We start from the raw sequence: 72,089 nt of genomic DNA on the forward strand, positions 1-72,089 counted from the left end.
TACGCTAACACTAACCGCAACCTTAACACTTGACCTAGCCATAACACTTACCCCAAAATTAAGCCTAATCATAACCTTGCTTCATACATTAGTTGTAGGCCTAACACTAGCCCCAACCTAACCAAAACCTGGCACTAATCTGATCGCAAACCTTAGTTTTAACCTTAACCCTAAAACTAGCCCTAACCCTAACCCTAACCCTAGCTCTAAACCTAGCTCTTACACTATCCATTACCTTAAGCTAAACCCTAAACCTAATGCTAACCCTAGTTCTAACCCTAATCCATAGCCTCACCCAAACCCTAACCCCATTAGTAGTCTTAACCCAAAACTTCCTTCTAGCTCTAACCCTAACCCAAACCCAAACCCAATAACTGACACTTATTCTGACCCTAACAATAACCTTCGGTCTAAACCTGACCCTAACCTGAAACTGAACCCTAACATTAGCCCTACTTGTAATCCTATACTTAAACCTAAACCTAACACTAGACCTAGATTTAAACCTAATCCTAAATCTAGCCATTTCTCTAGCCCTAGACCTGAACAACAACCTAGCCCTAGCCCTAACAATAACTCTTAACCTAACCCAAACACTAACATACCCCTAAACCTAACCCTAGTCCTAATTCTGGCACTATTCCCAACAATAACTCTAACCTGAACCTTGGCCCAGACCCTAACATATTTCTAGCTCCAAAGCTCATTCTAATCCAAAATCTAATCCTAAAACTAGACCTAGACAAACCCTAAACCTAAAACTAGCCCTAATCATAACCCTAGCTCTTACATTACCCATGACCCTAACCCTAGGCCTAAACTAACACAAAAGCTAGCCCTAATCCTAGGCCTGAACATAGCCCTAAGTTTCACCCTAAACCTAAACCTAGCCCTAACCCTAACCGTAAACCTCACTTTAGACTTAACCCTAGCTCAAAACCTAATCTTTACCCTTAACATAACCCTAGCCCTATCCCAAACCCTAACCTAACACTAGCCCTAATCGTAACCTTAACCATAGCCCTAACCATATATCTAATTATATCCACCACCCTAACCATAGCCCTAATCCTAACCAAAACACTATCCCTATCCCTAGCTCTAATTCTATCCATTACCCTAAACAAAACCCTAACACTACTGCTAACCCTAGGCTTAACCCTAACCCTATCACAATCCCCAAACCTATCCATTACCCTAAAACTAACCTGAACCCTAATCCTAAGCCTATTCATTACCCTAACCCTAACTCTAACCCTAATGCTAATTCAAGCCCTAAACATAAACCTTAACCTAAAACAAACCTTAAGTCATACACTGAACTAATAGTATACATAGCTGTAAACTTGACCTTACCTAAATCTAACCATTACACTAGACTTAACCATAAACATAACCCGAAACATATCCCTAACTGTAATGCTAGACCAGACATTAGCCCTAGCCCTAATCCTAGCCCTAAACCTAACACGAACTCTAGCTCTCATCCTAGACCAAAACCTATCCTTAGTCGTAACCCTAACCTGAATTCTCACCCTTTCCCTAGCCCTAAACCTAGTTATAACACCATCACTTAACCTAAACCTAATCCAAACCCTAGCTCTAACACTAACCCTATCCCTAACCTTAACCCTAGGACTAATATAACACCAATCCTAGACATATTCCTTGCCCTAATTTAGCCCTTAACTAAACCGTAACCCTAGCCTTAAGACTAACTCTAACTATTGCCCTAACTCTATTCCTAGTTCTAACCCTATCCCTTACCATAACCCAAACACTAGACCTAACCTTAGCCCTAACCCTAGCCATAGCCCTAACCCTAGAATTAACCATAACTCTAAATGTAACCCTAAACCTAAACTCACCCTCTCACTAGCAATAACACTAACATTAATTTTAAAAATTCCCTTAACTTTAGCCTTAGCCCTAAAACATAACGAGCCATAGCACTAATCCTAACCCTTAACCTAAATCAAATCCTAACCCTAAATTTAGCCCTAAGCCTACCCCTAATTCGAGTCCTATCCCCAACCCTAAAACTAACCCTGACCCTGACTCTGAACCTAACACTAAACCTAGCTCAGAACATCACTCTGAAGTTAACCCAAAACATAAAACTAGACTTAGCCCTAACTGTATCCCTAAAATTAGCACTAATCCTAATCCTAGACCTTACATTAGCTCTATCCCTAACACTAGCCCTAATGTAAGACAAAACCTAGCCCTAATGTGAGCCCCAACCATAGATTTACCCCTAACTCTAAACCTAAACCAAGTCCTAACCCTTACCCTAAACCTAACCCTAAGTTTAATCCTTGCACTAACTCTAAACCTAACAACAACCCTAACCCTAACTCTAACCATAACCCTAGCCCTAACCCTAGCTCTAACCCTATCCATTACCCTAACCCTAACCCTAATGTTAACCCTCGGCCTACACCTAACGTATTCGCTAACCCTAATTTATCATAATCCTAAATATAACCCCAACCCTAAACCTAAATCAAACACTAAACTTAGACGTAACACTAACCCTAAAACTAGCCCTAATTGTAACTGTAGTTCTTACATTAGCCGTAGCCCTAAAGGTAACATAAAACCTACCCTAGACCCAATACAAGCTCTAACCTTAGCTTTAACCCTAACCCTAAACCTAACCCTAGCCCTAGCCCTAACACTAACACTAGCCCTAACACTACCACCAACCCTATCCCTTATCCTAAGCCAAACCCTAACCCTAAAGCTACCATAGTCCTAAACCTAATTCTTAGCCTAACCCAAAACCTAACTCTATTACTAGTCCTAACTGTAACCCTCAATCTAGCTCTATCACTATTCCAAACCCTAACCCTAACCCTGACCCTTATTCTGACTCTAAAACTAACCCATAGGTCTAAACCTGACCCTAAACCTAAACCGACCCCTAACATTGGCACTACCTGTAACCCTATACCTAAACGTAACCCTAACACTAGACCTAGACCTAAACTTAATCTTTCATCTAGTGAGAACTCTAGGACTAGCCCTAAACAAAAACTTAGCTCTAGCCCTAATAATAACCCTTTACCTAACCCAAACACTAACCCTACCCCTAGACCAAACCCTAGTCCTAATGCTGGCCCTAACAATAAACCTAACCCTAAAACGAACACTGACCCTTACCCTAACACAAAATCTAGCTCTAAACCTTATCCTAACAAAAATCATAACCCTAACACTAGACTTAGCCATATTACTAACCCTGAAACTAGCCATCACCATAGGCCAAAAGCTACCTCTAACTCTGTCCATTACCCTAACCTTAACCCTGAACCTAATGCTAACCCTATCCCTAACCTTCACACTGACTATAACCCTAATCCTCATCCTAGTCCAAACACTAGCTCAATCTCTAACCTTTAAACTTAATCTAAACCTAACACTAACCTATGGCCTAAACCTAAACTTAACCTTAACCCTAGCCCTAATCATCACCCTATCCCTAAACCTAGCTATAAACCTACATATTACCCTAACTCTAAACCTAAACTTAATGATAACCCTAGCCCTAAACCTAGCTCTAACCCTACCCATTATCCTAACCCTAACCCTAACCTGATGATAACCCTAGCCCTTACCTTAAATCTACCCTAACCCTAACCCTAGACATAACCATATATCTAACCATTGCCATAGAGCTAACCCTTGCTGAAACCCTAACCATTACTCTAAACCTAATCCTAAAAATATCCCTAACCCTAACCTTAAGCCAAAACCTAACCCTAACCCTAACACCATATCAAACCCTATCCAATACCCTAAACCTAATGATAACCCTAGCCCTAACCTTAACACTAACCTTGACCCTAACCGTAATTATAACTAGACCTAACCCTACACCTAACCCTTGCCCTAACGTTAACCCTAACTCAAACTCTAAACCATACCCTAAACCTAAACCTAATGTAACCCTAGGCCTAACCCTAACTGTAGTCCTAATACTAACAATAACCCTATCCCTAACACTATTTATTACCCTAAGCACAACCATAACCCTAAGGCTAACTCTAGGCCTAACCCTAACCCTTTTGCTGTAACCCTATCAATTACCCTACACCTAACATGAACTCTAAACGTAAACCTATCATTACCCTAACCAAACCCTAATGCTAATTCAAGCTCTAACCATAAATCCTAACCTAAACCAAACCCGAAACATAATTCTAACCCTAATTACATGCCTAGCTCTAAACCTGACCCTTACCCTATACTTAAACCTTACACTAGACCTAGCCATAAATCTTACCCTCAATCTATCCATAACATAAGCCTGGAGCTGACACAAGTCCTAGACCTAATTCTTACCATAACCCTAAAACAAACCCTAGACCTCATCCTAGCCAAAACCTATCCTTATTACTAAACCAAACAATAATTCTAGCCCTAACTGAAATTCTAACCTTCGACCTAGCCCTAAAACACTAACCCCATCCCTTCCTCTAAACCTAACCCTATCCCTAAACCTAAACCTAAGCCTAAATCTAGGCCTAACACTATTTTTTACCCTAAGCACAACAATAACCCTAAGGCTAACACAAATGCTAGACCTAATCCTAGCCCCAATTTAGCCCTAAACCTAACCTAACCCTAGCCCTAAGTCTAACTCTAACTGTCACCCTAGTCCTATTCCTAGTCTAACACTATCCCTTACCATAATCCTATCACCTGCTTTATATTAGCCCTAACCCTAGCCCAAGACCTAATCCTATATCTAACCCTAGCTCTAAATCTAACCCTAACCCTAAGCTAAACCACTCACTAACACAAGTCGTAACACTAATGCTAATCCTAAAACTAGCCCTAACCTAGCCAGAGCCCTACAAAACAACTTAGCCATAGCCCTAACCCTAACATTTAACATAAACCAAATCCTAAGCCTACACCTAGCCCTAAACCTAGCTCTAATTTGAGTCCTGTCACTAACCCTAAAACAAACCCTGATCCTGACTCTGACACTAACACTAACCCTAGCTCTAAACATTACTCAAAACCTAAACATAACTGAAACCCTAGACCTAGCCCTAGCCCTAATCCTAAAACTAGTTCTAATCATAACTCTAGGTCTTACATTACCTGTAGCCCTAAACCTATCCTTAACCTAACTCAAAACCTATCCCTACTAAGAGCTCTAACACTACCTTTAAACCTAACCATAACCCTAATTCTAGCCCTAACCCTTACCCTAAACCAACCCTAACTCTAAACCTTGCCAGAACCCAAAACCTAACCCTAACCCTGGCCTTAATCCTAACCATAAACCTAGCCCTAACCCCAGCTGTAACCCTATCCATTACCCTAATCCTCATCCTAACCCTAGTGGTAAACCTAGAATAACCCTAAACCTATTCCTAACCCTAAAACTATACATTACCCTAAACCTAACTGAACCCTAAACGTAACCATATTCATAAACCTAATCCTAACCCTAATAATCATAACCCTAAAACTAATTCTAAACATAACCCTAGACCTGACATTAGCTCTAGCACTAATGAAGCCCTAAACCTAAAACAAACTCTAGCCCTAATCTTAGCCTTAATCCTTAACCTAACCCTAACCATAGACCTAACCCTAATTTTAACCCTCACCCTAGTTCTAAAGCTAGCTATAACATCATACCAAACCATAACCATAACATAACCCTAGCCATAAACATAGGCTCAGCATTAATACTAAACCGATCTCTAATGCTAGCCCTAATTAAGCCCTAATTCTAACCCTAAATCTAACCCTAACACTAGGACTAACTCTAACTCTCCCCCTAGCCCTATCCCTAGTTCTAACCCTATCCCTTATGAAAACTCAAACCCTAGCCCGAACCCTATCCCTAACTTTCGCTGTAGCCCTAAATCTAGATCTAATCCTAACTCTAAATCTAACCCTAACCCTAAGCCTAAACCACAACCTAACAACACCTCTAACCCTAACGCTAATTTAGAAACTAGCCCTAACCCTAGCCCTAGCCCTCAAGCAAAACTGAGCCATAGCACTGACCCTAAACCTTAACCTAAATCAAAACCTAACACTACAACTAGCCCTAACCCTAGCCCTAATTCAAGTCCTAAACCTAACCATAGAACTAATACTAACCCTGACTCTGACCTTAACAATAACCCTAGGTCTACACATCACCCTATCCCTAAACCTAAACCTAATAATATACGTCGCCCTAAATCTAACTCTAAAACTAGCCCTCATGGTAATGCCAGTTCTTAAATTAGCCATAGCCCTACACCTAACACAAAACCTAGCCCTAATCCAGGCCTAACCATTGCCCTAACCCTAACCCTATCCCTAGTCCTAATCCTAGCTCTAACCCTATTTCTTACACTTAGTCAAACTCTCACCCTATTGCTACCCTAGACATAACCCTAATTCTATGCCTACCCCAAACCCTAACTCTATTACTAGTTCTAACCCTAGCCCTTATTCTAGCTCTAAATTTAATCCAAACCCTAACCCTTACCCTGACCCTTGTTCTCACACTAAAAGTAAACCTAGGTTTAAACCTGATATTAACCCTTATTCAAAATCTAACACTAGCCCTACCAGTAACCGTAACCCTAAACCTAACACTAACACTATCCCTAGACCTAAACCTAATTCTAAATATAGCTATAACCCTAGCCTTAGCCCTAACAATAACCCTTAACCTAAACCAAACACTACCTCTAAACCTACACCTAACCCTAGTCCTCATTCTGGACCTAAATCTAAACCTAATCCTAACCTGAACCCAGACACTTACCCTAACAAAAACCCTAGCTCTAAAACATATTCGATTGTATCTGGTACTGAGGATCGAACCCGGGCCGCAGGCATGCCAGGAGAGTGCGCTACCGCTTGAGCCACATCCCCATCACGGAACTGTGACCACCGACGGAAAAGGCCCAGTGGCCCCGGAGGGGCAGAGCTGCCAACCACGCCTGCAAGGTAGGAGGGCCTGCAACCCACCTGAAGAACAGGCCCAGCGGCCTGCTGAGGGGCAGAGCCGCCCCCTCCCCCTCGTGCCAGCAAGGTAGACGGAACTGTGACCACCCACAGAACAGACCCAGCGACCTGCTGAGGGGCAGAGCCGCCCCCCACCCCCCCCACACCTGCAAGGTAGGCGGAACTGTGACCACTGACGGAAAAGGCCCAGTAGCCTAATGAGGGGCAGAGCTGCCAACCACGCCTGCAAGGTAGGCGGGCCTGCAACCCACCGGCAGAACAGGCGCAGCGGCCTGCTGAGAGGCAGAGCCGCCCCCTCCCCCCACGCCTGCAAGGTAGACGGAACAGTGACCACCCACAGAACAGGCCCAGTGGCCTGCTGAGGGGCAGAGCCGCCCCCCAAAACCCCCCCACGCCTGCAAGGTAGGCGGAACTGTGACCATCCACAAAACAGGCCTAGTGGCCTGCTGAGGGGCAGAGCCGCCCCCCACCCCCCTGCGCCTGCAAGGTAGGCAGAACTGTGACCACCTACGGAAAAGGTCCAGTGGCCCGCAGAGGGGCAGAGCTGCCAACCACGCCTGCAAGGTAGGCAGGCCTGCGACCCATCAGCAGAACAGGCGCAGCGGCCTGCTGAGAGACAGAGCTGCCCCCTCAACCTGCGTCTGCAAGGTATGCGGAACTGTGACCACCGATGGAAAAGGCCCAGTAGCCCGCGGAGGGGCAGAGCTGCCAACCACACCTGCAAGGTAGGCGGGCCTGCGACCCACCTGCAGAACAGGCGCAGCGGCCTGCTGAGGCGCAGAGCTGCCCCCTCCCCCAGCACCTGCAAGGTAGACGGAACTGTGACCACCCACAGAACAGGCGCAACGGCCTGCTGGGAGGCAGAGCCGACCCATCTCCCCCGTGCCTGCAAGGTAGGCGGAACTGTCACCACCGACGGAAAAGGCCCAGTGGCCCGTGGAGGGGCAGAGCTGCCAACCACGCCTGCAAGGTAGGCGGGCCTGTGACCTACCAGCAAAACAGGCAATATCACAACAGACACTTCAGAAATACAGAAGATAACTAGAAATTATTTTGAATCCTTATACTCCAATAAATTAGAAGATAGTGAAGGCATCGATAAATTTCTTAAGTCATATGATCTGCCCAGATTGAGTCAGGAGGATATAGACAACCTAAACAGACCAATATCAATTGAGGAAATAGAAGAAACCATCAAAAGACTACCAACTAAGAAAAGCCCAGGACCGGATGGGTATACAGCAGAGTTTTACAAAACCTTTAAAGAGGAACTAATACCAATACTTTTCAAGCTACTTCAGGAAATACAAAAAGAGGGAGAACTTCCAAATTCATTCTAAGAGGCCAACATCACCCTGATTCCTAAACCAGACAAAGACACTTCAAAGAAAGAAAACTACAGACCAATATCTCTAATGAACCTAGATGCAAAAATCCTCAATAAAATTCTGGAGAATCGGATACAAAAACATATCAAAAAAATTGTGCACCATGATCAAGTAGGATTCATCCCTGGGATGCAAGGCTGGTTCAATGTACGGAAATCAATAAATGTTATTCACCACATCAATAGACTTAAAAATAAGAACCATATGATCATCTCGATAGATGCGGAAAAAGCATTCGACAAAGTACAGCATCCCTTTATGTTCAAAACTCTAGAAAATCTAGGGATAACAGGAACATACCTCAATATTGTAAAAGCAATCTATGCTAAGCCTCAGGCTAGCATCATTCTGAATGGAAAAAAATTGAAGGCATTCCCTCTAAAATCTGGAACAAAACAGGGAAGCCCTCTCTCACCATTTCTGTTCAACATAGTTCTCGAAACACTGGCCAGAGCAATTAGACAGACGAAAGAAATTAAAGGCATCAAAATAGGAAAAGAAGAACTTAAATTATCACTATTTGCAGGTGACATGATTCTATACCTAGAAGACCAAAAAGGGTCTACAAAGAAACTATTAGAGCTAATAAATGAATTCAGCAAAGTGGCAGGATATAAAATCAACATGCATAAATCAAAGGCATTCCTGTATATCAGTGACAAATCCTCTGAAATGGAAATGAGGACAACCACTCCATTCACAATATCTTCAAAAAAAAATAAAATACTTGGGAATCAACCTAACAAAAGAGGTGAAAGACTTATACAATGAAAGCTACAGAACCCTAAAGAGAGAAATAGAAGAAGATCTGAGAAGATGGAAAAATATACCCTGTTCATGGATAGGCAGAACTAACATCATCAAAATGGCGATATTACCAAAAGTTCTCTATAGGTTTAATGCAATCCCAATCAAAATCCCAACGGCATTTCTTGTAGAAATAGAGAAAGCAATCATGAAATTCATATGGAAAAATAAAAGACCCAGAATAGCAAAAACAATGCTAACCACAAAGTGTGAATCAGGCAGTGTAGCGATACCAGACTTCAAACTATACTACCGAGCAATAGTAACAAAAACAGCATAGTACTGGTACCAAAACAGGTGGGTGGACCAATGGTACAGAATAGAGGACACAGAAACCAATCCACAAAACTACAACTATCTTATATTTGATAAAGGGGCTAAAAGCATGCAATGGAGGAAGGATAGCATCTTCAACAAATGGTGCTGGGAAAACTGGAAATCCATATGCAACAAAATGAAACTGAATCCCTTTCTCTCGCCATGCACAAAAGTTAATTCAAAATGGATCAAGGAGTTTGATATCAAATCAGAGACACGGCGACTGATAGAAGAAAAAGTTGGCTACAATCTACATACTGTGGGGTCGGGCTCCAAATTCCTCAATAGGACACCCATAGCACAAAAGTTAATAACTAGAATCAACAAATGGGACTTACTCAAACTAAAATTTTTTTTTTCTCAGCAAAAGAAACAATAAGAGAGGTAAATAGGGAGCCTAAATCCTGGGAAAAAATATTTACTCTTCACACTTCAGATAGAGCCCTAATATCTAGAGTATACAAAGAACTCAAAAAATTAGACAATAAGATAACAAATAACCCAATCAACAAATGGGCCAAGGACCTGAACAGACACTTCTCAGAGGGGGACATACAATCAATCAACAAGTACATGAAAAAATGCTCACCATCTCTAGCAGTCAGAGAAATGCAAATCAAAACCACCCTAAGATACCATCTCACTCCAGTAAGATTGGCAGCCATTATGAAGTCAAACAACAAGTGCTGGTGAGGATGTGGGGAAAAGGGTACATTTGTACATTGATGGTGGGACTGCAAATTGGTGCAGCCAATTTGGAAAGCAGTATGGAGATTTCTTGGAAAGCTGGGAATGGAACCACCATTTGACCCAGCTATTCCCCTTCTCGGTCTATTCCCTACAGACCTAAAAAGATCATGCTACAGGGACACTGCTACATTGATGTTCATAGCAGCACAATTCACAATAGCAAGACTGTGGAACCAACCTACATGCCTTTCAATAGATGAATGGATAAAAAAAAATGTGGCAATTATACACAATGGAGTATTACTCTGCATTAAAAATGACAAAATCATAGAATTTGCAGGGAAATGGATGGCATTAGAGCAGATTATGCTAAGTGAAGCTAGCCAATCCCTAAAAAACAAATGCCAAATGTCTTCTTTGATATAAGGAGTGTAACTAAGAACACAGTAGGGATGAAGAGCATGAGAACAAGATTAACATTAAACTGGGATGAGAGGTGGGAAGGAAAGGGAGAGAGAAGGGAAATTGCACGGAAATGGAAGGAGACCCTCAGTGTTATACAAAATTTCATACAAGAGGAAGTGAGGGGAAAGGGGAAAATAATACAAGGGGGAGAAATGAATGACAGTAGAGGGGGTAGAGATAGAAGAGGGGAGGGGAGGGGAGGGGGGATAGTAGAGGATAGGAAAGGCAGCAGAATACAACAGACACTAGTATGACAATATGTAAATCAATGGATGTGTAACTGATGTGATTCTGCAATTTGTATACGGGGTAAAAATGGGAGTTCATAACCCACTTGAATCAAAGTGTGAAATATGATATATCAAGAACTATGTAATGTTTTGAACAACCAACAATAAAAAATTAAAAATAAATAAAAATTAAAAAAAAATAAAACATATTCGAACCCAAATCTAACCCTAACACTAGACGAACTCTAAATCTAGCCATAACCATAACTCTATCTCTTACATTACCCATATACCTAACACTAGCCCTAAACCTCACACAAACCCTAGCCCTAATTACAGCCCTAAACCTAGCCTTAAGCATAACCCTAACCCTAAGCCTAGCCCTAACCCTAAGCCTAGCCCTAACCCTTGTTCTAGCCCTAACCCTAGCTCAAACCCTAAACTTTACCCAAAACATAACCCTAGCCCAAAACCTAGACCTCACCCTAACTCTATCCCTAATCCTAACTGTAATCATAGCCCAAACCCTAGCTCTAACTCTATCCATAAAACTAACCATAACCCTAAAACTAATGCTAAACCTAGCTCTAAAGCTAACACTAAACCTACCCTAGCCCTGACTGTAACCATAACACTCGCCTTAGCCCTAAACCTAGCTCAATCCCTAACCCTTACACTTAACCTAACCCTAACAATAACCCAAGACCTAACCCTAACCCCAGACCTAATCCTAACCTTAACCCTAGCCCTAACTCTAGCTCGAACCCTAACCATTACCCTAACGATAACACTAGACCTAAAGCTAAACCTACCCTAAACCTAAACATAAACCTAACACTAGAACTAACAGTGAACCTAACCCTCACCCTAAATATAAGCTAGCTCAAACCCTAACCCTAATCCTAAACCTAAACCTAACACTAACCTAAACCTAAACCTATCTTTAACCTGACATCTAAACATATTACCCTAACCCTAATGATTAACCCTAGACCAAACCCTAAATTAACCTCAGCCATAGCAAAAATCCTAGCTCAAATCCTAAAAAGTAGACTAAACCTAATCCTAACAGAAACCCTCACACTAACCCTGACCCTAACCCTAACTCTAGCCCTAATCCTAACCATAACCCTAGCCCTAACCCTAGGTCTAACCCTATAAATTACCCTAATGATAACCATAACCCTAATGCTACCCCTAGACCTAACCCTAAACCTATCACAACTAACCATATCCATTACCTTAAACCTAACCTAACCCTAAACCTAACACTAACCATTACCCTAAACCTAATTTGAGCCTTAACCTAACCGTTATCCTAACCCACACCTGAAGCCTGACCCTGAACTTAATAATACCCAAGCTCTTAATCTGATCCTTTCCTTAATGTACCACTTTAATTTGACCTATCTATAGACCTAACCCTAAAAATATCACTAACTATAAACCTAGACCTGACATTAGTCCGAGCCCTAATTCTTTCCCTAAACCTAACACAAAAGCTAGCCCTAATCCTAGCCTTAAATCTAGCCTTAATCCTAAACCTAACCATAACCCTAACCCAAACCCTAAAGCTAATCATAAAACTAACCCTAACCCTAACCATAGCACTAAAAAAAAAAAAAAAAAAAAAAAAAAAAACGAGCAACAGGCCTAACACTAACCTTAACTTAAACCAAACCTTAGCACTTCACCTAGATCTAACCCTAGCCCTAATTCCAGTCCTAATCTTAACCTTAAATATAATCCTGAATCTGACTTATATCCTAACACTCATCCTAGCTCTAAATACCACCCTAAACTTAAACTGAACCCTAACAGTAACCCTAGCCCTAATTCAAGTCCTAACCCTAAACCTAAAACTAACCCTTACCTGACTGATATCCTAACACTAACCCTAGTTATAACTATCACCCTAGTCTTAAACCTAACCATAATCCTTGACCTACCCCTACCCCTAACCCTAATTGTGACCCTAGTTTTTATATTAGCCATACTCCTAACCCTAGCCTTAAACCTCACACAAAAACTAGCCCTAATATGAGCCCTAAACCTAGCTTTAACCCTAACCATAAACCTAACCCTAGCCCTAACCCTAGCCCTTATCCGGAGCAAAACCTTAATCCTAATGGTAACACTAGACCTATCCCTAATCCTTGGGCTAACCAAATCCTAACCCTATTAATAGTCCTAACGCTAGATCTCACTCTAGCTCTAATGCTATCCCAAACCCTAACCCTAACCCTGACCTTCATTCTGATGATAACAAAATCCCTAGGTCTAAACCTGACCCTAACCCTAAACCACACCCTAATATTATCCCTACTTGTAACCTTATACCTAAACTAACCCTACCACTAACTGTAGACCTAAACCTAATCCTAAATTTAGCCTGGACTCTAGCTCTAGAACTAAACAAAAGCCTAGCCCTAGCCCTAACAAAAACTTTTACCTAATCAAAACACTAACTATTCCCCTAGACCTAAACCTAGTCCTAATTCTGGCTTTAACCCTAACTTTAATTCTAACCCAAACACTGACCCTGCCCTTAACAATAAACCTACATCTAAACCTGAAACTAACCAAAACCTAAACCTAATTCTAGACCCAGCCATAACTCTAACCCTAAAACTAGCCCTAATCATAACCCGAGATCTTACATTACCCATAGCCCTAACCCAAGGCCTAAACCTAACACTAAACATAGAGCTAATTTTAGGCCTAAACCTAGCCCTAAGCATAACCCTAAGCCTAACACTAGCCTTATACCTTACCCTAGAACTCGCCTTAATCCTAAGATAGCTCAAAGCCTAACCCTTACCCTAAACATAAACCTAGACCTATCCCTAACTCTCACACTAACCCTAGCTCAAATCCTAAACTTAACCTAACCCTAAACCTAGCTCTAAACCTACACATTACCCTAACCCTAAACCTAACCTTATTGATAAGCCTAGCCCGAAAACTAATGTTAACCCTAGCCCTAACCGGAAAACTAACCATAGACATAACCCTAAAATTAACACTGAGCATAGCCCTAACTCTAGATCAAAACATAAACCTTACCATAAACCTAAACATAATCATAGGTCTAACCTAGCCCTCTCACTAATTCTAACTCTAAACCAAAATCTAAACCTAACCTAACCCTATCCGTTACCTTATCTCTAATCCTAACATTAATGATAACCCTAGCCCTAACTCTAGAACTACATCTAGATCTAACCCTAGCCCTAATTTGAGTCCTAATCATAACCTTAAAAATAACCCTAAACCTGACTTATATCCTAACACTCATTCTAGCTCTAAACACCACCCTAACCCTAAACCTACTGTAATCCTATCTCTAGACCTAACCCTAAACGTAGCCCTAAACCTAGCTCAAAACCTAACCTGTACCATAAATCTAAACATAACCATAGCCTTAAAATTAAACCTAAAACTAAATCTAACCCTAAACCTAAACCAAAACCTACATCTAACCATATCCATTATTCTAACCCTTAGCCTAACCCTAATTATAACCCTAGCCCGAAACTTAAACCTAACCCTAAACCTACCATAATCCTGTCCCTAGACCTAAACTTGAACCTAATCCTCCACCTAGCCCTAGCAATAACACTAGCTGAAAGCCTAGTCCTTACCCGAAACATAACCATAGCCCAAACCCTAACACCGATCCTAGCCCTAACCCTAACCATAACCATAGCCCAAACCCTAGCTCTAACTCTATCCATTACCCTAACCATAACCGTAAACCTAAAGCTAAACCTAGCCCTAACCCTAACCCTAAACCTAACTCTATCTCTAGCCCTGATTTTAACCTGAAGACTCAACCTAGCCCTAACACTTACTCAATGCCTGACCCTTACCCTTAACCTAACCGTAAGAAAATGATAAGCCTGACACTAACTCTAACCCTAGCCCTAATCCTAAACTTAAAACTAGACCTAACCTCAGCTCTAACCCCACCCATTACTCTCATCCTAACCATAAACTTCATGATAACCCTAGCCCTAACCCTAAGCCTACTGTAACCCTAACTGTAAACCTAAACCTAGACCTAACCATAAACATAACCCTAGCTCAAACTCTAACAATTATGCTAAACTGAGCACTAACCATAGTCCTAAACCTAAACCTAACCCTAACCTAACCTGATATCTAAACCTGTCCATTACCTTAACCCTAATGATAACACTAACACTAACTCTAGCCCTAATCCTAAACCTAACCCTATCCTTATCACTAATCCTAGCTCATACCCTAACCCATACTCTAAAGCTAACCCTAGCCTTAACCTTAACCCTAACCCTAAATCTAGCCCTAATCCTAAACATAACCCTAGCCCTAACCCGAGCTCTAATCCTATCCATTACCCTAACCATAATCTTAACCCTAATTCTAACCCTAGGCTTAACCCTAACACTATCACAATCTCTAAATCTATCCATTACCCTAAAATTAACCTGGACCCTAATCCTAAGCCTATTCATTACCCTAACCCTAACCCTAACCCTAATGCTAACTAAAGCATTAAACCAAAACTTAACCCAAACTCTGAAAAAGACACTGACTCTAATAACACACCTAGCTCTAAACCTGAACCTTACCCTAAACATAACTCTTAAACTAGATCTAGCCATAAATCTAACCCTAACAGTATCCCTAACCATAACCCTAGACCTGACATTAGCACTCTACCTAATTCTTGCCTTAAACCTAACACAAACCTGAGCCCTCATTCTAGCCCTGAAACTAGCCTTAATCTTAACGCGAATCCTAACCCTAGGCCAAACACTAATTTCAACACTCGCCCTAGTTCTGAAACAAGGTATAACCACATCCTTTCCCCTAACCCTAACCCTAACCATAACACTATCACTAACACTAACCGTAGCCCTAACCCTAGGCCTAATACTAACACTAACCATAGCTCTAATACTAGGCCTAATTTATTGCTAACTGTAACCCTAACTCTAACCCTAGCCCTAAGACTTACATTATCTCTAGCCCTCAACCTATTTCTACTATAAACCTTATCTATTGCCTAACCCTAATACTAGCCCTAATCTTAGTCCTAACCCTAGTACTAGTCCTAAACCTAGAACTAACCTTTACTCTAAGTCTAACACTAACTCTAATCCTAAACCTTACCCTAACACTAGCCCTAACCCTAATTCTAATTTGAAAACTAGCCCTAAAGCTAGGAATAGGCCACAAACAAAACTGAGCTATAGCCCTAATCCTAACCCTTAACCTAAACCAAATCATAATGCTACATCTATGCCTACAACTAACGCTGACCCTGATGGTGACCCTAAAATTAACTCTAAAAATCACCCTAACAATAAACTTAAACCAAACACTAGACCTAGCCCTAATCCTAACCCTAAAACTATCCCTAATCCTAAAGTTAGTTCTTACATTAGCCGTAGCCCTAACCCTAACACAAAACCTAGCCCTAATCTGAGCCTCAACCCTAGCTTTAACCCTAACTCTAACCCTAACTCTAACACTAACACTGACCCAAACATAGCTCTAAACCTATGCCTTACCCTAAGCCAAACTCTCACCCTAATGCTACCCTAGTTCTAACACTAATCCTTAGCTTACCCCAAACACTAACTCTATTACTAGTCCTAACACGAGCCCTCATTCTATCTCTAACCCTAACACGAAGCCTAAACCTAACCCTTACCCTGATTCTGACCATAATACTAACCCTAGGTCAAAGCCTGACCTTAACACTAAACCGAACCTTAACACTAGCCCTACCAATAAACCTATACCTAAAGTTAATGGTAACAATAGCACTACACCTAAACTTAATCCTAAATATAGCCATAAATCTAGCGCTAGTCCTAAACAAAAACCTAGCCCTAGCCCTAAAATAACCATTAACCTAATGCAAAGACTAACCCTACCCCTAGACCTAACCCTATTCCTAATTCTGGCCCTAACCATAAACCCAATGCTAACCTGAACACTGATGCTTACCCTAACACAAACCCTAGCTCTAAACCTTATGCTAACAGAAAACTTAAACCTAACACTAGACATATCTATAACCCTAACCCCAAAAACTAGCCGTAACCATAACCCTAGATGTTACATTACCCATAGCCATAACACTAGCCATAAATCTCACACAAAACCTAGCCCTAATACAATCCCTAAACTTAGACCTAAGCATAACCCTAACACTAATCCTAGCCCAAACCCTAAACTTAATGCTTGTCCTAGCCCTAACCCTAGCTCAAACTGTAACCCTTACCTTAAACATAACCCTAGCTCTAACCCTAAAACTAACCCTAAACTTATCCCTAATCCTAACTATAAACATAGCCCAAAACCTAGCTCTAAATATATCCATTACCTTAAACATAACCCTAACCCTAATGCTAACCCTAGACCTATCCCTAACCCTAACCCTAACCCTAACTGTAGCCCTGATTCTAATCCTAACCCTCGCCCTAGCCCTAATCCTAGCTCAAACCCTAACCCTTACCCTAAACCTAACCCTAGGAGTAACCCAAACCATAGCCCTATTTCTAACCTTAACCTAAGGCATAACGCAAACACTAAAGCTATTCATTCATAAACATAAGCCTAAATCAAATGCTAACCCTAGGCCTAACCCTAACTCTATCCCTAACACTAACCCTACACATTACTCTAAACATAACCTGAACTGTAAACCTAACTCTATCCATTACTCTAACCCTCACCCTAATGCTAATTTGCTCCCTAACCTTAAACCTTAACCCAAACCAAACCCTAACCCTTACTCTGACCCTAATAATTACCTAGCTGTATACCTGATCCCTACCCTAAACCTATCCCTTACAATAGCCAGTAACCTATCCCTAACACTATCCCTAAACATAACCCTAGACCTGACGTTAGCCCTAACCCTAATCCTAGACCTAAACCTAACACAAACCCTAGCCCTCATCCTAGCCCAAAACCTAGACTTAATCCTAACCCTTACCCTCACGCTAGCCCTATCCCTAATTATAAACCTCGCCCTAGCACTGAACCTAGCTATATAACCCCATCCCTTCCCTAAAACTAACCCTAACCCTAGCCCTAACCATAGGCCTAACCCTAACATTAATCATAGCAATAATACTAGCCCTATTTGAACCCTAAACTTAACACTACCCCTATCCCTAGCACTAAGACTAATTTTAACTCATATCCCAGCCCTATATCTATTTATAACCCTATTTGTTACATTAACCCTCATAATAGCCCTAACCTGAGCCCTAACCCTAGCCATAGCCCTAAACCTAGATCTAACCACAACTCTAAATCTAACCGTAATCTTAAGCCTAAACCTCATTCTATCACTAGCTCTAACACTATTGCTAATCCAAAAACTAGCCCTAATCCAAGGCCTAGCCCTAAAACAAAACTGAGCCATTGCTCTAATACTAAACCTTAACCTAAACCAAAACCTAACCCATAAATAGACATATCCCAAGTTCTAATTCACGTCTTAGGCCAAAAACTAACTCTCACCCTCACTCATATCCAAACACAAACCCAGCTCTAAATATCACTATAACCCTAAAACTAATGCTAACACTAGTCCTATTCAAAACTCTAAGCCTAAAACTAACCCTAATCATAACCCTAGTTCTTACATTGGCCTTAGCCAAAAACTAGTCCTAACTCTAACACAAAAAATAGCCCTAATCAGAGCACTGACACTAGATTTAACCCTAACCCTAAAGCAAGCCATAAACCTAACTCTAATCTTAGCCCTAACCCTAGCTCTAATCCTATCCATTACCCTAAGCCAAACCCTATTCATACTGCTAACTCTAGTCCTAATCCTAATCCTTAGCCAAACCCAAACAATAACCCTATTACTAGTCCTAACACTAGCCCTCATTCTAGATCTAACCCTAACCCAAAACCTCACCCTAACCTTCACCCTTATTCTGACCCGAACACTAATTATAGGTCTAATCCTGACCCTAAACCTAAACCAAAACCTAAAACTAGCCCTACCTGTACCCTTATACCTAAACCTAACTCTAACACTAGCCCTAGACCTAAACCTAATCCTAAATCTAGCTATAACTCTATCCTTTGACCTAAACTAAAACTTAGTCCTAGCCCTAACAATAACCCTTAACCTAAATCAAACACTAACCCTACCACTAGTCCTAACCCTAGTCCTATTCTGGCTTTCACCCTAACCCTAAATTTAACCTGAACACTGGCCCTGACACTGACATTAAACCTAGCTCTAAAGCTCACCCTAATCGAAAACCTAAACTTAACACTAGACGTAGCCACAACCATAACTCTAAAACTAGTTCTAATCAAAACCCTATATCTTACATTACACATAGCACTAAACCTAGGCCTAAACCTAACACAAAACTTAACCCTAATGGAGGCCTAAACCTACCCTAAGCATAACCCTCACCCCAACCCTAACCATAGTCCTAACCCTAACCCTAAACATTACCTTAGTCCTAACCCTAGCTCAAAGCCTAACCCTTAACCCAAACATAACCCTAGCACTATCCCTAACCATAACCCTAAATATAGTCCTAATCCTAATCTTTAAACTAGACCTAACACTAGCTCTAACCCTAGCCATTACCCTAAATTTAACCATAACCCTAATGATAACCCTATCCATAACCCTAACCGAAACCCTAAACCAAACCATAAACCTAATCCTAGACCTAACCCTAACCTAAACCTTGCCATAGCCTTAACCCTAACTCAAACCCTAACCCTTACCCTAAAACCAACAGTAAACCTAGCCCTAAAACTAAACTCAAACCTAAACCTAACCTTAACCATAAAGCTAACAGTACATCTAACCCAGTATATTACCCTAAACCTAATCCTAAACCTAATGAAAACCCTAGCCTCAACCCTAAAACTAACCCTGAACAAAACACTCAACCTAACCCGCGTCCTAGACCTAACCCTAGCTCAAAACCTAACCTTTACCCTAAATCTAACCCTAACCCTACCCTAATCTAGGATTAATAGCCCTAACGCAAAACCTAACCTAACTCTAGCCCTAATCCTAACCTAACCCTAGCCCTAACCATAGCTCTAATCCTATATATTATTCTTATGATAACCCTAATACTAATGCTAACCCTAGGCATAACCCTAACCCTTTTGCTAATTCTAAAGCTCTCCATTGCCCTATACCTACCCTGAAACCTAAACCTAACGCAATTAATTACCCTAACCCTAACTCTAACCCTAATGCTCATTTGAGTCCTATCCCTAAACCTTAACCTAAAACAAACCCTAACCCTGATCCTGACCCTACAAATACACCTAGCTCTAAACCTGACCCTAACCCTAAGCCTAACACTTACACTAGACCTAGAAAATAACCTAACCCTAAATCAACTCCAAACACTAGACCTGACATTGTCCCTAGCCCTAATTCTATACCTAACCCTAAAACAAATCCTAGCCCTCATCCTAGCCCTAAACCTAGCCATAATCATAAACCTAACCCCAACCCTAGCCCTAACCATAATTCTAACCCTCACCCTACGTCTAAACCTAGCTATAACACCATGCCTTACCCTAAAATTAACTATAACCCTAGCCCTAACATTAGGCCAAGGCTGAACACTAACCCTAGCCCTAATTCTAGCTTTAACTTATCCCTTTTCCTAAAACTAACTGAATCCCTAGGCCTAAGACTAACACTAACTCTCACCCTAGCCCTAACCCTAGTTCTAACCCTATCTGTTACCATAACCATTACCCTAGTCCAAACACTTGCCCTATATTTAGAGCTAGCCCTAATCCTAAATCTAATGCTAAATCCAAATCTAACCCTAATGCAAAGACTAAGCCTAACATTAACACTAGCCCTAACCCTAATGCTAATCTTATAACTAGCCCAAACCCTAAACATAGGACTAAATAAAAACTGAGCAACAGACCCAACCCTAAACCTTAACTTAAACCAAACACTAACACTACACCTAGACATAACCCTAGCCCTAATTCGAGTCCTAACCATAACCTTAAAACCTACCCTGACCCCGACTCATATCCTAACGCTGACACTAGCTCTAAACACCACCCTAAACTTAAACTAAACCCTAATAGTAACCTTAGGCCTAATTCAAGTCACAACCCTAACCTTAAACCTAACCCTGACCCTGACTGATATCCTAACAGTCACCCTAGCTCTAAACACAGCCCTCACCTTAAACCAAACACTAATAGTAACCCTAGCCCTTACTTGAGTCCTACCCTAACCCTAAAACTAACCCTGATGCTGACTCATATCCTAACAATAACCCTAGCTCTAAATATTACCCTAACCTTAAACCTAAACCTAACACTAGATCTACCCCTAACCCTAACCCTAAAACTAACCCTGATTGTAACCATAGCTCGTACATTAGCAAATGCCCAAATCTAGCCCTAATCCTAACACAAAACTAGCCCTAATCCAATTTCTAAATCTATATTTAACCCTAAACCTAATCCTAAGTCTAGTATTAACCCTAGCTCTAAGGCTATCCCTTAACCTAAGTAAAACCCTAACCCTAATGGTAACCCTAGAACTATCTCTAATTCTTAGGCTAACCAAAACTCTAACCATATTAATATTCATAACCCTAGACCTCATTCTTGCTCTAAACCTATACCAAACCCTAACGCTAACCCTCACCCTTATTCTTACCCTAACATTAAACCTAGGGCTAAAACTGACCCTAACCCTAGACCAAACCATAACACTAGCCCTAGACCTAAACCAAATTTAAATCTAGCCTTAACTCTAGCCCTAGAGCTAAACATAAACCTAGCCCTAGCCCTAACAATAATCCTTAACCTAACTCAAACATGACCCCTACCCCTAGAGCTAAACCTAGTCCTAATTCTGGCTATAGCCCTAACTCTAACTCTAACCCAAACACTGACCCTGCCTTTAAAGTAAACCTAACACTAAATATGACCCTACCCAAAAATCTAAACCTAACACTAGACCTAGCCATAACCCTAACCATGCAACTAGCCCTCAACATAACCCTAGCTCTTACATTACCCATAGCCCTAACCCTAGGCCTAAACCTAACACAAAACCTAGAGCTAATCCTAGGCCTAAATCAAGACTTAAGCATAACCCTAACCCTAACCCTAGCACTAACCTAACTTAACCCTCGCCTTAGTCCTAATCCTAGCTCAAAGCCTAAACCTTACTCTAAACATAAACCTACACCTATCCCTCAGTCTAACCCTAACTCTAGCCCTAATCTTAACATTAACCCTAGCCCTAAACCTAGCTCTAAACCTACCCATAATTCTAAACCTAAACCTAATCTTATTGATAATCCTAAGCTTAACGCCAAACCTAAATCTAACTGGAAAACTAACCCTAGACCTAACCTTAAACATCACACTTACCATAGACCTAACCCTAGCTCAAACCCTAACCCTTCCTATAAACCTAAACATAACTATAGCTCTAACTTTAAGCCTAAACCACAATCTAACCTTAAAAATAGCCCTATATCTACATCTAATTATATACATTACCCTAACCCTAACCCTGTCCCTAATGATGTCTCTTACCCTAATCCTAACCCTAACCCTATGACAACTATAATCTTATCCCTAGAAGTAACCCTAAACCTAACCCTCATCTAGCCCTAAACCTAGCTCAGAACATAACCCTTACACCAAACATAAACCTAAGACTAAACCTAGTTTAATCACTAACCTAACCCTAATTCAAGACTATAATCTACAACTATAATCTTATTCCTAGAAGTAACTCTAAACCTAACCCTCATCTAGCCTTAAACCTAGCTCAGAACATAACTCTTACACCAAACATAAACCCAAGCCTAAACCTAGTTTTATCCCTAACCCTAACCCTAATTCAAGACCTACTCCTATTAACCTATCCCTAAACTTAGCTCTAATCCTATCCATTATACAAAACACTTACCCTAATGCAAACCCTAGGCATAACCTTAACCCTATTGCTAACCCCAACCCTATCAATTACCCTAAACCTAATGTAAACTTTAAACAAAACCGTATCATTACCCTAACCCACACACCTGAACACTGGCCCAGACACTAACATTAAACCAAGTTCTAAACCTGACCCTAACCCAAAACCTAATCTTAACACTAGAATTAGCCATAACCCTAACCCTAAAACTAGCTCTAATCAGAACCCTAGATCTTACATTACACGTAGCACTAACCCTTGGCCTAAACCTAACACAAAACTTAACCCTAATGGAGGCCTAAACCTACCCTAAGCATAACCCTCACCCTAACCCTAACCCTAGTCCTAACCCTTACCCTAACCCTTATCTAAGTCCTAACCCTAGCTCAAAGTCTAACCCTTAGCCTAAACATAACCCTAGCACTATCCCTAACCATAACCCTAAAACTTACCATAACCCTAATGCTAATTCAAGCCCTAACCCTAAACTCTAATCTCAACCAAACTCTAACACTGACCCTGACCCTAATAAATCTCCTAGCTCTAAAACTGACTTTTACACTAAACCTAACCCTTAGAGTAGACCTAGCCATAACACTAATCCTAAAACTATCCCCAAATGTAAGCTTAGCCCTGACATTAGCAATAGCCCTAATCTTAGCCAAAAACCTAACACAAACCCCAGCCCTTATCCTAGCCCTAAGCCCAGCCTTAATCCTAACTCTAAACCTAACATTAGGCCGAACCCAAAAACTAACCCTAGCCCTAATCTTAGCACTAATTTAGTCCTATTCCTTACCCTAGCCCTAACCCTAGCCCTACGACTAACTCTAACTCTCACCCTAGCCCCATCCCTAGTTCTAATCCTATCCCTTACTGGAACGCAAAACCTAGCCCTAACCCTACCCTATCATTAGTTATCGCCATAACCTAGATTTAATTTTAACTCTAAATCAAACACTAACCCTAAGCCTAACCCTAACCCTAACCCTAACTCTAAATCTAACTTTAACCCTAGCCCTAAAACAAAGCCAAGCCATAGCCCTAAACTTAACCCTTAACCAAAACCAAAACTTAAACCTAACCCTAACCTTAGCTCTAATTCCAGTTTTAAGCTGAAAACTAGAACTAATGCTGACACTGACTCTGACCATAATACTAACCCTAGTCTAAACATCACCCTAACTCTAACCCTAAATCTAACACTAGACCTACCACTAACCCTAAACCTAAATTTAACCCTAATTGTAACCCTGATACTTACATTAGCCTTACCCCTAACCCTAGCACTAACTTAACCCAAAACCTAGCCCTAATCCAGCCCTAACCCGAGTTTTAACACTAATCCTAATCCTAATCCTAGCCCTAATCAAAACCAAAACCCTAGCCCTAAACCTATCCATTGCCATAACCATAACCCTAGGCCTAAACCTAACCCTATCCCTAATCCTAAACCTATGAATTACCCTAAACCACATCTAAACCATAAACCTTACCCTATCATTACACTAAACTTAACCATAATGCTAATTTGAGCCCTGACTTTAAACCTTAACCTATTGCAAACTTCTAACCCAGATCTTGAACCTAATAATACCCCTAGCTCTAAACCTGACCCTAACCCTAAACCTAACCCTTACATTACATGTAGCCATAAACATAACCCTAAAACTATCTTTAACCATAACCCTAGTTCTGATATTAGCCCTTGCCCTAATCCTATCCCTAATCCTAAAATGAACTGTAGCCCTCATCCTAGCCCCAAACCTAGTCTTAATCATAACCCTATCCCTATCCATAGATTTAACCATAATTGTAACCTTCAGCCTTTCTCTAAACCTAGCTATAATGCCATTCCTTACCCTAAACATAACCCTAACCCTATCCCTAACACTAAGCCTAAGGTGAACACTAAACACTAGCCCTAATCCTAGCCCTATTTAACCCTATCCCTATCCCTAACCCTAACCCTAGCCTTAAGAGTAACTGTAAATCTCACATTAGCCCTATTCCTAATTCTAATGCTATCCATTACCGTAATCATAACCCTAGCCCTAACCCTAGCCCTAAACCCAGCCATAACCATTGTCTAATTATTATTCCTAGTCCTAACCCTAGATCTAACCCTAACTCAAAATCTAACGCTAAACCTAAGCCTAAGCCTAACATTAACACTAGCTCTATCTCTAATGCTAATCATAAAACTAGCCCTAGACCTAATCCTTGCAGTAAAACAAAACCGAGCAATAGCCCTAACCCTAAACCTTAACTTAAACCAAACATTTACACCTAGACCTAACCCTAGCCCTAATTCGAGTCTTAACCTTAACCTTAATACTAACCCTAACTCTGACTCATATCCTAACACTCACACTAGATCTAAACACCACCCTAACCTTAAACCAAACCCTTCCAGTAACCCTAGCCTTAATTCAATTCTTAACCCTAACCCTAAAACTAAACATGACCCTGAATATTAACCTAACACTAACACTAGCTCTAAAGTTCACCCTAACCTTAAACATAATTCTAATACTAGAGGTTTAACCCCTAACCATAACCAAAAAACTAACCCTAGAAACCCTAGTTCTTACATTAGCCATTGCTCTAATCCTAGACATAACCTTAACATGAAAACTAGCTTTAATCTGAGCCCTAAACCTAGCTTTAACCCTAACCCTAGCCCTAACCCTAGCTCTAACCCTATCCCTTACCCTATCCCAAACCCCAAACCTAATGCTAATCCTAATCCTAACCCCAATCCTTAATCTAACCCAAACCCTAACCCTATTACTAGTCCTAACCCTAGTCCTCATTCTAGCTCTAACCATAACCACAACCCTAACCTTATCCCTGACCCTGATTCTGACCCTAACACTAATCATAAGTCTAAACCTGAACCTAACCCTAAACCTAATGCTAACACTAGCCCTAGACCTAAACCTAATCCTAATCTATCCATAACTCTAGCCCTAGACGTAAAGAAAAACCTAGCCCTAGCCCTACCAATAACACTCAACCTAAAGCCAAACACTAACCTTTCCCCTAGACTTAACCCTAGTCCTAATTCTGGCTTTCACAATAACCATAATCCTAAACTGAACACTGACCCTAAAACTAACACTAATCCTAGCTCTAAACATCACTATAACCCCAAACCTAACCCTAAAATTGTACTTAGCTCTAACATTAACCCTAAAACTAGCCATAATCATAACAAAGTTCTAAAATTTGCCATAGCCCTAACCTATTGCGAAACCTAGGCCTAACCTAAGCCATACCCTAGATTTAACCCTAAAGCTAAACATAACCATAAACTTAGCCCTAACCCTAAACCTAAGCCTAACCCTAGACCTAATCCTAAGCATAACACTAGCCCTATCACTAGCTCTAATCATATCCATTACCCTAATGATAACCCTAACGCTTCTGCTAACCCTAGGACGAACCCTAATGCTATCCCTAACCCTAAACCTGTCCATCACCCTACACCTATCCTGAACTCTAAACCTAAAACTATCATTAACCTATCCCTAACCCTAATGATACTCGAGCCTTAAACCAAACCTTAATCTAATAAAAACCCTAACCCTGACCCTGACCTTAATAATACCCATAGCTCTAAACCTGACCCTAACAAGAAATCTGACCCTTACAATAGATGTAGCTATAAATCTAACCCTAAAACTTTCTCTAACTGTAACCCTAGACCTGACATTAGACCTATCCCTAATCCTAGTCCTAATCCTAACACAAAACTTAGCCCACATCCAAGATATAAACCTAACCTTAATCATAAACCTAAACAAACCATAACCCTAATTCTAATCCTCCTAAATGTAGCTATAATCCCATCCCTTAACCTAACCCTAACCCTAACCCTAACCCTAGCCCTAAACCTAGGCCTAACCCTAACACTAACCCTATTCCTAATCCCAGCCCTAATTTAGACCTATCCCTAACTCAACCCTAACCCTAGCCCTAAGACTAACTCAAACTCTCGCCCTAGCCTTATACCTAGTTCTAACCCTATTCCTTACGATCATCTTAAACCTAGCCTTAAACTTAGCCCTAATCCTAGCCCTATCCTTATTCCTACCTCAAAGAATAGATCTAAACCTAACTCTAAATCTAACCCTAAACCTAAGCCTAACCTCACACTAACACTAGCCCTAATCCTAACATTAATCCTAAACCTAGGCCTAACTGTACCCGTAGCCCTAAAACAAAACTGAATCATAACCCTAACCCTAACACTTAACTTAAACCAAACCCTAAACCTACACCTAGACCTAATTCTATCTCTAATTCTAGTCCTAACACTAACCTGAAAACTAATCCAGACCCTGACTATGACCCTAACATTAAACCTAGCTCTAAACATCATCGTAACTGTAAACATTACCCTAACACTAGACCTAGCCCTAACCCTGACCCTATCACTATTTCTAATCATAATACTACTTCAATCATTAGCTGGAACCTTAAGCCTAGCCCTAACCTAAACCAAAACCTAGCCTTAATCCGAGGCTTATACCAATTTTTTTATATTTATTTTTTAGTTTTCAGTGGAAAGAACATCTTTATTTTATTGGTATGTGGTGCTGAGGTTTGAACCCAGCGCCCCATGAATGCCAGGTGAACACACTACTTCTTGTGCCACATCCCCAGCCCCTAAACCTAGCTTTAACACTAAATTTAAACCTAAACCTAATCCAAACAAAAGCCCTAATCCTATACATAACCCCTACCCCTAATCTTAGGTCTGACCCTATCCATTACCCAAATGATTACCCAAACCTTATGATAAACCTAGGCCTAACCCTAACCATATCCATTCCACTAAACCACACCTAAACCCTAAACCTAACTCTTTTGTTACCTTAACCCTAAACCTAATGATAATTCAAGCCCTAAAACTAAACCCTAACCTAACCCAAACCCTCATCTTGATCCTGACCCTAATAATAACCCTAGCTCTAAAACTGACGCTTAGTATAAACCTAAACCCTACACTGGACCAAGCAATAAACCTAACACTAAATCTATCCCTAACTGTAACCCTAGACCTGACATTAGCCTAGCCCTAATATTAGCCCTAACCCTAAAACAAATATTAGCACTCATCCAAGCCCTAAACCTAGCTTTAATCATAACCCTAAACTTTACCCTAGCCCTAACCCTAATACTAATACTTGCCCTAGCCCTCAACCTAGCTATAACCCAATACCTTACTCTAAACATAACCCTAACTCTAACACTAAACCAAGGCCTAAATTTAACACTAACACTTACCTTAATTTAGCCCTATCCCTAAACCAAACCCTAACCCTAGCCCTAAGACTAACTCTAACTCTCATACTAGCCCTGTAACTATTTCTAACCCTATCCCTTACCATAATCCTTAACCTAACCCAAACCTTATTCCTAACCCTTGCCTATACTTAGCCCTAGCCCTAACCATAGATCAAAACCTAACTCTAAATCTAACCCTAACCCGAAGCCTAAGCCTAACCAGAATAAATACAATTATATTTAGACTCTGTATCTACAGATGTTGGCTTCAATTATTATTTAGAATATAGTCATTAGTTTCATAAAAGGCATACCATTTCTGGTGATGTATAGAGAACTGAGGGTCAAGGGTAGGATGATATGTTAAGGGGGAAAAGAATGAGGGTATGTGATTAATCTAACTTAGCAACTTTGGAGGAGAACTCTAATGAATAGACAGGGGAATTTATTGAAGAAGCTATAAATTCAAACTCCTTGTCTGTATTCATAAAATTACCCTATGTATAAATAGTAAAAGTTAGGAGGCTGAAAGTGGGAAAGAGGAAGAAAGAAAAAAAAGAAGAAGAAATAACAAGGAAACAAAGAAAGAGAGGGAGAAAGAAAATAAGAGCAAATAAAGAGGTGGTGAGTTGGTGCCTATGAATTCCTCTATATTATACTATTCTAGCGATTCAATTCTTAAAGTCCAATTTCATGGAAAGTTCTTCGTTTCACATATGTTGTGGTTGTGAGGACCAGAGTGGGAAGGGTAGAGGAGCATTAATTAGAAGAGCAAGAAAAGAAAAGTAAGAAAGAAAAAAAGTCTCTCAGAACTCTGTTTTCTTTTCTTGCAGTAGTTGTCAATTCCTAGATTGAGTCTCTGTGCTTAGGGTGGCGGAGGTAGACATGGTGAGAGGGCTTGAGCTTCTACCTAGAGCCTCCCTACTCTTTGTCTCTGAATTGGAAACCAGGTGCCTGTACACTTAATATTCCACATTGATAGCTAAAAACCAAAAACTTGTGAGAAAAATCTTGAGTTATCACAGCTGGAGGTAGGGGAGTTGGAAACCAGTTGAAAACCTGATAAGCTCCTAGGGGAGTTGGAAACCAGTTGAAAACCTGATAAGCTGCAGAACCCAGCTGGTAGCCACACCCACCAATAGATGGCAAGTAAGGTTTTCCAAGATGAATTCCATCTATTACCCATGTATGGTGTTTGGTGAGGTGGGTGGTTCTGGAGTGACCTTGTGCTGTGTCCAGAGCTCAGTCTGATGACCCACAAGCAAAGCCTTTGTTTTCTTTGCTGCCTTTTCTCTGCACAGAGAGCACCCGTGCGGCTGAGACTGCTCTCTGTGCCCAGAAAAACTGTGCAGCTGAGCCTTCCATCTGTGCCGAGAGCACCCATGGGGCCCTATTTTTTTTTTTCAAATTTCTATCATACTGGGCAGGATTCATCTTTTACTTAGCCTTACTATGCTCCATAGGTTTGGGCCTTGTCGGTTCAATGGTTCGCTGTGAAGAAAAGTTTGTATTTTAAGGTTTCCCTTCATCATGGCTTATTGATGTGAATGAAAATTGAGCTGGAAATCAAACAGGGTTGGCAGGAGGTGCTTGAAACTTCACACAATCAGTTCTCAGTGGGCACTCTATGGTTTCGTTCTTTTGAAGGTGGCCAAAGATGAAGCACGCAAAATCAACAGTATCTGAGAGCCCTTAAGTAGAAAACAGACAAACATGTATGTACTGAAATAAGTCTCTCAACAATTTGTTCAGATTTCTTTGATACTGTGCAGTATTCATCTTTTAGCTTTCTCCACTAGGCTCCTCAAAGCTGGCACTTCTAGGATCAATGGTTCTCTAAACAGGTAAGTTTTAGTGTTATGGTTAGGGTTAGCACTAGTGTAGAGCTGTTGTTTGGATTAGAGTTTGTTTTGTTCAAATTCTTTGATACTGGGAAGATTTATCTTTTACCTAGCCTTACTATGTGCCCCAGTTTGGGGCCTTCTCATCTGGGAACAGTTTGTTTTTAATGTCTCACTTCATTTTGACCTATATGGGTAAATGAAAATGCAGCTGGAAATCAGAGGGTTGGTGCTAGCTGGTTGAAACTTCACATACTCTATCAGTTGTCTGTGGGCACTCTCTGGTTTCTTCATTGTCAAAGTAACCATAAGCTGAAGCATACAAAACTACTTTATCCAAGAGCACTTTAGAAGAAAACAGGGCAATATGCATGTACTGAAATACCTCCCCCAAATATTTGGTAAGATTTCTTTGATACTGTGAAGGATTCATCTGTAAGCTTTCCCGACTAGTCTCCCCAAGTTTAAGACTTTTATGATCAAAGGTTCTCTTAACAGGTTAGGCTTAGTGTAAGGTTAGAGTTAGGGCAAGTGTTAGATCTAGTGTTAGGGTTAGAGCTAGTTTTTTTTTTTTTTTTAACTTTTTGGATACTGGAGAGGATTTATCTTTTTCCTATTCTTACTATGCTCACCATGTTTGGGTCTCCTAGTAAAAGGGTTTGCTCTCAGGGGCAGTTTTAATTTTCATGTTTCACTTCATTTTGCCCTATAGGGGTGAATGGAAATGGAGATGGAACTCAAACAGGGTTTGTGCTAGCTGCTTGAAACTTCACACACTCAATCAGTTCTCAGTGCACATTCTGTCATTTGTTTCTTGTGGTAGTAGCCCAAAGCTGAATTATAAAGAAACAGCTTTATCTGTGAGCACTTTAGAAGCAAGCTTCAATTTTTGCATGGATTACTTTGATATTATATAGGATTCATCCTTTTTTCTAGTCTTAGTAGGATCCCCAAGTTTGTATTTTCAAAGTTTGCCAGTTCACTGTAAGGAACAGTTTGAATTTTAAGATTTCACTTTATTATGGCCTATAGATGTGAATGAAAATGGAGCTGGAAATCAAACATAGTTAGTACTAGCTTCTTGAAACTTCACACACTCAATCAGCTCTCTGTGGGCACTCTCTTGTTGTTCCTTGAAAAAGAACCTTAAACTGAAGCATGAAAAAATAATTTATCCAAGAGCACATTAGGAGAAAACAGGGAAATATGCATGTACTGAAATACCTACCCTAATTACTTGTCCAGATTTCTTTGATACAGCACAGGATTTATGTGTTAGCTTGCCCCACTGGGCTCCTTTATTTGGGGATTACTATGATCAATGAATTTCTAAACAGGTTAGGTTAGATTTATTATTAGGTTAGGGCTAGGTTTACAGCTAGTGTTTTGTTAGATTTAGTTTTGTGTAAATTTCTTTGATACTGGGTAGGATTCAACTGTTTCCTAACCTTACTATATTCTCTAGGTTTGGGACTCTTGGTTCAAGGGTTAGCTGTCTGGAACAGTTTGTGTTTTAAGTTTTCATTTCATTTTGACCTATGCATATAAATAGAAATGGACCTGGAAATCCAACAGGGTTGGAGCTAGCTACTTCAATCCTCACACACTCAATCAGTTTTTATGGGCATTCTCTGGTTTATTCCTTGTAAAAGTAGCCCTAAGCTGAAGCATGCAGAGCAACACTATATAAGAACACTTTAGGAGAAAACAGGGCAATATGCATGTACTGAAATACATCCCCAATTATTTGGTCAGATTTCTTTGATATTGTGAAAAATTCATCTGTTACACTACCCAAAATGGCTACTCAAGTGTGGGACTTCTAGGATTAAAGGAACTCTAAACAGGTTAAGGTTAGTGTTAGGGTTAGTGTTAGGACTAGGATTAGAACTAGTGTTAAGGTAAAAGTTAATTTTGTTTTCAAATTTCTATGATACTGTGCAGGATTCATCTTTTTCCTATTTTGACTATACTCCAAATATTTGGGCCTCCTACATAAAGGGTTTGCTTTCAGGAACAGTTTCAATTTTAATGTTTCTCTTCTTTTTGCCCTATAGGTGTGAATGGAAATGAAGCTGGAAATCACACAGGGTTTGGGCTAGCTGCTTGAAACTTCACACACTCCATCAATTTTCAGTGAGCATAATCTGGAGTTTGCCGTGGAAGTAGACCTAAGATGAAGTAGAAAGAAATAGCTTTATCTCTGAGTGCTTTAGGAGCCAGCAGAATACCCATGTACTGAAAGAGCTTCAAATTTTTTTTTGTTAGATTAATTTGATACTCTACAGGATTCATCCTTGACCTAGCCTTAGTAGGCTCTGCAAGTTTGGGCCTTCAAATTTCAATGGATCAGTGTCAAGAACAGTTTGAATTTTTAGGGTTCACTTCATTATGGCCTATAGGTGGGAATGGCAATGGAGCTGGAAATCAAACAGGGTTGGTACTAGCTGCATGAATCTTCACACACTCAATCAGCACTCTGTGGTCACTCTTTGATTTTTCTTTGTGAAAGTACCTTAAAATGAAGCATGAAAAGCAATTTATCCATGAGCACTTTAAGAAAAAAAAAAAACAGGGAAATATGAATGTACTTAAATACCTCCCCCAATGTTTCATCAAATTTCTTTGATACTGCACAAGATTCATTTGTTAAGTTGTGCCAATAGACTCCCCAAATTTGGGACTTCTGTGATCATAGGTACTCTAAACATGTTAGAATTAGGTTAGGGTTGGGTTAGATCTAGTGTTAGAGTTAGAGTGAATTTTGTTCAAATTCATTTGATACTTGGCATAATTCGTCTTTTACCTAGCCTTACTATTTTCCCCAGGTTTGGGCATTATTCCTCCAATGGTTTTCTGTCAGGAACAGTTTGTATTTTAATGTTTCCTTCATTTTAACCTATACGGGTAAAAGGAAATGGAACTTGAAATCAAACAGGTTTGGTGCTCGCTGATTAAAGATGCACACACTCAATAAGTTCTATGTGGCCCTCTCTGTTTTTTTTTTTCCTTTGAAAGTTTCCCAAAGCTGAAGCATGCAAAAACATCTTTATCTGAAAGTACTGTAGGAGACAACAGGGAAATATACATATACTAAACTACCTCCCCAAATTATTTGGTCTGATTTCTTTGATACTGCGCAAGATTCATCTGTTAGCTTGCCACACTAGGCTCCCTTAATTTGGGACTTCTATGATAAAAGGTTCTCTAAACAGATTAGTGTTAGTTTTATGGTTAAGGTATTGGCTTGTTTTAAACCTAGTGTTAGGGTTAGAGTCAGTTTTGCTCATGTATCATGATACTGGGCAGGATTAATCTTTTACCTAGCCTCACAATGTTCCCTGGTTTGGACCTTCTCGGTTCAATGGTTCGCAGTCAGGAACAGTTTGTGTTTCAAGATTTCACTTTATTTTGAACTATTTTGTTGAAGAGAAATTGAGCACGAAATCAAACAGAGTTGGTGCTAGATGCGTGAAACTGCACACACTCAATCAGTTCTCTGTGGGCATTCTCTGGTTTGTTCCTTGTGAATGTTACCCTCAGCTGAAACACTCAAAGAAACTTTATCCCAGAGTACTTTTGGAGAAATCAAGGAAATATGCATGTACTGAAACACTTACCCCCAATCATTTGCTCAGATTTCTTTGATACTGTGCAGGATTCATCTGTTAGCTTTCCCCACTAAGGTACCTTTGTTTGGGAGTTCTATTGTCAAAGGTTCTGTAAAAGGTTAGGGTGAGCTGTAGGGTTAGGATTACGGATAGATCTAGTGTTAGGTTTACAGTAGTTTTGTTCAAATTTCTTTGATACTAGGCAGGATTTCTCTTTTTTCTAGCCTTAGTATATTTCCCGGGTTTGGGCATTCTAGGTTCACTGGTTTGCTGTCAGTATTTCAGTTTTTATCTTAAGGTTTCACTTCATTTTGACCTATATGGCAAAATGGAAATGGAGCTAGAAATAAAACAGGGTTTTTGCTAGCTGCTTGAAACTTCACACACTCAATGAGTTCTCTGTGAGGACGTTCTGGTTTTATTCTTGTGAAAGTATCCCAAAGATGAAGCAGGCAAAAACAACACTATGTGAGAGCTTTTTAGGAGACAACTGGAAAATATGTATGTACTGTACTACCTCCCTCAGTCATTTGGTCAGATTTCATTGATACTGGGCAGGACTCATCTTTTAGCTTTTCTCACTAGGCTCCTCAAATTTGAGATATCTATAATCAAAGTTTTCTAAACAGGTTAGGGTTAGGCTTAGAGTTAGAGTTAGGTCTAGTGTTAGGGTTAGAGTTTGTATTGTTTCAATTTCTTTTATACTGGGCAGGATACATTTTTACCTAGCCTTACTGTGTTCCCAGGTGTCAGACTTCTCAATTAAATTCTTTGCTGAGAGGAACAATTTGTATTTTATGGATTCACTTATTTTTCACCTACATGAGTAAATGGACATGGAGCTGGAAATCAAACAAGGTTGGTGCTAACTGCTTGAAACTTCACACACTCAATCAGTTCTCTGTGGGCACTCTCTGGTTTGTTCCTTGTGAAATTAGTAATAAGCTGAAGCTTGCAATACAAATTTATCTGAGAACACTTTAAGAGAAAACAGGAAAATATGCATGTACTAAAATAGCTCCCCCAAATATTTTGTCAGATTTCTTTGAAACTACCCATGATTCATCCGTAAGCTTACCCCACTAGACTCCCCAATTTTGAAACTTCTATGATGAAAGGTTCTCTATACAGATTAGGTTTAGTGTTATAGTTATTGTTAAGACTAGGTTTAGACCTAGTGTTAGTGTTAGAGTTAGTTTTTTGTTTTGTTTTTTTTTTTAATTTCTATGATACTGGGTAGAATTCACCTTTTTTCTATTTTGACTATACTCCAAATGTTTGGGCCTCCTACATAAAATGGTTTGCTTTCAGGAACAGTTTCAATTTTCATGTTTCTCTTCTTTTTGCCCTATAGGAGTGAATGGAAATTAAGCTGGAAATCAAACAGGGTTTGTGCTGGCTGCTTGAAACTTCAAACACTCAATCAGTTCTCAGTGAGCATTTTCTGGTTTGTTTCCTCTGAAGTATCCCTAAGCTGAAGTAGAAAGAAACAGCTTTATCTCTGAGTGCTTTAAGAGCAAGCAAAATACACATGTACTGAAAGAGCTTTAAATTTTTTTGGTCGTAATCCTTTGATACTGTATAGGTTTCATCTTTGACCAACCTTAGTAGGCTCCTTAAGTTTGGGCCTTCAAGGTTCAATGGTTCAGTGTCAGGAGCAGTTTGAATTTTTAGTTTTCACTACATTATGGCCTATAAGTGTGAATGGAAATGGAGCTGAAAATCAAACAGGGTTGTTGCTAGCTGCATGAAACTTCACTCACTCAATCACTTCACTGTGGGCATGCTCTGGTTTGTTTCTTGTGAAAGTACCTTAAACGGAAACATGAAAAAATAATTTATCCAAGAGCACTTTAGGAGAAAATAGGGGAAATAGGCATGTACTGAAATACCTCCCCTAATTATTGGTCATATATATATTTTTTTTTTTATACTGGGAAGAATTCATCTGTTACCTTGTGCTACTAGGCACCCCAGGTTTGGAAGTTTTATTATCAAGCTCTATAAACAGGAAAGGCATAGTTTTAGGATTCGGGTTAGGGCTAGGTTTAAAACTAATGTTGGGGTTAGAGTTAGTTTTGCTCAAATTTGTTTTATACTGGTCAGGATTCATCTTTTACCCAGCATTACCCTGTTTCCCATGTTGGACCTTCTCAGTTCAAGTTTTGCTGTCAGGAACAGTTGTATATTCAGGTTTCATTTCACCTTGACTCCTATGGGACAGGGTTAGGATTAGGGCTATAGCTTGGTTTTGTTTTCGGGATAGGGCTAGGGTTAGGGCTAGATTTTGAATTAGTGTTAGAATTAGGGCTAGTGTTAGGGTGAGGTTTAGGCTTAGGTTTAGAGTTAGATTTGGAGTTAGGGTTAGATCCAGGGCTAGGGTTAATGTTATGGTAAGGGATAGGGTTAGAACTAGGGAAATGGCTAGGATGAAAGTTAGATTTAGATTTAGGAATAGGCTTAGCGTTAGGGTTAGGGTTAAAGCTAAATTAGGTCTAGGATGAGGGCTAAGGTTAGTGTTAGGTATAGGCCTAGGGATAGGGCTAGGTTTAGGATTAGTATTGGGGTTAGGATTCAGTTTAGGGGAATGTGTATGGTTATAACTATCTTTAGGGCTAGGGTGAGCGTTAGAATTAGGATCAGGCCTAGGGTTAGTGTTTAGGTTAGGATTAAGGCTTGGTTTAGGGTTAGGTTTCTGTTAGGTTCAGGGCTAGAACTAGGGCTAGGGCTATGTTTAGGGTAAGAGTCAGGTTTAGAGTTAGGGGTATTATTACTGTTATGGTCAGGGTTAGCATTTGGTTTAGGTCAAAGTTTAGGGTTAGGGCTTAAACAGTGTTAGGTTTAGGCTTAGGGTTAGGGTAATCGATAAGGTTAGGTTTAGGTTTCACTTAAGGTTTAGGGTAATGGATGGGTTAGGTTTGGCGATAGTGTTAATGTTAGCATTTGGTTAGGATTATGTTTAGTATAATGGATAGATTTAGAGCTAGGGTTAGGGCTAGATTATGGTTTGGTTTAAGTCTAAAATTAGAGTTAGGTTTAGAGATAGGGCAAGGGTTTGGTTTATGGTAAGTGTTAGGTTTAGGGCTAAGGTTATGGTTTGGTCAGAATAAGGGTTAGTGTTTGAACGAGGGTTAGGGCAAGCGTGAGAGTTAGGTTTACATTTAGTTCTATGGATATGTTTATGGCTAGGGTTTGGTTTAGGATTTGGGTTATGGCTAGAGTTTTCATTACAGTTAGGGTTAGGTTTAGGGTAATGGATAATGTTAGATTTAGGGTTAGGGTTAGGGTTAGGGTATGGATCAGGGCTAGCCTTTGGATTAGGTTTAGTGTAAGGCTTAATGTTTCCACTAAGGTTAGGGCTATGGTGAGGTATAGTTTTATGGTTAGGTCCTGGGATACGTTTATGGTTAGGGTTATGTGTAGTGTTTGGGATAGGGTTATAATTAGGGTTAGGGTTAGGTTTAGGGTAATTGACAGGGTTATAACTAAAGTTCGAGCTAGGATTAAGGTTAGGATAAGAACTAGGGTTAGAGTTATGGTTTAGGATAAGGCTAGGGTAATGTTTAGGGTAAGGTTTTGGCTTTGAGCTAGGGTTAGGTCTAAGGCTAGTGTTAGTGTTAAGGTTAGTGTTAGGGCTAGGGTTAAGGTTAGGTTTATGCTTAGGGCTAAGTTTAGGCCTAGGATTATGGCTAGGTTTTGTGTTAGGTGTAGGGCTAGGGTTAGGACTCTGCTTAGGGTTAGGGCTACTGTTAAGGTTAAGATTAGGGTTAAAATAGGGTTACAGCTATGGTTATGTTTAGAGCTATTATTAGGGTTAGGGTTATGGCTAGGTCTAGTGTTAGGATTAGGTTTTGGGTTCGGTCAGGTTTAGAGATAGGTAAATGTTAGAGTAGGGTCAGTGTTTCAGATACGACCAGGGTTAGGGTTAGATCCAGAATTAGAACTAGTTTTAGGTCTATGTGTAGAATAAGTGTTTAATTTAGGTTAAGGGTTATTGTTAGGTCTAGAGCTAGGATTTTGTTTAGGTCTAGGGCTAGAATTATTGCTATATTTAGGATTAGTTTTGTGTCTAGATCTAGTGTTAGGGTTAGGTATAGGTATAGGCTTACTGGTAGGGCTAGTGTTAGGGTTTGGTTTAGGGTTAGGGTCAGGTTTAGACCTAGGGTTACTGTTATAATCAGAATAAGGGTCAGGGTTAAATTTAGAACCAGAATCAGGGCTAGAGTTAAGACTAGTAATACTGTTAGTGTTTAAGTTAGGCTAAGGATTAGGGTTAGGACTAGGGTTACCATTTGGTTTAGGGTTTGGATTAGGGTAACGGATAGGGTTAAAGCTAGGGTTAGGCCTAGGGTTAGATTTAGGGTAAGGGCTACTCTTAGGGTTAAGATTAGGTTTAAGCTTGGATTAAAACTAGAATTAGCGGTAGGATTTGTCTTAGGGTTAGGGCTAGGGTTATGACAATGAGTAATGTACGAACTAGGGTTACGATTAGGGCTAGATTTAGGGTTAGGGTTAAGACTAGGTCTAGTTTTAGGGTTAATTTAAGGTTAGGGTGATGTTTAGAGCTAGGATTAGTGTTAGAATCAGTGTCATGGTCAGGGTTATTTTTAGAGTTAGGGTTAGGGCTAGGTGTAGGTTTATGGTTTAGTTTAGGTTAAGGGTTAGGGTTAGGGATATGGCTTGGTTTTGTTTTATGGCTAGGGCTAGGGGTAAGGAAAGTTTTAGCATTAGCATTATTATTAGGGATAGTGTTAGAGTTTTAATTAGGATTATGGTTACAATTAAATTTAGAGTTAGGTTTAAATTTAGAGTTAGTTTTATATCCAATGATGGGCTAGGGCTAAGGTTAGAACTAGGGATAGGGATAGGGCAAGAGTTAGAGTTAGTCTTAAGGCTAGGTTTAGGGTTAGAATAGGACTAAATAAGGGCTAGTGGTAGGCTTAGTGTTAGTGTTAGGCCTAGGTTAAGGCAAGGGTTATGGAGGTTTAAGATTATAGTTAGGTTTAGGGTTATGCTTAAGTTTAGGGTAAGTGATGGGGTTATAGGTAGGTTTAGGGCTAAGGCGAGGGTTAGAATTAGGGTTAAACCTCGGGATATGGTTTGGGTTAGTATTAAGGCTAGGTTTAGGGCCAGGATTGTGGCTAGGGCTAATTTCAGGTCCAGTTTTACAATTAAAGACATTTTTAGTGTTAGGTTAGATGTAGTTTAAGGTTTAGGTTTAGGGTTATGTTCAGGTTTAGAGCTAAGGGTATTGTTTGGGTCAGGGTTGTGATTAGTGTTTGGGATAGGTTAAGGTTTAAATTTAGGGCGTGAATTAGAATAGGGTTAGGATTAGGGTAATGATATAGTTAGGTGTAGGTTTCAAGATAGGTTTAGGGTAATGCATAGGGTTAGGATTAGGGATATGATAAGGTTTAGGCTTAGGGTTAGCATTAGGGTTAGGATTCTGGTTAGGGTAATGGATAGGGTTAGAGCAAGGGTTAGATCTATGGTTATGGTTATTATTAGTGCTAGCTTTAGGGTTACAGTTAGGGTTAGGGTTAAAGCTCGGTTTAGGGCTCAGATTAGGCAAGGTTTTTGGTTAAGTTTGGGCTAGGGTTAGGGTTATTTCTAATGTAAGTACTAGGGTTACAATTGGGGCTAGTTTTAGGGTTAGGGTTAGCGCTAGGTCTAGTTCTATGTTTAGGGTGATGTTTAAAGCTAGGATTAGTGTTACCATCAGAATCAATGTTAGGGTTAGCTTTAGAGTTCTGTTAAAAACTCCAATTAGGGCTAGGTGTAGGGTTAGGGTTTGGTTTAGGTTAAGGGTTAGGGTTAGGGCTATGGCTCAGTTTTGTATTAGGGCTAGGTCTAGAGTTTGTGCTAGTTTTAGGAATAGTGTTAGGGTTAGGGTTAAGGTTAGGGTTAGTGTTAGGTTTATGCTTAGACTTTGCAGTAGGGTTAGAGTAAGAGTTAGGGTTAGATCTAGGGTTAGGGCTAGGGCTAAGGAAATGGCAAGGGTTAGACCTAGGTTTAGGGCTACATTTAGAGTTCCAGTAAGGGATAAGGTTAGAACTAGTTTTAGTGCTAGGGAGAGAGTTAGACTTAGTTTTAGGGCTAGGGTTAGTATTAGGGTTAGAGTTAGGGATAAGGCTAAGGTAGGCCTAAGATTAGGGATAGGGTTGGTTTTAAGTTAGGCCTAGGTTTAAGGTTAGGGTTATGATTATGGCTATGTTAAGGGCTAATATGGGCTAGGGTGTGTGTTCAGGTTAGGGCTAGGATTATATCTAGGGCTAATGTCAGGTCTAGGGTTACGGTTATGGATAGTTTTAGGGTTAGGTTTTGGCTAGGTCTAATGTAAGAATTAGGTTTTAGGGTAAGGGTTAAGTTAGAGCTAGGGGAATTATTAGGGTCAGTGTCATGGTTAGGGTTTTTTTTTAGGTTTGAGTTTAAGGTTAGGGCTTAAATTAGCATTAGGTTTATGGTTAAGGTAATGATAGGGTTAGATTTAGGGTTCAGGTTAGGATTAGGGTAATTGATAGGGTTGGGGTTAGTGATAGGTTTAGGGTTAGGCCTAGGGTTAGCATTAGGGAAAGGGTTATGTTTAGGGTAATGGAAAGAGTTAGAATTAAGATTTGGGCTAGGGTTATGGTTAGGATTAGGTCTTGAGATAGAGTTAGGCCTAGAGTCACCATTAGGTTATGGGTTATGATTAGGGTAATGGATACAGTTAGAGCTAAGGTTATAGCTAGACTTATATTTAGAATTAGGTTTTGAGTTAGTGTTATGGTATGGGTTAGAACTAGGATTAGGGTTAGTAGTATGTTTAGTGTAAGAGTTAGGTTCTGAGCTATGATTAGGTTTAGACCAAGGGTTAGGTTCAGGGTTATATTTACGGATATGATTAGGGTAGTTTTAGGGCTAGGGTAAGGGTTAGGGAAATTGTTATAATTAAGTTCAGGGTTAGGGTTAGGGTAATCAATATGGATAGATGTAGGTTTAGGGTTAGGGGCAGGGTTAGATTTAGTTTTAAGGTTAGGTCTATTGTTATGTTTAGGTTTATGGTAAGGGTTAGGGTTTGATCTATGTTTAGGGCTATAGCGAGTATTAGTTTAGGGTTAGGTCTAGAGTCAGTTTTCTGTTTAGGTTAGGATTATGGTCAGGGTTAAGGCTAAGGTTACAATTCGGGTTAGAGCTAGGTTTAGGGATAGGGTTAAGTTTAGGATTAGGACTAGGTTTAGGGTTAGATTCAGGGATAGTCCTAAGTTTATGTTTATAGTAAGGGTTTGGTTTTGAGCTAGGGTTAGGACTAATGCTAGGGTTAGGTTTGGATTAGGGCTAGGGTTAGGGTTAGGGTTATGCTTAGGGCTAGGTTAAGGCCTAGGATTAGCTATAGGTTTTGTGTTTTGTTTAGGCCTAAGGTTAAAGCTGTGGGTAATGTAAGAACTAGGATTATGATTAGGGCTAGTTTTAAGGTTGGGGTTATGCCAAGGTCTAGTATTAAGTTTTGATTTTCAGTTAGTGTTGCGTTTAGAAATAGGTTTACTGTTAAAGGCAGAGTCAGTGTTTGGGTTAGAGTTCACATTAGGGTTACAGCCAGAATTAGGACTAGGTTTAGGTCTAGGGGTAGGGTTAGTGTTTGTATTAGGATAGGGTTATTGTTAGGCCTAGGACTAAGTTTTTGTTTAGGTCTAGGGCTAGAGTTAAGGCTAGATTTAGGATTAGGTTTAGGTCCAGGGCTAGTGTTAGGTTTTAGTCTAGTGTTGGGGTCAAGTTTAGCTAGGGTTTGTATTAGGGTCACGATAAGGGTCAGGGTTAGTGTTCGGGTTTGGGATAGGATTAGAGCTAGAATGAGGGCTAGATTCAGGACTATTAATAAGGTTAGCATTTTGGTTCGCCTAAGGATTAGGAATAGGTCTAGGGCTACCATTAGAGTTAGGGTTATTCATAGGGTAAGAAATATCTTTAGAGCTAGGGTTAGGGCTAGAGTTAGGGTTAGGGTTAAATCTAGGATTAAGGCTTGGATTAGGGCTACTTTTTGTGTTAAGGTTAGGGCTAATGTTAGGACAATGGCTAATGTAAGAACTAGAGTTAAAATTACAGTTAGTTTTAGGGTTAGGGGTAGGGGTAGGTCAAGTGTTAAGGTTAGGTTTAAGGTTAGGATGATATTTAGAGCTAGGCTTAGTATTAGGATATGAGTCAGGGTCAGGGTTAGATTTAAGGTTAGGGTTAGGACTCGAATTAAGGCTATGGTTAGATCTAGGAGTAGTGTTAGGGTTTGGTTTAAGTTAAGGTTTATGGTTAGGGCTATTACTCAGTTTATTTTACTGATAGGGTTAGGTTTAGGGCTAGTTTTAGCGTTAGGCTTAGGCTTAGGGTTAGGGTTAGATTTCGAGTTAGGGTTAGATCTAGGTTTAGGGCTAGGACTAAGGATAGGACATGGGTTAGGGCTAGGATTAGGGTTATTGTAATGGACAGGCTTAGACCTAGGGATAGGGATAGTGTGAGATTTAGAGTTAGTCGTAGGGCTAGTGTTAGGGTTAGATTTAGGTATAAGTTAGCGGAATGGCAAGTGTTAGAGTTTGCTCTGGTTTGAGGGTCAGTTTTAGACCTAGGGTTTGTATTAGGGTCAAAATAAGTGTCAGGGTTAGCATAAGGGTTTGAGATAAGATTACAGCTAAAATGAGGTCTAGGGTCATGACTATTAATAGGGTTAGGATTTTGGTTAGCCTAAGGATTAGGGATATGTCTAGGTTTCCCATTAGGGTTAGAGTTTCACTTAGGGCAAGGGCGAGAGTTAGGGCTAAGGTTAGGGCAAGAGCTATGGTACGGTTAGGGTTAAAGTTAGGTTTAGTGTTCAGATTAGGGCTAGTTTTGTGTTAGGGCTAGGACTAGGGATAGGGCAATCGCTAATATAAGAACTAGGGTTACACTTAGGGTTAGTTTTAGGGTTAGGGTTAGGGTTAAGGATCGTTTTAGTATTAGGGTTAATTTTAAGGTTAGCATGATATTTAGAGCTAGGGTTAGTTTTATGATATGAGTCAGGGTCAGGATTAGGGTTAAGACTCAACTAAGGGTAGAGTTACTGTTATGTTTTGGTTTATGTTTAGGATGGTGTTTCAAGCTAGGGTGAGTTTAGCATATTAGTCAGTGTCAGGTATACTTTTATGATTAGGATGAGAACTCGAATTAAGACTATGGTTAGGTCTCTCTGTAGTGTTTAGGGTTTGGTTTAAGTTAGGTTTAAGGTTAGGGCTAATGCTCAGTTTTCTTTTATTGCTAGTGGTAGGGTTAGGGCTAGTTTTATGATTAGCATTAGGATTAGGTTTAGTGTTAGTGTGAGGCTTAGGTTTAGGCTTAGGGCTAGGACTAAGGATTGGGCAAGGGTTAGGGCTAGGGTTAGGGTTATGGTAAAGGCTAGGATTAGAACTAGTTATAGGGCTAGTGTGAGAATTATTATTAGTCTTAGGGCTAAGGTTAAGGTTAGGGTTAGAGATAGGGGTAAATTAGGGCTAGGATTAGGTCTATGGTTATTGTTCAGGTTAAGCATAGAATTAGAGTTAGATTTAGGATTTATTTTAGGATAAGGGATGGTGTTATACCTAGTTTTAGAGGTAGGGTGATGTTTAGAATAAGGGTTAGGATTAGGGTTATGATTAAGGCTAGGTTTAGGGCTAGGATGAGGGCTAGGGTTTGTTTTAGGGTTAGGGCTAGGATTAGGAGTATGGCTAATTTCAAGTCTAGAATTATGTTTAAAGATAGTTTTAGGGTTAGGATTATGAGTAATCCTAGTGTAAGGTTTAGGTTTAGGGTTAGGGTCATGTTTAGAGATAGGGATATTATTAAGGTGAAGGTCTAGGTTAGGGTTTGGAATAGGTTAAGGCTTAAAGTTAGGGATTGAATTAGCATTAGGGTAAGGGTTTCAGTAATGATAGGCTTAGCATTATGGTTCATGTTAGGTTTAGGGAAATGGATAGGGATAGGATTAGAGATAGGGTTAGGTTTAGGCCTAGGGTTAGCATTAGGGTTAGGGTTATTTTTATGGTAATGTATAGGGTTAGGGCTAGGGTTATGGTAATGATTAGGGCTAGGGCTAGGGCTAGTGTTATGGTTAGGGTTAGGGTTAAAGCTCTGGTTACGGATCGGATTAGGGCTATGATTTGCGTTAAGTTAGTGCTAGATTACAGCTAATGTAAGTACAAGGTTTAAGATTAGGGCAAATTTTAGGGTTAAGATTAGGGCTAGGTTTAATGTTAGGGTTAGTGTTAGGATTAGGGTGATGTTTAGAGCTAGGATTAGTGTTTGTCACAGTCAGTGTCAGGGTTAGTTTTAGGGTTCGGCTTAAATCTCAAATTATGGCTAGGGTTAGGGATAGGTGTATGGTTAGGGTTCTGTTTAGTTTAGTTTAGTTTAAGGGTTAGGGATAGAGCTTATGTCTCGGTTTCTTTTAGGGCTAAGTCTAGGATTAGGGCTAGTTTTAGGATTAGGATTAGGGCTAGTTTTAGGATAAGTGTTAGGATCAGGGCTAGTTTTAGGATTAGTGTTAGGATTAGGGCTAGTGTTAGGGTTAGGCTTAGGCTTCGGGTTAAATTTAGAGATAGATTATAATCTAAGGTTAATGCTTGGGCTATGGATAGGGCAAGGGTTAGGACTAAGTTTAGGGCTAGGGATATGTTTAAGGTAAGGGATAGGTTTAGAAATAGTGATAGGGCTAGTGTGAGAGTTAGATTTATTCTTAGGTCTAGGGTTATGGTTAGGTTTATGGATAGGATGAAATTAGGGCTAATATTAGGGCTAGGGTTAGTATTGGGGTTAGAGATAGGATTAGGTTTAGGGTTAGGATTAATCTAGGTTTAGGGCTAGGATAAGGGCTGGGTTTTTGTTAGTGTTAGGGCTAGGATTAGGGCTAGGGCTAATGTCAGTTGTGTGGTTACAGTTGAGGAGAGGATAGTTTTAGGTTTAGGTTTATGGCTAGGTCTAGTGTAAGGGTTAGGTTTAGGTTTAAGTGTCAGATGTATTGCTATGGGAATTATTAGGGTCAGGGTCAGGTTAGAGTTTGGTTGAGGTTAGTGTTTAGGGTTAGGGCTCAAATAAGCATTAGGGCTCAAATAAGCATTAGGGTCAGGGTTAGGGTAATAATAGGTTTTTGTTTAGGGTTCAGGTTACGTTTTTGGTAATTGATAATGTTAGGTTTAGTGATAGGGTTAGTGTTAGGCCTAGGGTTAGCATTAGGGTAAGGGTAATTGTTAGGATAATGGATAGGGTTAGATCTAAGTTTAGGGCTAGGGTTATGGTCAGGAATAGGTCTTGATTTAGGGTTGGGGTTAGGGTTAGAACTAGGGTTAGTGTTATGGTTATGTTTAGCATAAGGGTGCGGTTTTGATCTAGGGATAGGGCTAGGGTGAGGGTTAGGTTTAGGGTTAGGTCTAGCGATAAGATTAGAGTATAGTTAGGGTTAGGGTTGGATTAGGGCTAGCATCATTATTAGGGGTAGCGGTAGGGTTAGAGTAATGGATATGGTTAGATGTAGGCATAGGGTTATGGTTAGTGTTAGATTGAGGTTTAAACTTTTAAACCTCAAGGTTAGGGCTATGGTTATGTTTAGTTTTGTAGTAAGGGTTAGGGTTGGAGGTAGAGTTAGGTCTATGGTGAGTGTGAGGTTTAGGGTTAGGTCTAGTGTTAGGTTTAGAGATAGAATGAGGGCTAGGGTTTGACTACTAATATGGTTATTGTTTGATTTAGGCTAAGGATTACAACAAGGACTAGGGTTAGCATTATGGATTGGGTTTGGCTTAAGATAAAGGATAGGGTTAGACCTAGGCTTAGAGCTAGCATTAGGGTTAGGTTTAGGGCTAGGTCTAGGGTTAGGGTTTGGGTTAAATCTAGTTTTAGGGCTCAGATTAGGGCTATTTTTGTTTTGGGGTTAGGGCTACTGTTAGGTCTATGGCTAATGTAAGAACTAGGGTTATTATTAGGGTTAGTTTTAGGGTTAGGGTTTGGGCTAGGAATGGTGTTAGCATTTGCTTTATGATTAGGGTGATATATAGAGCTAGGTTTAGTGATTGGGTATGAGTCAGGATAAGGGTTAATTTTAGTCCTAGGACTTTAATTTGAGCTAGGGTTATGGCTAGTTGTAGGGTTTGGTTTGGTTTAGGTTAGATTTAGGTTTAGGGTAATGGATCTTTTTTTGTTTGTTTGTTTTGTTTTGTTTTGTTTTGTTTGTTTTTTAGGGCTAAGGCTACTGTTAGGTTTAGTTTTATGATTAGCAATAGTGTTCAGCTAGTGGTAGGGTGAGGTTTAGGCTGAAAGTTAGGGTTAGATTTAGAGTTATGGTTAGATATAGGGTGAGGGCTAAGGTTAGGGCTAGTGTTAGGGTTACGGCAATGGACAGGTTTAGAAATAGAAATAGGGCTAGGGTGAGAGAGTTATTCTTAGGCTAGAATTAGGGGTTTGCTTAGGGTTAGGGCTAAATTAGGGCTAGATTAGTGCTAGGTTTAGTGTTATGGTTAGGCCCATGGTTAGGGCTAGAATTAGGGTTAGTGTTAGTTTTAGGGGAAGGGATGAGGTTATGGCTAGGTTCAGGGCTAGGGTGAGGGTTAAAATTAGGTATTGGAATGGGGTGAGTGTTCGGGTTAGGATTAAGGCTAGGTTTAGGGTTAGGATGAGGGTTATGTTTTGTGTTAGGGTTAGAGCTAGGATAAGGGCTAGGGCTAAGGTCAGTTCTAAAGAGTTATGGCTAGGAATAGTGTAAACTTTAGGTTTATGGTTAGGTCTAGTGGAAAGGTTTAGGGTAAATGTCAGGTTTAGATCTAGGTGTATTATTATGGACAGAGTCTGGTTTAGGGTTTGGTTTAGGATAAGGTTTAGGGTTAGGGCTAAAATTGGCATTAGGGTTAGGGTTAAAGTAATGAATAGTGTTAGGTTTAGGGTTCAGATTACGTTTAGAGTAATAGATAGGGTTAGTGTTAGCGATAGGATTAGGGTTAGGCCTAGGGTTAGCATTTGGGTTAGGTTTATGTTTAGGATAATGGATAGGGTTAGTGCTAGTGTTAGGGCTTCTGTTAACATTAGGATTTTGGCTAGTATTAGAGATAGGCCTAGGGATAGTGTTAATGTTAGTTTTATCAGAAGTGTTAGGGTTTGAGCTAGGGTTAGAGCTAGGGTGAGGGTTAGGGTTAGAATCAGGGGTACGGTTAGGGTTATGGTTTTGGTTAGCATTAGGATTAGGGTTATGTTTAAGATAATAAAGTTTTTGCTATGATTTGTGCTATGGTTACAGTTAGGATTAGGGCTAGGTTTAGGGTTAGGTTGAGGGTTAGGGCTATTGTTATGTTTAGGGTAAGGATTACAGTTTGAATAGAGTTAGGGCCAGGGCCAGTATTAGGGTTAAGTTTAGTGCTAGGGATAGGGTTAGGCTTATGCTTAAGTCTAGGTTTAGGGCTAGGATTAGGGCTAGGTTGTTGTGAGGTTTAGGGCTAGTGTCAGGTGTATGGGTACTGTAAGAAGTAGGGTTATGGTTATGGGTAGACTTAGGGTTTTTCTAGTGTTAGGGTTAGTTTTTCGGTTAGGATAAGGTTTAGAACTAGGGTTTGTGTTAGGGTAAGTGTCTAGGGTTAAGTCTAGGGTTGTGGTTAGGGATAGATTTAGGGTTATGTTCATGATTAGGTCTAGTGTAAGGGTTAGATTTAGGGTTAGGGTCAAGTTTAGAGGTAGATGTATTATTAAGGTCAGGATATGGCTTACTGTTTAGTTTAGGTTAAGGTTTAGGTTTAGGGCTTTAATAAGTGTTAGTGTTAGAGTTAGGATAAGGGTAATGAATAGGCTTAGGATTAGGGTACAGGTTAGTTTTAGGGTAATTGATAGGTTTAGGGGTTGTGATAGGGTTAGAGTTAAGCCTAGGGTTAGCATTAGGGTTAGGATTATGGTTGGGGTAATGGATAGGATTAGAGCTAGGTTTAGGTCTAGGGTTATGGTTAGGATTGGGGCTAGGATTAGGGTAGTGTATAGAATTAGAGCTATGGTTAGGGCAATGATTAAGTTTAGGATTAGGGCTAGCATTAGGTTAGGGTTTGACACAGTGCTAGGGTTATGTTTAGGGTAAAGGTTAGACTTTGAGTTAGGTTAGGTCTAAGGGGAGGGTTAGCGTTAGGATTAGGGCAAGGGTTAATTTAGCTTTACATTAAAGGCTAGGTGTAGGCCTAGAATTAGGGCTAGGTTTTGTGTTAGTTTAGGCCTTGGGTTCAGGTCATGGGTAGTTAATAGCTATGGTTATGATTAGGGCTATTTTCATTGTTAGGCTTATCGCTAGATGTAGTGTTAGGATTAGGTTTTGAGTTAGGGTGAGCTTTGGAGCTAGGTTTATGTTAGGGTCAGGGTCAGTGTTCAGGTTAGAGTGAGTGTTGAGGTTAGTGCAAAATTATGACTAGGGTTTAGAAATAGGGTTAGTGTTTGGGTTATGTTGAGGGTGATTGTTAGGGATAGGGCAAGGTTGTTGTTCAGGTCTAGGGCTAGAGTCATGGCTAGATTTAGGATTAGGTTTAGGTCTAAGACTAGTGTTACATTTAGGTTTAGGTATAGGATTACCTGTAATGCTAATATTAGGGTTTGGATTCAGGTTAGGGTCAGGTTTAGACCTACAGTTAGTGTTTGGGTCAGTATAAGTTTCAGGGTTAGGTTTAGGGTTTGGGTTATGGTTAGATCTAGAATGAGGGCTAGGGTTAGGACTAGTAATAGGGTTAGAGTTTGGGTTAGGCTATGAATAAGGGTTAGGACTAGTGTTAGCATTAGGTTTAGGGTTTGCCTTAAGGTAACAAATAGGATAAGAGCTAGGGTTAGGGAAGGGTTAGGGACTGGCTTATTCCTAGGGTTAAAGCTACGGTTAGCACTCGGATTAGGGCCAGGTTTTGGGTTAGGTTAGGGTTAGTGTTAGGGCTACAGCTAATGTGCGAACTAGGGTTATGATTAGAGCCAGTTTTGGGGTTAGTGTTAGGGTTAGGTCAAGTGTTAGGGTTAGGGTTAGTGTTAGCATTATGTTTAGAGCCAGAATTAGTGTAAGGGTCAGGGCAAGTGTTCAGGTTAGAGTTAGCTTTATGGTTAAATCCAGAATTATCACTAAGGTTTGGTCTAGGGGTAGGGTTAGTGTTTGGGTTAGGTTAAGGTTTATTATTAGGGCTAGGGCTAGGGCTAGGTTTTTGTTTAGGTCTAGGGCTAGAGATATGGCTAGATTTGGGATTAAGTTTAGGTCTAAAGCTAGTGTTAGGGTTAGGTTAAGGAATAGATTTACTTCTAGTGCTAGTGTTAGGGTTCAGTATAGGGTTAGGTTCCAGTTTAGACCTACGGTTACTATTACGGTCGGAATAAGTGTCAGGTTTGATTTATGGTTAGAGCTAGAATGAGGGCTAGGGTTAGTACTAATAATAGGATTAGGGTTAGGACTAGTGTTAGCATTACGGTTAGGGTTGGCTAGGGTAAGTAATAGGGTTAGACCTAGGGTTAGGGCTACATTTAGGGTAGGGTTAGGGCTAGTGTTAGGACTAAGTTTAGGGTTAAAGCTAGGGTTAGTTTCGGATTAGGGCTAGGTTTTGGTTAGAGTTAGGGCTAGGTTTAGAGTTATGGCCAATGTTTGCAGTAGACTTATGATTTTGGCTAGTTATGAGATTAGGGTTAGGACTAGGTCTACTGTTAGGGTTAGGTTTAATGTTAGGGTGATGTTTAGAGTTAGGAATAGTATTAGGGTCAAAATTAAGGTCAAGGGTAGATTTAGGGTTAGGGTTTGGACTCAAATTAGGGCTAGGGTTAGGGCTAGGTGTAGGGTTAGGTTTTCTTTAGGTTAAGTTTTAAAATTAGGGCCATGGCTCAGTTTTTTTGTAGGACTAGGGCTATGGTTAGGGCTAGTTTTAAGATTAGCATTAGGTTTAGGACTAATGTTAGGTTTAGGTTTAGTCTTAGGTTTAGAGTTAGATTTAGAGTTAGGATTATATCTAGGCTTTGGTCTAGGACTAAGGATATGGCTAGCATTAGTTCTAGGTTTATCGCTAGGACTGGGTTATGATAAAAATAGTGTTAGCACTAGGGATAGGACTAGGGCGAGAGTGAGAGTTAGTCTTACAGCTAGGCTGAGGGTTTGATTAGTTATAAGGCTTAATTGGGGCTAGGAATAGGGCTAGGTTTATGTTTATGTTTAGGCCTAGGTTTAGTTTTGGGCTTAGGGTTAGGTTTAGTGTCAATAATGGGGTTAGAGCTAGGTTTAGGGCTAGGATGAAGGTTAGAACTGGAGTTAGGGCTAGGGTATAGTTAGAGTTATGATTAATACTAGGTTAATGGCTAGGATGAGAGCTAGAATTTGTGTTTTGGTTAGGTCTAGGATTAGTGTTAGGGCCAATGTCAGTTCTAGGGTTATGGTTAGGGATAGTTTTAGGGTTAGGCTTATGGTTATGTTTAGTGTAAGGGTTAGATTAAGGGTAAGGATCAAATTTAGTTCTAGGGGTATTATTAGGGTTAGGGTCATGTTTAGGGTTTTATTTAGGTTAGGGATTAGGGTTAGGGCTCAAATTAGCACTAGGGTTTGGGTTAGGGTAATGATATGGTTAGGTTTAGTGTTCGGGTTAGGTTTAGCCTAATGGATTATGTTATGGTTAAGCATAGGGTTATATTTAGGCCTAGGGTTATCATTAGAATTAGGGCTATGTTTAGGGTAATTGATAGGGTTAGAGCTAAGTTTAGGGCTAGGTTTATGACTAGGTCTAGTATAAGGGTTAGGTTTAGGGGTAGGGTCAGGGTTAGAGCTAGGTATATTATTACGGGAAGGGACAGAGTTAGGGTTTGGCTTAGGTTAATTTTAGGTTTAGGGCTCAAATTAGCATTAGGACTAGGGTTAGGGTAATGATAGGGTTAGGTTTAGGGTCCAGGTTAAGTTTTGGTTAATGAATAAGGTTACAGTTAGTGATAAGGTTAGGGTTAGGCCTATGGTTACCATTAGGGTTATGGTTATGGTTATGGTTAGGGTAATGTACACGGTTAGAGCTAGTGATAACTCTAGGGTTATGGTTAGGATTCTGGCTAGGGTTAGGGTAAGGTTTAGGGCAGGTTTTGCATAAGGTTTAGGTTTAAAACTAGGATTAAGTCTCAAATAAGGGCTAGGTTTAGGGTTTTGTTAAGGCTAGGGTTAGGGCTATGGCTTATGTATGAACTAGTGTTACAATGATGCCAGTTTTAGGGTTATAGTTAGGGTGATGTTTAGAGCAAGGGTTATATTTAGGGTCAGTGTCAGGTTCAGGGTTAGTTTTAGTGTTAGTTTTAGGACTCAAATTAGGGCTAAAGTTAGTGCTAGGTGTAGGGTTAGGTTTTGGTTTAGGTGAAGGGTTACAGTTAGGGCTATGGCTCAAAGTTTTGTTTTAGGGCTAGGGCTAGGGCTAGGGTTAAGTCTAGATTTTGGATTAGCATCAGGGTTAGGGCTAGTGTTAGAGTGAACTTTATGTTTAGGGTTAGTGTTAGATTTAGAGTTCGGTTTGATCTATAGTTAGGGCTCATGCTAGGGTTAGGGTTATGGTAAGTAATATGGTTAGAACTAGGGATATATCTAGGGTGAGAATTAGAGTTAATCTTATGAGTAGGCTTAGGGTGAGTATTAGGGTTAGGGCTAAAGTAGGGCTAGGATTTTGACTAGGGTTAGTGTTAAGGTTAAGCTTAGTTGTTTGGCTAGAGTTAGGGTTAGCACTGGCGTTAGGATTAAGTTTAGGGGAATGGGTGGGGTTATAGCTAGGTTTAGGGCTAGGGTGAGGGTTAGAATTAGGATTAGGCCTAGGGTTATGATTCACTTTAGGATTAAGGCTAGGATAAGGGCTAGGATGAGGAGTAGGTTTTCTGATAGGTTTAGGGCTAGGACTTGGGCTAGGGTTAATATCAGGTCTAGGGTTATGGTTAAGCATAATTTTAGGGTTAATTTATGGCTAGGTCTAGTGCAAGGGTTAGCTTTAGGTTAAAGGTCAGCTTTAGAGCTATGTTTATTATTAGTGTCACAGTCAGGGTCAGGGTTAGCATTTGGTTTATGTTAAGGTTAAGGGGTTAGGGCTCGAATTAGCATTAGGGTTAGGTTTACAGTTAATGTAATAGAAGGGTTTACATTAGGTTTTAGTTAAGTTTTTGGGTAATGGGTGGGTTATGTTTATCTATCGGGTTAGGGTTAGCATTAGGGTTAGGGTTATGTTTAGTGCAAGGGATAGTTTTTGAGCTAGGGTTAGGGCTAGGTTGTGGTTTGGATTAAGTCTAGGATTAGATTAGGTTTAGGTATAGGGCTAGGGTTTTGTTTAGGGTAAGTGTTAGGGTTAGGGTAAGTGTTAGTTTAGGGTTAAGGTTATGGTTAGGATAGGATAAGGGTTAGTGTTTGAGCTAGGGTTAGGGCTAGTGTGAGGGTTAGGTTTAGGTTTATTTCTAAGTTCAAGATTATGGTTATAGTTAGGTTTAGTGTTAGGGACTGGTTTTTAATTAGAGTTAGGGCTAGGGTTAGGGTAATGAATATGGTTATAGCTAAAGTTTGGCTGGGATTAAGGTTAGGATTACGACTAGGGTTAGGATTAAGATTTAGGATAGGGCTAGGGCTATGTTTAGTGTAAGGGTTAGGCTTTGAGCTAGGGTTAGGTCTAAGGAGAGGGTTAAGGTTAGAGTTAGGGTTTGGGTTAGGGCTAGGCTTAGGTTCATGCTTAGAGCTAAGTTTAGGCCTAGGATTAGCTCTAGGTTTTGTGTTAGGTTTAGGGTTAGGGTTAGTACTATGGGTAATGTATAAGCTAGGGTTATGTTTAGGGCTAGTTTTAGGTTTAGGATTATAGCTAGATCTAGTGTTAGGTCTATGTTTTGGGTTAGTGTCAGGTTTAAAGCTAGTTTAAGTGTTAGGATCAGGGTCAGTGTTCGGGATAGGGATAGGTTTAGAATTAGAGCCAGAATTAGGACTAGGGTTAGGTCTAAGGATAGGGTAAGTGTTTGGTTTAGATTAAGGGCTATTGTTAGGTCTAGTGCTAGGATTTTGTTTAGGTTTAGGGCTAGAGTTATAGCTATATTTAGGATTAGCTTTGGTTCTAGGTTTAGTGTTAGGCTTAGGTATAAGTATAGGGATACCGGTAGGTCTAGTGTTAGGTTTTGGTTTAGGTTTAGGGTCAGGTTTAGACCTAGGGTTACTTTTAGGGTCAGATGAGTGTCACAGTTAGGTTTAGAGGTAGAATGAGGGCTAGGGTTAAGACTAGTAATATGGTTACAGTTGAAGTTAGGCTAAGGATTAGGGTTAGGACTAGGGTTAGCATTTGGTTTAGGGTTTGGCTTAGGGTAAAGGATAGGGTTAAAGCTAGGGTTAGGGCTAGGGTTAGGGTTAGGTTTAGGGCTAGTGTTAGTGTTAAGATTAGGGTTAAAGCTAGGTTTATGTCTCGGATGCAGGTTAGGATTTCTGTTAGGGTTAATGCTAGCGTTAGGATAATGACTAATGTATGAACTAGGGTTATGATTAAGGCTAGTTTTAGTGTTACGGTTAAGGCTAGGTCTAGTGTTATTTTTAATTAATTTAGGGTGATGATTAGAGCTAGAATTAGTGATCGGGTCATTGTCAGGGTCAGAGTAATTTCTAGAGTAAGGGTTAGGGCTAGGTGTAAGATTTAGGTTTAGTTTAGGTTAAGGGTTATGGATAGGGATATGGCTTGGTTTCGTTTTATGGCTAGGGCCAGGGCTAGGGCAAGTTTTTGGATTAGCATTATGGTTAGGGGTAGTGTTAGGGTTAGGTTTGGCTTATGATTACAGTTAAATTTAGAGTTAGGTTTTAATTTAGAGTTAGGTTTAGATGTAGAGTTATGACTCGGGCTAAGGATAGAACTAGGGCTAGGGCAAGAGTTATAGCTAGGGTTAGTATTAGGATATGATTAAATTAGGGCTAGGATTAGCGCTAGGTTTAGTATTAGTATTATGCCTAGGGTTAGGGCGGGGTTTAGGTTTAGGTTTAGGTTTATGGTTAGGTTTATGTTATGGGATGGTGTTATAGGTAGGTTTATTGCTAGGGTGAGGATTAGAATTAGGGTTAGGGCTTGGGTTATGGTTCGGGTTTGGATTAAGGCTAGGTTTAGGGCTAGGATTATGGTTAGGGCTAATTTCAGGTCTAGATTTATGGATAAAGATAGTTTAAGTTTAGGTTTATGGCTATGCCTTGTGGAAGCATTAGGTTTAATGTTAGGGTCAGGTGTAGAGATAAGGGTATTATTAGGGTCATTGTCATGATTAGTGTTTTGGATAGGTTAAGGTTTAAAGTTAGGACTCGAATTAACATTAAGATTAGGATTAGCATAATTATAGGGTTAGGTTTAGGTTAGGTTTCAGGTTAGATTTAGGGTAATGGATAGGGTAAATATTAGGGATAGGGTTAGGTTTAGGCCTATGGTTAGCATTAGGATTAGGGCTATGGTTAGGGTAATGGATACAGTTAGAGCTAGGGTTACAGCTAGGGTTATGGTTACAATTTGTGATAGGGTTAGAGTTAGATTAAGGGTTAAAGCTAGGGTTAGGGATCAGAATAGGGCTAGGATTTGGGTTAAGGTAGGGCTAGGGTTAGGGTAAAGGCTAATGTAAGTACTAGGATTATGATTAAGGGTAATTTTAGTGTTAGGGGTTAGGACTAGTTCTAGTGTTAGGTTTAGGTTTAGGGTTAGGGTTAGGGTGTTGTTTAGACCTAGGGTTAGTGTTAAGGTCAGAGTCAGGGTGAGGGTTAGCTTTGTTACCGCTGTTGATGGGTGACGAGTTCTTGCTTCCCCAATGTTGAAGAATAATACCAAAGAAGCACGCTGAGGCAAGGTCAGAGTAGAAATTAGAAGTTTATTAAAGGACAGCAGAAAAGACTTCTCCTGGAGGAAGAAGGGGACCCAAGAGGTGGAATCTGTGGAAGTGCGGTTGCCTCTCCATTTTATAGTTTCTTTCAGTGATGGAATGTAGGTGGGAAGGCCCGAGGGGTGGGACACAGGTGGGCCAAAGAAGTAGTCTGAGCAGGAAGGACTTAATTAACACTTCTTTGGGATGGACTTTGGCCTAGGGCCTTTTCAGGACTTCATTAACATTCCATGAGTTGTCCTGCATTTCCTGGAATCATTCTCAGCATGGCCTCCATTTTAGATTTCACTCGGTATTAGACCCGATTTATCTAACTACACTGACTACCTAACTTTAAATCTGGCTTCAGTTTTAGGGTTCGGCTTAAGACTCGAATTATTGCTAGGGTTAGGACTAGTTGTAGGATTAGGGCTTGGTTTATGTTAAGAATTAGGGTTAAGTCTATGGCTCAGTTTTGTTTTAGAGCTAGGGAAAGCGTTAGGGCTAGTTTTAGGATTAGCCTTAGGGTTAGGGGGCTAGGGTTAGGTTTAGGTTTAGGCTTAATTTTTGGGTTATATTTAGAGTTAGGGTTAGATCTATGGTTATGGCAAGGGAAAGGAATAGGGCTATGGTTGTACCTACGGTTCGGGCTAGGATTAGGCTTCCAGTAAAGTATAGGGTTAGAACTAGATTTAGGGCTAGGGTTAGAGTTAGATTTCGTCTTTGGGCTAGGGATAGGGTTAGGGTTAGGGAGGCCTAAATTAGAGCTAAGATTAAGGCTAGCGTTAGTATTAGTGTTAGGCCTAGGGCTAGGGTGAGGGTTATAATTAAGGCTATGTTTAGGGCTAGAATAAGGACTAGGGTTTGTGCTAGGCTTATGCCTAGGATTATGGCTAGGGCTAAAGTCAGGTGTTAGGTTATGGTTAGGGATAGTTTTAGGGGTAGGTTAAAGTCTAAGTCTAGTGTAAGGTTTAGGTATAGGGTAATAGTCAGGTGTAGAGCTAGGGGAATTATTAATGTCAGGGTCAGTGTTGGGCTTTGGGTTAGGTTTGAGTTTAGGGTTAGGGCTTGAATTAACAATAGTGTTAGCATTAGGATAATGATAATGTTAGGTTTAGGGTTCAGGTTAAGTTAAGAATAATTTACAGTTTGGGGGATAGTGATAGGGTTAGTGTTAGGCCTAGGGTTAGCATTAGGGTAAGGGTAATGTTTAGGGTAATGGATACAGTTAGAGTTAAGGTTAGGGCTAGGGTTATGTTAGGATTAGGTCTTGAGTTAGGGTAAGGATGAGGGTTAGAACTAGGGTTAGGTTTAGGTTTATGTTTAGTATAAGGGTTAGGTTCTGAGCTATGGTTAGGGCCAGCCTGGGAGTTAGCTTCAAGGATAGGTCTAGGAGTAGGATTACCATAGGTTTGGGGTTATACTTAGGGTTACAGTTAGACCTAGGATTGGTGGTAGGTTCAGTATAAGGGTCAGGGTAAGGGTTAGAATTTGGGATACGGTTAGAGCTAGAATGAGAGCTAGGGTTAGGGGTATTAATAGATTTAGGGTTTTGGTTAGCCTAAGGATTATGGATAGGTCTAGGTTTACCCTTAGGTTTATGGTTTTGCTTAGGATAAGGGATTGTTTTAGAGCTAGGTTTAGGGCTATGGTTAGGGTTTGAGTTAGGATTAAATCTAGGTTTAGAGCTCGGATTAGGGCTAGTTTTTGTGTTAGGGTTAGGGATAGGATTAGGGCCATGGCTAATGTAAGAACTAGGGTTAAAATTAGGTTAGTTTTAGTGTTATTGTTAGGTTTAGTGTTAGGGTTAAGTTTAAGTTTAGGGTGATATTTATAGCTAGGGTTTGTGTAGGATAAGAGTCAGGTCAGGGTTCACTTTAGGGTTAGGAATAGGACTCAAATTATTGTTAGGGTTATACTCAGCATTCAGTTTAAGGTGAGGGCAATGTTTAGAGCTAGGTTGAGTCAGGCTCAGTGATAGTTTTAAAGTTAGTGTTAGAACTCGAATTAGGGCTAGGGATAGGTATAGTTTTAGTGTTAGGGTTTGGTTTAAGTTAATGTTTAGAGTTAGAGTTATTGCTTGGTTTTGGATTAGTCCTAGGGTTAGGTTTAGGGATAGTGTAAGTGTTAAGCTTAGGCTTAGGGTTAGGGTTAGATTTGGAGTTAGGTTTAGATATAGGGTTAGGGTTGGGACTAAGGAGAGGGCAAGGCTTAGGGCTAGGGATAGGGTTACAGTAAGGGATAGGGTTAGAACTAGGGATAGTATAGGGTGAGAGATAGAGTGAGTCTCAGGGCTAGGGTTAGTGTTAGGGTTAGAGATAGGGCTAAATTAGTGCTAGGATTAGGGTTAGGTTTATTGTTTGGCTTAAGCCTAGAGTTAAGGTTAGGGTTAGGGTTAAGTTTAAGGTAAGAGATGGCATTATAGCTAGGTATAGAGGTAGGGTGATGGTTAGAATTAGGGATAGGGGTAGGGTTAGGGTTAGGGATATGATTAAAGCTAGGTTTAAGGCTAGGATGAGGACTAGGGTTTGTTTTAGATTTAGGAGTAAGATTGGGGCTAGGGCTAATTTCAGGTCCAGAATTATGGTTAAATATAGTTTTAGGGCTAGGATTATGGCTACGTCTATGGTAAGGTCTAGGTGTAGGGTTATGTTCAAGTTTAGAGCTAAGGGTTTTATTAGGGTCAAGGTCAGGATTAGGGTTTGGGATAGGTTAAGGTTTAAAGTTAAGTCTCAAATTAGTGTTAGTGTTAGGTTTTGGTAATGATAGTGTTAGGTTTAGGTTCAGGTTAAGTTCAGGGTAAGAGATTGGGTTAAGATTAGGGGTAGGTTTAGGTTCATGCCTAAGGTTAGCATTAGGCTTATGGTTATGGTTATGGTAATGGATAGAGTTGGAGATTGGTTTAGGGCTAGGTTTATGGTTACAAGTAGCGCTAGGGTTAAAGCTAGAATTAGGGCTAGCTTTTGGGTTAAGTTAGGGATAGGGTAGGGTTACAGCTAATGTAAGTACTAGGGTGATGTTTAGGGCTAGTTTTAGGGTTTTAGGGCTAGAGTTAGTGTTAGGGTTAGGTTTAGGTGATGTTTAGAACTAGTAGTGTTAGGGTCAGTGTCAGGTTCAGGGTTAGTTTAAGGGTTCATCTTTAAACTCATATTAGGGCTAGGGTTAGGGTTAGGTTTATGTTTAGGGTTTGGTTTAGGTTAAGGGTTAGGGTAATAGCTATAGCTAGATTTTGTATTAGGGATAGGGCTAGGGCTAGGGTTAGTTTTAGGATTAGTGTTAGAGTTTGGCTTAGTCTTCAGTTTAGGGCTCGATTTAGAGTTAGGTTTTGTCTAAGGTTAGTGCTAAGGCAAAGGATAGGGCAAGGGTTAGGGATAGGGTTAGGGCTAGGATTAGGGTTACAGTAAGGGATAGGGTTAGAATAAGTGAAAGATCTAATGTGAGAGTTGGAGTTAGTCTTAGGACTAGAGTTAGGGATAGTGCTAAATTGGGACTAAGTTTAGGGCTAGGGTTAGTGTCAGGGTTAGGCCGAGAGTTTGGGTTAGGGTTTTAATTAAGGCTATGTTTAGGGCTAGGGTTTGTGTTAGGGTTAGGGCTAGAATTAGGGCTAGAATTATGGCTAGGGCTAATGTCAGGTCTAGAGTTACAGTTAGGGACAGTTTTAGGGAAAGTTTTATGGCTATGTCTCTTTTAAAGGTTAGGTATAGGGTGATAGTCAGGTTTAGAGCTAGGGAATTCTTAGGGACAGGGTCAGTGTTAGAGCTCGGTTTAGTTTTGAGTTTAGGGTAACGGCTCAAATTAGAGTTAGGGTTAGCATTAGGATAAAGATAGAGTTAGGTTTAGGATTCAGATTATGTTTAGGGTAATTGATAGTTTTGGGGATAGTGATAGGGTTAGGGTTAGTCCTAGGATTAGCATTAGGATAAGGGTTATGTTTAGGGTAATGGATACAGTTAGAGTTAAGGTTAGGGTGAGGGTTATGGTTAGGATTAGGTCTTGGGTTAGGGTTAGGGTGAGGGTTAGTATTAAGGCTAGGTTTACCACTCGGATGAGGGTTTGTGTTAGGGCTAGGGCTAGAATTAAGGCTAGGGCTAATGTCAGGTCTTTCATTATGGTTAAGGGTAGTTGTAGGATTTGGTTATGAATAGGTCTACTGTAAGGGTTAGTTTTAGGGTAATGGTCAGGTTTAGAGCAAGGTGGTCAGTATTAGGGATTGGTTTTGGTTACGGTTTATGGTTAAGTCTGGAATTAGCATTTGGTTTAGGGTAATGGATATGGTTAGGTTTAGGGTTCAGGTTAGGTTTAGGGTTTTGAATAGCCTTAGGGATAGCTATACAGTTAGGTTTAGTCCTATTGTTAGCATTTGTGTTAGGCTTATGTTTAGGTAAAATGTAGGATTACAGCTAGGGTTAGTGCTATGTTTATGGTTAGGATTAGGGCTAGTGTTAAGGTTAGGGTTAGGATTAGGATTAGACCTAGGGTTAGGGTTAGGTTTAGGGTAAGTTTTATGGTTGGAGCTAGATTTAGGGCTAGGGCGAGGGTTAGGGTTAGAGCAGGTCTAGGGTAAATATTAGGGTTAGGGCTACATTTAGCATTATGGATAGGGTTAGAGTTATGGGAATGAATAGAGTTAGAGCTAGGGTTTTTGCAATGGTTAGTTAAAATTAGGGTTAAAGTTTGGGTTAGGGATAGGGCTATGTTAACCTATAGGGTTAGAATTAGGGCTCACTTTAGAGGTAGTGTTAGGGTTAGAGTTACTTTATTCAATTTTCTTTGATACAATCCAGGATTCATATTTAACTAACCTTACTCTCTTTTCCAGGTTTAGGCCTTTTGGTTGAACAGTTTTGTGTCAGGAACAGTTAGTATTTTCATTTTACTTTATATTGACTTCTGTGAGTAAATGTAAATGGACCTGAAAATCAAACAGGATTTATGCTAGCTGCTTGAAACTGCACACACACACTCAATTCCTTTTGGGGACACTGTGGTATGTTCCTTGTGAGTGTAGACCTAAGCTGAAGCATGCAAAAACAACTTTATCCAAGAGCCCTTTAGGAGAAAGCAGGGAATATGCATGCACTGAAATTCCTCCCATAATTATTTTGTCAGATTTGTTTGATACTGAGTATGATTCATTATTTAGCTTGCCCCACAAGGCTCTCTCTTCTAGGATCAATGGTTCCCTAATCAGGTTAGGATTAGTGTTAGGTTTACTTTTAGGGCTAGGTTAGATGTAATGTTAGGGTGAGAGTAAGTTTTGTACAAATTTCTTTGATATTTGGAAGGAGTCATCTTTTACCTAGCCTTAATATGTTCACCAGGTTTAGACATTCTCATTTCAATGGTTTGCTATCAGGGACACTCTGTATTTTAAGGTTTCACTTCATATTGACCCATATAGGTAAATGAAAATGGAGGTTGTAATCAAACCGGGTTGGTGCTACCTGATTGAAACTTCAAACACTGAATCAGTTCTCTGTGGAAACTCTTTGATTTGTTCCTTGTGAAAGTAGCCCTAAGATGAAGATGGCAAAAACAACTTTATCCAAGAGCCCTTTTGCAGAAAACAGAGAAATATGCATAAACTGAAACACCACCTCAATTATTTGATTATATTTCTTTGATACTGCATAGGATTCATCTGATAGCTTAGCCCACTCCTAAGTGTGGGACTTTTAGGATCAACAGTTTTTCACACAGTTTAGGGTTTGTGTTAAGGTTAGTGTTAGGGCTAGTGTTAGAGCTAGTATTAGGGTTAGAGTTAGTTTTGTTCAAATTTCTTTGATACTGGCCAGGATTCATTTTTCTCCAACCTTACTATACTCCACATATTTGGCATCCTAGGTTTAATGGTTTACTGTAAGGAACAAAGTTTCAGTTTACTTTTTCCTATACCGGTAAATGGAAATGAAGCTGGAAATCAAACAGCATTGGTGCTAGCTTCTTGCAACTTCACACTACATCAATTCTCTATGAGCAATCTCTGGTTTGTTCTTGTGACAGTATGCCTAAGTTGAAGCATGTAAAAACAACTTTATCCAAGAGTCCTTTAGAAGATAACAGGGAAATACACATGTACTGATATACTCCATCAACTTTTTGGTCAGAATTCTTAGATATTGCATAGCATTCATCCCTTATCTTTCCCCACTAGGCTTCCCAAGTTTGGAAATTTTATGGTCAAATGTTTCTTTAAAATGTTAGGGTTAGAGGAAGAGCTAGGGTTAGAGTTAGTGTTAGGGTTAGAGTTAGTTTTATTCAAAATTCTTTTATACTTGGCAGGATTTATCTTTTAGCTAGATTTACTCTGCTTCCCAGGTTTAGGCCTTCTCCGTTCACAGGTTTGCTGTCAGGAACAGTTTGTATTTTAAGATTTCCCTTCATTTTGACCTATGTGGAAAATTTAATGGAGTTGAAAATCAAACAGGTTTGTGCTAGCTGCTTGAAATTTCACACACTCCATCAGTTCTCTCTAGGGACTCTGGTATGTTCCTTGTAAAGGTAGGCGTATGCTTAAGCATGCAAAAACAACTTAATATATGCGATTTTTAGTAGAAAACAGGAAAATATGCATGTACTGAAATACCTCCCATTATTATTTGGTCAGATTTGTTTGATGCTGCATAGAATTCATGACTTAGCTTGCCCCACAAGTCTCCCCTAGTGTGGGAATTCTAGGATCTATTGTTCTCTATTCAGGTTAGGGTTAATGTCAGGTTTAGGGTTATGGGTAGGGCTAGAGTTAGAGGTAATGTTATGGTGAGAGTTAGTTTTGTTCAAATTTCTTTGATACTGGGCAGGAGTCATCTTTATCTAGCCTTAGTATGCTCCCAAGGTATGTTCTTCTGAATTCAATGGTTCACTAACATTAACACTTTGTATTTTAAGGTTTCACTTCATTTTGACACCTATGGGTAAGTGTAAGTCAAACAGGCATCTCTTCCTCTAAACCTAACCATTAATCAAACCATAAACAGAGACCTAATCCTAGGCCTAAGCCTAACAATAACCCTAGAGCTATTCTTAGCCCTAATTTAGCCCTAACCCTAACCCTAACTCTACCCCTAAGACTAACTGTAACTCTGGCCATAGCTCTATTCCTAGTTCTAACCCTATTCTTTACCATAACCCAAACACTAGCCCTAATCTTAGCTCTACCATTTGCCATAGCCTTAACCCTAGAATTAACCATAACTGTAAATCTACTCCTAAGCCTAAACTCACCCTATCAGTAGCAATAACACTAACGCTAATTATAAAACTACGCTTAACTTTAGCCTTAGCCCTAAAACAAAACTGAGCCATAGGACTAACAGTAACCCTTAAACAAAAGCAAATCCTAACCCTAAATCTAGCCCTAAGCCTAACCCTAATTCGAGTCCTACCCCTAACCCTAAAATGAACCATGACCCTGACTCTTACACTAACACTAACCCTAGTTCATAATATCACCCTAAACCTAAATCTAATCCTAAAACTAGACTTAGTCCTAAATGTTACCCTAAAACTAGCCCTGGTCGTAACCTTAGTTCTTACATTAGCTATATCCCTAAGAAGAGCCCAACACTAACCCTAGTTAAAAAAGATCACCATAAACCTAAACATAATCCTAAAACTAGACTCAGTCCTAAATGTAACCCTAAAACTAGCCCTAATCATAACCTTAGTGCTTACATTAGCCGTATCCCTAAAAAGAGCTCTAACGTAACCCAAAACCTAGCCCTAATCCAAGACCCAACTGCAGCTTTAACCCTAACTCGAACCCTAAACCTACCCTAACCTTACCGTAAACCTAACCCTAATTTTAATCCTTGCACTAAACCTAAACCACACCCTAAATCTAGCACTAACTCTAACCATAACCCTAGCCCTAACCCTAAAACTAACCCTAAGGCTAATCCTCAGCCTGACCCTAGAACTTTCCATAACCCTAACCAATCCATTACCCTAAATCTAACCTGAACCCTAACCCTAACCATATCATTACCCTAACTCTAACCTTAACCCTAATGCTAATTTGAGCCCTAATTCTAAACCTCAACATAAACCAAACCCTAACTCTGACCCTGAACATAACAATAGCCCTACCTCTAAACCTGACCCTAACCCTAATCCTAATCCTTATATTATACCAAGCCAAAAACCTATCCCCAAAACTATCCATAACCATAACCCTATACCTGACATTATCCCTAGCACTAATGCTAACCTAACTCTAACACAATCCCTAGTCCTAATCTTAGACCTAAAACTAGCTTCAATTTTAACCCTACACATAGCCCTATCCCTAACCCTAATTTTAACCCTCAACCTAGCCCTAAACCTAGCTGTAACATCATACCTTCCCATTACCCTAAACATAACCCTAACACTAACTCTAACCCTTTCCCTTACTGTAAGCAAAACTCTAACCCTAATGGTAACCCTACACCTATCCCTAATCCTTGGGCTAATCAAAACTCTAACCCTATAAATAGTCCTAACACTACCCTCATTCTGGCTCTAACCCTATCCCAAAACCTACCTAAACCTGACCATTATTCTGATCATAACACTAACTGTAGGTCTAAACCTGAACCTAACCCAAGACCAAACCCTAACATTATCCCTACCAGTAAGCTTATACCTAAACCTGACCCTACCAATAGCCCTAGACCTAAACCTAATCCTAAATCTAGCATTAACTCTAGCCCTAGACATAAACAAAAACCTAGCCCTAGCCCTAACAATAACCCTTAACTTAACACAAAGACTAACCCTACCCTTAGACATAAACCTAGTCCTAATTCTGGCTTTAGCCTTAACTCTAACTCTAAACTGAACACTGACCCTGAATTTAACATTAAGCTATCTCTAAACCTGACCATAACTGAAAACTTAAACCTAACACTAGACCTAGCCATAACCCTAACCCTACAACTAGCCCTAATCATAATCCTAGCTCTTACATTACCCATAGCCCTAACTCAATGCCTTAACCTAACAAAAAACCTAGAGTGAATCCTAGGCCTAAACCTAGCCCTAAGCATAACCCTAACCCTAACCTTTGTTCTGATCCTAATTCTAACCCTAGTCTTAGTCATAAACTTTACTCAAAGCCTGTTACCCTAAATATAAACTTAGACCTATCCCTAACTCTAACCCTAACCCTAGCCCTAAACCTAAACTTAAGCTTCTCCCTAAAACTAGCTCTAAACCTACACATTACCTTAACAGTAAAACTAACCCTATTGATAACCCTAGCAGTAACTCTAACCCTAACCATAACCATTACTGGAAAATTAACACTAAACCTAACCCTAAACCTACCACTGGCCATAGCCCTAACCCTAGCTCAAACTGTAACCCATAACATAAAACTAAACATAACCATAGCCTTCACACTAACCCTAAAACTAAATCTAACACTAACCCTAAACCTAAACCTATATCTAAACACATCCATTACCCTAACCTTTATCCAAACCCAAATGATAAGCCTAGCCCTAACCCTAACCCTAACCCTAAACCTACCATAATCCTATCACAAAACCTAATGCTGAACCTAACCCTTGAGTTACTATTAGCCCTAACTCTAGCTCAAACCCTAACTCTTAACCTAAACATAACCCTAGGAAAAACCCTATCCCTCATCCTAGACCTAATCCTAACCATACCCATAGCGCAAAACCTAGCTCAAACTCTATCCATTTCCCTTACCACAACCCTAAACCTAATACTACACCTAGTCATAAACCTTACCCAAACTCTATCCCTAGCCCTAATTCTCACACGAAGCCTCAACCAAGCCCTAACACTTACTCAATCCCTGACTCTTACACTTAACCTAATCCTAGCTTAAAACCAAAGCCTAAACCAAACCCTAAAACTAGCCCTAATCCAAAACTTAACCCTAGCCTTAACCCTACCTCTAACCCCACCCATTACCCTAACCCAAACCATAAACCTCCTGTTAACCCTAGCCCTAACCCTAAACCTACTCTAACCCTAATCAAATACCTAACTCTAGACCTAACCATAAACTTAACGCTTACCATAGTCCTAAACCTAGCTCAAACCCTAACAGCTACGCTAAACCTAACAATAACTCTAGTCCTAAACCTAAACCTAACCCTAACTCGACATCTAACCCTGTCCACTACCTTTAACCTAATGATAACCCTAGCCCTAACCCTATACTAACCCTAATCCTAGACCCAACCCTAAACCTAACCCTAGGCTTAGCACTAACCCTAGCTCAAACCCTAATTAATTCCCTAAACCTAACCCTAGCCTAAACCCCAACACTAACCCTAACTCTAGCCATAATCCTAAACATAATTCTAGCCCTAAACCTATTCATTACTCTAATGATAACCACAAACCTAATGCTAACCCTAGGCCTAACTATAAACCTATCCATTACCCTAAAACTAAACTGAACCTTAAAACTAACCTGGAGCCTAAACTTAACCCTATTCATTACCCTAACACTAACTCTAAACCTAAAGCTAATTTGAAACCTAACCCTAAACCTCAAACTAACCCAAACCCAAAACCTGACCCTGACCATTATAATACCTGTAGCTCTAAACCTGTTTCTTACCCTAAACCTAACTCTGGCACTAGACCTAGCCATAAGCCTTACCCTAAAAGTATCCCTAACCATAACCCTAGACCTTATATTAATCCTAGCCCTAATTCTTGCCATAACCCTAACACAAATGCAAGCCCTCATCCTATCCTAAACCTAGCCTTGATCCTAACCCAAACCCTAATTCTATCCCTATCCCTAATTTTATCACTCACCCTAGTTCTGAACCTTCCTATTACCCCATCACATCCCCTAAATCTAACCCTAACACTAACACTAGACTTAATCCTTATACTAAACCTAGACCTACCTGATTATAGCCCTAATTTAGCCCTAACCCTAATCCTAACACTAGCACTAAAACTAAATCTAACTCTCACCCTAGCCCTATTTCTGTATCTAACCCTATCCCTTACCATAACCCAAACACTTACCTAATCTTATTCCTAAAACTAGTCCTAGCCCTAACCCTAGATCAAACCATAACTCTAAATCTAACCCTAATCCTAAGTCTATACCTCACACTAACACTAGCCCTAAAACTAATGCTAATCCTAAAACTAGCTCTAACCTAGTCCTAGCCCTAAAAAAAACCAAGCCATAGCCCTAACCCTAACCTTTAACCTAAAACAAAACCTAACCCTACACCTAGCCTAATTTTAGCCTTAATTCAAGTCCTACCCTTACCCTAAAACTAACTTTGACCCTGACTCTGACCCTAACACAAACCCTAGCTCTAATATCACCCTAAAAGTATACCTAACCCTAAAACTAGACCTAGCCCTAACGGTAACCCTAAAAGTGGACCTAATCATAACTCTAGTTCTTACATTAACCTTAGCCCTAATCCTAGCTGTAACCTAACCCAAAACCTAGCCCTAAACCAAACCCTACACCTCTTTTTATTCCTAACCCTAACCATAGCCCTAACCATTACCCTAAACCTAACCCTATCACTAAAACTTGCCTTAACCCTAAACCTAACCCTAGCCTTAATCCTAACCATAATCCTAGGCCTAACCCTAGCTCTAACACTATTCATTACCTTATCCATAACCCTAACCCTAATGCTAACCCTAGGATAACCCTAACCCTATCTCTAACCCTAACTTTATCCATTACCCTAAACCTAATCTGAACTCTAAACCTAACCATAAACATTACCCTAACCTTAACCCTAATCCTAATGCTAATGATAGCCCTGACCCTAAACCTTAACCTAACCTAAACCTTAACCATGACTGTTACCCTAATAATAACCCTATCTCTAAACCTGACCCTAACCCTCAACCTAACACTTACACTAGAACTAGCCATAAACCTAAACCAAAACTAACCCTAACTATATTCCTAGACCTGAAATTACCCCTAGCCCTAATCATAGCCCTAAAACTAAAACAAAACCAAGCCCTAATCCTAGCCTTAAACCTTGCCCTAATACTAGCCCTTAACACAGGCTTAATCCTCAACATAACCCTAACCCTAGCCCTAACTGTATTTGGACCCTTGCCCTAAACCTAGCTATAACATCATACCTTACACTAATCCTAACTCTAAACCTAGCCCTAAACCTAAGCCTAGCCCTAACACTAACCCTAGCATTAATCCTAGAACTAATTTAACCCTCAACCTAACCCTACCCCTAACTATCACCCTAGCACTAACACTAGTTCTAAACCTATCCCTTACCATAACCCAAACCCTAGTCCTAAACCTAGCCCCGACACTAGGAAAAATTTATCCTAGCTCTAAACCTAGACCTAACCCTAACTCTAAAGCAAACCCTAAACTTAAGCCTAAACCTCATCCTAACACTAGCCCTAATCCTAATGCTAATTAAAAAAAAAAAAAAAAAAAAAAAAAAAAAAAACTAGCCTTAACCCTAGGCCTATCACTCAAACTAAACCGAGTCATAGGCTTAACACTAATCCTTAACATAAACCAAACCCTAAGCTTATACCTAGCCCTAACCTAGCCCTAACGAGTTCTACCCCTAACTCTAGAACTAACCCTGACGCTGACTCAGACCTTATCACTAACCGTAGCTCTAAACATCATGCTAAACCTAAAGCTAACCTGAACAATGGACCTAGCCCTAACTCTAATGCTAAAACTAGACCTAGTCATAATGCCAGTTCTTACATTAGCCATAGTCCTGTAATAACAGAAAATCTAGCCCTAATCCGAGACCTAAACCTAGCATTAAACCTAACCCTAAACTTAAGCCTAGCCCTATCCCTAACCCTAACACTAGCCCTAATCCTAGCTCTAAAATTATCACTTTGCCTAAGCCAAACCCTCAACCTAATGCTACCCTAGTCCTAACCCTAATCCTTAGCCTACCCAAATCATAATTCTAATACTAATCCTAACCCTAGCCCTCATTCTATCTCTAACCCTAATCCAAACCCTAACCCTAACCCTGACCCTTATTCTGACCCTAACTCTAACCCTAGGTTGAAACCTGACCCTAACCCTAATCTGAACCCTAACACTAGCCCAACGGGTAACCCTACACTTAAACCTAACCTTAACACTCGACCTAGATCAAAGCCTAATTCTAAATCTAGCTATATCTGTAGTACCAACCCAAAACAAAAACCTAGGCCTAGCCCTTACAATAACCCTACCTAGAGACCTAACACTAGCCCTAATTCTGGCCCCAACAATAAACCTAACCCTAACACAAAAAAAGACCCTTCTCCTAACAAAAACCCTAGCTCTAAACATTATGCTAACCAAAAATCTAGCCATAACACTAAGCCTAGAAAAACCATAATGCTAACACTAGCTCTTACATTACCCATAGCCTTAGCGTTAGCCCTAAACCTCACACAAAACTTAGCCCTAATCCTAGCCCTAACCCTAGCCCTACGTGTAACCCTAACCCTAACTCTCGCCTTAGCCCTAACCCTAGCTCAAACACTAACCTTTACCATAAACATACCCTAGTCCTAACCCTAACCTTAACCCTAATCCTAGCCCTAATCCTAACCATAATCAAGGCCAAACCCTACTTCTAACTCTATTCATTACCCTAAACATAACCCTAAACCTAATGCTAACCCTAGCCTTCAACTTAACACTAATCCTAAACCTAAATCTGACAGTAACCCTAACATTTGCCCTAGCCCTAACCATAGCTCAAACCCTAACACTTACCCTAAACCTAACCCTCACACTAACCCTAGGCCTAACCCTAACCCTAACCCTTCCCATAATCCTAACCATAAACAAAGCTCTAACCTATCCGTTACCCTAAATATAAGCCTAACCCAAATGCTAACCCTAGGCCTAAACCTAAACCTATTGCTAACACTAACCCTATCCATTACCTAAACCTAACCTGAACACTAAAACTGTACCTATCAATTGCTCTAACCCTAATCCTAACCCTAATGCTAATTTGAGCCCTAAACCTAAACCATAACCTAAACCAAACTAAACAGGACACTGACTCTAATAAATCGCCTTGCTCTAAACCTGGTCCTAACCCTAAATCTAACCCTTACACTAAACCTAGCCATAAAACTAACCCTAACAGTATCCCTAACCATAACCCTAGACCTGACATTGTCCCTCTACCTAATTCTTGCCCTAAACCTAACATAAACCATATCCCTCATCTTAGCCCTAAACCTAGCCTTAATCCTAACCTGAACCCTACCCTAGCCCAATTCCTAATTTCAACCCTCGCCTTAGTTCTGAACCTAGGTATAACCACATCCCTTCCCCTTCCCCTAACCCTAACCCTAACCCTAACACTATCACTAACCCTAGCCCGAGCCCTAACCTTAGACCTAAATATAACACGAACCCTAGCTCTTATCCTAGCCCTAATTTGTCACTAACTGTAACCCTAACTCTAACCCTAGTCCTAAACCTAACTCTAACTCTCACCCTAGGCCTATTTCTAGTACTAATTTTGTCTGTTACCATAACCCTAACACTAGCTCTAACCTTAGCCCTAATCCTAGCTCTAACCCTAGATCTAACCATAACTCTAAATCTAACCCTAACCCTAAGCCTAAACTTCACCATACCACTAGCCCAAACACTATTACTAATCCTAAAAGTAGCCAAAACCCAAGCTATAGCCCTAAAACAAAACTGAGCCATAGCCATAACCCTAATCCTAACCTAACTGTAACTCTATACCTGACATTAGCCCTAGTCCTAATTCTTGCCCTAACCTTAACACAAAACCTAAACATACACCTAGCCTTAATCCTATCTCTTATTTGAGTGTTATCCCTAACCCTAAAACTAACACTTACCCTGACTCTGACCCTAACAATAACCTCATCTCATATTTTCACCCTAAAGCTTAACTTAACCCTAATACTAGACCTAGCCCTAACCCTAGTCATAAAACTAGCCCTAATTGTAATCCTAGTTTCTACATTAGCCGTAGCCTAACCCTAGGCCTAAGCTAATCTAAAACTTAACCCTAATCCGAGCCCTAACTCTAGCTTTAACCCTAACCCTAAACCTAAACCTAGTCTTAATCCTAACCATAACCCAAGCCCAAACTCTAGCTCTAATCCTATCTAAGAGCTTACCCTAACTGTATCCCTAATGCTAACCTTAGGATAACCTGAACCCTATCCATAACCCTAACCCTACCTTAAACCTAAGCTGAAACCTATATATAACCATATCCATTACCCTAACCCTAAATCTACCCCTAAAGCTAATTTGAGCCCTAACCATAAACTTCAACCTAAACAAACCCTGAACCTGACCTACTCTAATGATACTCCTAGCTCTAAAGCTGACCCGAACCAGCAACCTAAACCTTTCACTATACCCAGCCATAAACCTAACCCTAAAACTATCCCTAAACATAACCCTATACCTGATATTAGCCCTAGTCCTAATGCTATCCCTATCCCTAACAAAATCTATAGCCTTAATCCTGGCCCTAAACATAGCTTTAAACCTAAGTCTAATTCTAACACTAGCCCTAACCCTAAATTTACCCCTTTCCATAGGCCAAAACCTCGATATAACATCATACCATACCTTAACCCCCATCCTAAACCTAGCCCTAAACCAAGGATTAACCCTAATACTAACCCTAACTCTTATCCCAGCCCTAATTTAGCCCTAACCCTAAACTTAATCATATCCCTAGCCCTAAGACTAACTCTCTCACCTTAGCCCTATCCCTAGTTCTAACCTTATCCCTTACCATAACCCAAAGCCTAGCCTTAACCCTAGCCCAAACCTAACCCCAAACTTACCCCTAGCCCTACATCTAAATCTAACACTAAGTCTAAATCTAAACCTAACCCTAAACCTAAACCTCACCCTATCAATAGCCCTAACCCTAATGCTAATTTGAAAACTAGACTTAATCCTAGCCACAGCCCTCAAACAAAACTAACCCTAATCCTAACCCTTAACCTAAACCAAATCCTAACGCTACCCCTAGTCCTAACATTATCCCTACAACTAATACTGACCCTGACTATGACCCTAAAACTAAAGAAGGTTAACAGATCTGTTTGTGTACTTTCAGATGCAATTAAGGCATGGAAGACTTTACAAGGACATTGAGGTTTACAAGGTCAATTATCTAAGGTAATACAAGGAGCTAATGAACCTTATGCTGAATTTGTAGATAGGCTTATTCAAATAGCTACCAGAGTTTTTGGGAATACAGAACAAGCAATGCCATTACTAAAACACCTGGCTTATGAGCAAGCGAATCATTGGTGCAGAGATATCATTAGACCATGGAAACATGAAGATTTAAACACATATATTAAATTATGTAGAGACATTAATGAACAAGAGCAAGTCGTGGCAGCTGCAGTAAAACAGGCTTTAGATGCCAGAGACATTAATGAACAAGGGCAAATTGTGGCAGCTGCAGTAAAACAGGCTTTAGATGCCAGGCCAAGAACATGCTACAATTGTGAACAAACAGGACATTTTAAAAGGAATTGCCCCATTGGAGGAGGGTTTAACAAAACTAGGTATCAAAGGAGTAGAATACCAGGTATTTGCCCACGATGCCGTAGAGGGAGACATTGGGCTAATGAATGCCGTTCTCAAACCACCATAGAGGGTACTCTATTATCAAAAAACGAACAAGGACCAGGTGTTTATCCACGATATCATGGAGAAAGGCATCGGGCTCCATTGCCAAAAAATGGACAGGGGGGCCCAATGCTCCGGGGCCCAAAACCACAAATATACGGAGCACTGGAGGAACCCAGCAACCCCATCAGGGTAGTGCCCAGGACACATTGTCCATCAGATCCATCATCAGACAAACCAGAGGGAGCGCAGGGTTGGACTCTGCGCCTCTGCCAGAGCAGTACTAACTCCAGAGATGGGAGTTCAAATCATTCCCACAGGGGTGAAAGGACCTCTTCCCAAAGGAACAGTAGGCTTATTATTGGGACGCAGCTCTTCTACTCTAAAAGGACTTATGATAAGTCCTGAGGTAATTGATCCCGATTATGAAGGTGAAATAAAAATTATAGCCAGTTCTCCAAAGGGTATATCAGTAATTTCACCAGGAGATAGAATAGCACAGTTACTAATAATACCCAGCCTACATGATAAATTTTCCAGTCGTACTGTAGAAAGAGGTTCCATGGGATTAGGCTCCACAGGTGTAGATTGGGCTATGCTTTCTTTAAATTTAGATTCTCGCCCCATGCTAAAACTAAATATTCAAGGACATGAATTTAATGGGCTACTGGATACAGGTGCAGACCTTAGCATCATCTCTCGTCAAGAATGGCCAAAACATTGGCCATTACAACAAGCCACTCAAACGCTTCAAGGCCTAGGAGTGGCAACTAATCCCCATAGAAGTGCAATGGTATTAGATTGGGAGGATCCTGAAGGATGTGAAGGAACTATACAGCCAGATGTATTGGATCATCTTCCCGTAAATTTATGGGGACGAGATGTCCTAGATCAATTAGGTTTGACATTAACAAATAACATCAACCAAAATGCACCCACTATTATGACTAGACAAGGTTTTAGGAAAGGAAAAAGATTAGAAAAACAAGAACAAGGTATAGCAGCACCAATACAAATAGATCAAGGAACAGACAGACAT

The sequence above is a fragment of the Marmota flaviventris genome, chromosome X (genome assembly GCF_047511675.1).
Source record: "Marmota flaviventris isolate mMarFla1 chromosome X, mMarFla1.hap1, whole genome shotgun sequence".
NCBI lineage: Eukaryota > Metazoa > Chordata > Mammalia > Rodentia > Sciuridae > Marmota > Marmota flaviventris.